The sequence below is a fragment of the Equus asinus genome, chromosome X, assembly GCF_041296235.1.
Source record: "Equus asinus isolate D_3611 breed Donkey chromosome X, EquAss-T2T_v2, whole genome shotgun sequence".
Classification (NCBI taxonomy): domain Eukaryota; kingdom Metazoa; phylum Chordata; class Mammalia; order Perissodactyla; family Equidae; genus Equus; species Equus asinus.
The window spans coordinates 137901825-137962772 of record NC_091820.1 but is presented as its reverse complement, the minus strand read 5'-3'; the positions used below and the strand labels follow the sequence as shown (position 1 = coordinate 137962772).

Here is a 60948-nt window from a genome sequence, read left to right as displayed (position 1 = left end):
ACTATCCATCCTTCGAGGTCCAACTCAGTGCTATCACCTGCTCCAGGGAGGCCTTTCTGACAGTCTTGGCTGGAAGCCATGTCTCCTTCCTCTGAACTTATACCACCTTGTCTCAAGTGGTGTATCATTTCCTGCCTGGTATTATAGGGGCTTTTGAACTATCTTAACTGCCCTATTCTAAGTGCCTCGGGGGCAAAGACCGTGTTTTATTTGTTTGTGCCCTCTGCCCCATCAGCTTAGCGCTGTCTCCTCTGGTGGGGGTGATGCTGCACGCACAATATCTTCACTTTATTCCAGTCTCCCCAGCAGCCTCCCCACCCTTGGACAAAGGCAGAGGAGAAAACAGAAGTCTTTACAATTACATTTCAATTCGTGTGAGAAGAAATCAGGTTCTGTAGGCAGAACATCACCAGAAGAGACAGATCGCTGAATCATTATATGCGCTATGCCTTTCAGAAATTGGCCTGAAGGGTCTATGAGCAGGAGCTACAGGGAGGTAGCCCATCTCGGGGAGTTTCTGCCCGAACTCCAAGCAGATAGAGGCTCTCTTCTCCCTGACCTTTTCAATGGCTTACTGTGAACCAGCGCGACATCCCGTGTTAGGAGGAACTAAAGAGCTGAAATAGCATGCCACTGGGGCAGACCACCACCTCACCACAAAAAAGGACAACGGGACTCCGTTGATAAAGAGAAATGTGTCCATGAAACAATGTTTTATGAACAAACAATGCAGGGAAGTACGCAGCTGTACCTGACAGAGAACTTGCAAGCATGTAAGGAGGTGCAGTCCTTCCCCCCTGGGGACTCCGCAGGGAGGGCTACAGCTATTTAAGCTTTTTGAGTTTTTGCTCTAAACTCTATTTGAAATGTACATTTGAAGTCTCACCATGTGTTTATAACTTCTGCTTTTCTTCAAGGCTAGTTGTGATGGTTCCCATGGAAATAAATCTAGTTCCCCATCCTCAATTAGCAAATGGGTTGTGTCTTCCCTATAGCTTCCTTGATTATGTACAAGGACACGGGAATGATAAGGAACCGAGGAGAGAGGGGAGTGCCTTGGGGGGGGGGATGGAGAGGGAGAGAGAATGCAAAACAGTAGCCTGTGAAACTTCGTGCTTTAAGAAATCCAAATCCAGTCCTCTGAAGGAAGAAATGTCTACTGCTTTTGCCACACTTGCGGTCACGGAAGGGCTGGGTGTGTTCTCATCTAACTGGCAGAAGACCTAAGCTCAAAAAAACTCATTTGAAGGTTAGTTTATTGGCCCACAGGGGAGAGAGTTAGCAGCGGGGGAATGCATTGAGAGGGCCCAGTCTCCAGGTGCCTCACTCGACCTTCCGCAGGTGGTGAAAACTCTGCACAGTCCTTTCCACAGCCTCATCCATGGTGACCAGGGGCCGGTAGCCCATGAGCTTTTTGGCTCTCTCGCAGCTGTAGTAGTGGAATGTGCCGGCCAGTGCGACCCGCATCGGTGTGAAAGTGGGCTGGAGCTGGATGAGAGGACTGATTACTGTCACCAAGAGGGACAGCAGGACGGCCAGGTAGTAGGCCATCCAGTAGGGGATGTGGTACTTGGGGGCCTCGTAATTGAGGCCTGTCAGGATGCGGGACAGGAACGTCCAGAAAGGGATGGGTTCATCATTGGTGATGTGAAATGCCTGGAGAGAGAACAAGAAGTTAGAAACTGCTCCCCAGCTGGAGGGGTAAGCAGGCTGTGCTTGGAATACAGAGCTCAGCCGCAAGCTGCTGGCTCAGCCCAGGACCAGTATTTTGGGACACCAGTGGCCACTCCATGCCTGCCCACCCCAGTTGCTGTGCAGGGCTGCTCGAAAGTGAGGTGGACAGTAAGTCTAGGTAGATTGCAGCATTTCACATGGTCCTCAAATCCATCAATGTCAACTGGCGGCAGAGCCACCTTTTTTTTTTTTGTGAGGAAGATGGTTGCTAAGCTAACATCTGTGCCCATCTTTCTCTATTTTGAATGTGGGACTCTGCCTCAGCATGGCTTGATGAGCAGTGTATAGGTCTGCACCTGGGATCCGAAACTGCAAACCCGGGGCCACTGAAGCAGAGCATGTGGACTTAACCACTACATCACCGGGCCGGCCCCTAGAGCCACTTTTTCAATGTGCAGTTATGGGCAGCTTTAAGGTCTAGAGAGGGAAGGTGAGGACAGTTTCATCTATGGGCCAGGATTCTAAGTGAAGGTTAGACTGCACTTGGGAAGGCATGTTTGTTAATTTAACTTAATAATTGTGTTAATCATGGTAAAACTTATCTTCTTATCCTCAGATGCAAAAAATAGGTCATATTACGTTTCTCAAATGTGCTGTGACATACCCACCCTCCCCCCACCACCCTAAGAGTTACAGGAGTGGGAAAATGGCAGAGGTCCAAGAGAAAAAAATGAGGCCCAAATTGGGGGATTCCAAAGGTAGGAGTGAGAAGCAGGGAAAACGGGGGCCCTAGGAGCAGAAGGAAAGGGCAAGGGAGCCCGAGGGTGCTCTCTTTTCTCTGCATCAAAGCTGACCACCTCCCACATGCCCACTTGGCCCACCAGGTGCCAAACACAAGGAGATTCAGATACATCCATCCCTCCGGGGGGTGAGAGGTGTGAGCATGGGTAGGTGATGAGGGAGAAAATGGAGACTTCTGGAATGACTGGGAGAACAGGTGAGTAGCAGGCACCCCGGCCAACATACATGGGACCCTGCCAGGAGTAGCCACGTCCACAGTGGGCAGCCAGGTCACATGACATGGAGAACCGGGTCCTGAATCTCTATTCAACCCCAGCTCATTGGCTCCGGAGTCAGGATGCCCCAAGCGATGTGGTGCTGTGATGACACCACACTCCCTACCAGAGAGGCTCAACATTGGCCCACTGGGACGCTAAAGCAGGTCTGCCAGGATGCAGGACCATGGAGACAATTTGCCAGTGAATCCAATCACAGGGAGAAGAAATCCAGACGGGCAAAAGTGCAGGGGTAGGATGTGGCAAGCCAGCCACTGGTGAGCTGGGGGAGGCAGGCACCTTACCTTCCCACCCAAGGTCGTGTCTTGGGAGAGGTGCTCTGCAGCCAGGATGTGTCCATGGACCACGTTCTCCACGAAGGTGAAGTCCACCAAATTCTTGCCGTTTCTGCGGGCGTACAGGGAATGGTTCCACCATGCTGGGAGCACTCAGCTGCATGCCCAGTGGGACCCCAATACATGGAACCAGGGCTGCTCTCTAGTCTCAGCATTCAATAGACTGCTACCTGGAGAATGGCTGCTATCTGCCTTGGCAACGCCAGTCCCTGGCACACCTGGACATCTGTGACAGTTAAAGATGTGCAGGGGGCCAGGGATCCTGGGGCCCTCAGGGGCAGTGGGATAGGTAAGAGCCAACCAATGAATCTGAAAGCCTGGTGCCCTGCCTGCCCTACCCCAGCATGGCCAACACTGGTGCTGTCTGCTCTGGGCTCTAATCTGGGTAGCAGCTCTTCAGCTCCTTCCAGGATACCCTTGAGTTCATGCGTTGCTCTGGCCTCACACTTTCCTATCATCTCTTTCTAATCCCTCAGAGCAATAAGGCAGAGCAGCAAGGAGGCCAAGCAAGAGGCAAGGAGGCCAGGCGGCAAGGTACAAAGATAAGCGGGGGAAAGACAGGGAGAAAAGGAAGGAAGGAAGAGAAGGCGTACTGGGGAGATGGCTACACTCTGTCACCACCTGCAGAGGTACCTCCACCTGCACTTTCCTCGAGGATTGTTATTAGTACCTCCACCTGCCTTCCTAGATGCAAGGAAAGTCGAGGGCCTGGCCCTTGCCCTGGGCCAGTCTTTCGCCTCTGAGCCTGTTTCCTCAATTTCCAAGCAGGGACACAAATATTTTCCCAGCCTACCTAAGAGGGTGTACTGGGTTGATTAAGGTCCTCCCAAAATTCATGGCCCCTGGAACCTGTGAATATGACCTTATTTGGAAATAGGGTCTTTACGGATGTAATCAAGTTAAGATGAGGTTGTACTGGAGTAGGGTTAGTCCTAAATCCAATGGGTGGTGTCCTTATAAGAAGAGGGAAATTTGGACACAGACAAATAGGGAGAAGGCCATGTGAAGACGGAGACAGAGATGGAGCGATGCGTCTACAAGCCAAGGAACGCCAAGGACTGCAGCCATCACCTGAGCCAGGAGAAAGGCCTGGGACAGCTTCTCCCTCAGAGTCTCCAGAAGGAGCCAACCCTGGCCTGGGACAGCTGTTCCCTCAGAGTCTCCAGAAGGAACCAACCCTGCCCATACCTTGATCTTGGACTTCTGGCCTCCAGCACTAGAAGAGAATCCATTTCCGTTGTTTTCAGCCCCCCAGTTTGTGGACTATAGAGGGCAGTGGAGAAGCCCACATAAGAAAAGCGCGGACAAAGTGCTCTCTGAACGTGACTGATGCCTGCTGCAGCGGGTTCAGGGAGGCACAGAGAAGAGCAACCGACCTACCCAATCACAAACTTCATCTTGCCCTTCTGGGCTGCTTCGATGAGGATGGGGACCAGCTGGGGGTCCCTTGGGCCGAAAATGCCATGAGGGCGGATGGCTGTGGTTAAGAAATTCCTTTCTGGATCATTGGCGCCCAGGACGGCCTGTAGGAGAGAAGGAGTGTGTCCACTGCAGATGGCGCGGCACCCGGGGAGCAGCACCTCTCACAGGGGACATGGACGTCGCCTGCTGCCCTGGGCTGAAGACCATCGGTGACCAGTATGATTCTGGGCTACTTCTCTATGCCATTCCCCACCACTAACCTCAACATGTGCAAACGCAGGAGAGACAGCTGGGTCAAACCAGCACAATCAAACAGAAAAGCCTGGGTCTGGGTTCAAAGACTAAAATGCACAAGAGCAGCCAGGGGAACGCGAGCCTTGGCAGCAGTCTGTGGAAAAGATCTGCGGGTTCCGGCTAATGAGTTAGCTGTGAGCTTCCAGTGAGGCTGCCGCCAGCAAAGGGGCTCCTCATTAAAGCTCCATGTGTTGAGTGTGCTTTTCCACCAGTCCTGGGGTGTTCAGGTCAGTTCTGAGTACCACCTCCTACGAAGGGATTCTGATGGATCCAAGTGGGCTAGGAAGAAGGGACTGAGAAGGTGAAGGGTCTGGGAGAAGCAGGGCAGAGACTGGGGAGCTAAAGAGATGAGCCAATACAGGGGAAGTCCTCAGAGCAGCGCCTAGTAGCTAGTAAGTGTCAAGAAGGGGCAGCCACTATTCCCGTTATCCACTGTCAGGAAGAGAGGAAAGATGGGTTCTGTGTGGCTTAATGGACGAACCAGAACTTATGGGCTTAAAGTACAGAGAAACAGGTTTTGCCTCAAAAGCAACAAAACTTTCTGAAGAATTTGTTATGTCATTGGCAAAAATAGGGAACATGATAGTACCTCCCCTGATGGGGCTGTGTGCCCATTAAACGAGATGGCCCATGTCAACTGTTTCAGTAAGTGTACGCTTGATAAGCATAGTTATTCTGTCACCTCACCTAGGATTTCTACTCTATGGTGGCACAATTCTTTAAATGTTTTGGTCCCACTGAATTTAAGCTACTTGTTGATTGAGTTTATAATGATGGGAGCAACCCAACAATGGAGAAGCAGTCTCGCAAGAGATTCCCAGAGCTGCCCCTCCTCTTCCTGCCAGGTCTCTGGTCCCCATGGCAATGGAGGAAATGACTAGATAAGCCTTCAAATGCCCTCTGACAAGGCTCATCTCTGTTACTAAAGAGAAGAGAGTTGAAAGAGTCCTAGATCAACACCACATTCCATTCATTATCAGTCAGGAGGTCTGAAAGGCAACAGTGAGCTAATGTGCACCAACCGCGGCTGACAGGAGGTCCCAGGAGGGTCACGGCTGGAGGCGTTCACAGGCTTTGCTTACTTCCAGTTGAGCACTCAAAAGTCAATGCAGGCAAGACACCGACGGCCTGAGCCAAGGCTGCCACTTGGAGCTCCTGAGCCCAGAGGGTGTGAGTCCCAGGAGCCTTGGATGAGAGTGCACAGGGCCCAGCGGAAGCTTCAGTGCTCCCTGGGTCAAGTCTAAGATGGTGGCAGCTCTGTGAGGCTCTCTGCACTCCAAGGAGCAGAATGGCAGAGAGAGGATTGGCGCTTGCAAAGGCCAGGCCTCCACCCCCTGGACTGGGAGGCCCTCATGTCTCCCTGCAGACGAGCTCTTCTGGGACCTTCTGAGCTGGAGTAATAGCAAACACCTGGGAGGTAGCTGGCTCTCAGGCAGTGCAGGGGATTCAGGTCAATTTGGTGCTAAGCTCTGGTTTAATGTATGCTGGCTGCAAAAGGAAACCTCAGTGGGTGTGACATGCTGCAAACACCTACAGCAGGAAACTCACAGCTACCCAGCTAAAGCAAGCTGGCTGTGGCGGATGAGCATCCATGGCCTCCAGGTGAGGATGTCCCCTGGATAATATTCTCTCTGTATGGTAGACCTGGAGCTAGCTGCTGGCAGGAGCCCTGCAGTCTGAAGGCTTGGTGCCCGTTAACCCAGACTGCTGCTAAAACCAGGTGCTCCCTGGCAAAGCCAGTTTGCCAAGTGGAAAAGTACTCTTCCTTAAAACAAAGCAATATCCTTCTATTGTTTAATTTAAAAAAAAGGGAGGGGGACAAGAGTGCCACTAGGAAGGAGTTTTCAAATGAAAACACACTCGTGTGTTAAGCCCAAGTTCTGCCTGCATGCTTTGGACCATCATAAATTGCCTGGATTTCTGATTTCTATAGCACCTGAGTAAGCTTGTATGGTGCAGAGGTTGAGCGCAGGCCCTGGAGCTAAACTGCCCGGGTTTAGCCACCTACTAGCTGCACAACCTCAGGAAGGTACATTAAGCTATTTTGTTATTATTTTTAAAATTGAATTTCATCCACAAATTTTACTTCCCAAGTTAGCTACCTAGGCCTCAGAATACTAACTTCATATGTTCTTAAGACTCTAAACCCTTCAGATGTTCACAGAACTCGCTTGTCACTCACTCCACCAATTATCAGGTACGCACTCTCTCCTGTAAGATCTTCGTCTCCGTGTAGTAGTCAATGGGGTTCACGGCATAAGGGAGGTCTTCGGTTCCATTCTTGATGTCGACGCCCTCAAAGATGACACTGGCACTGCTGGTTAAAATGAGTTTCTGGCAGAGGAGAAAGGAAGATTAAAAAAAAAAAACGAGTCAGCAATCATCACTATTTAAACACTCTGATGGTCACCTAAGAAAGAAAATCAAATAGCACCTGTTCATGACCCTCATATGCAAGGCATCACACAAGTTATTTATTGCAATGCCTTCACTTTTCAGGCCTTTCTAGAATAATCGAAAGACCACCATGTTTTGCAGCTACATGGATTTGAGACACACTATGGTATTGCATTCGAAAACAGTGGATTTCACATTTTTTTTCTCTTCCACACAGCTGAGGGATAGGACAGACTTCCATCCTCCATGATTACCTCACTATGGGAGTGACTCTCCATGTGGGAAGGAGAGCCCACAAACTTCGAGCGAGGGAGTCTGTCTGAAAAAGACCCCTGGTGATTCTGATACAAACCCTGGCATGTCAGCACATGTATGCATGCACACACCCACTGGAGAAATGCTACTTGAAAGGAAGATGCTCCCCAGCTTGCAGCCCTCTGGTTAAGGGCAGCTCATCCAACACTGAACATCAGTAGCTCCAATCATATCTTTATGATTAGACCGGAAGTCCAATCATAAACTTTCACGCAACATTGTACTGGAAGTCCTAGCCACGGTGGTAGGATAAGACAAACAACAAGGCATAATGATTTGGAAAGAAGAAACCAAACTACCACCATTCATAGATGTTGGAAACGTCTACATAGAAAACACCATGAACATACAGAAAATATTAGAGTTTAGCAAAGTTGCGAAGTACAGAATCAATATACAAAAATTAATAATTAACATACAAAAATTAACTGTTCATCTGCATTAGCTATTGAAAATGTAATAGGAAAGATAGTATTTCAATAACCAAAAATGAGGTATATAGGAAAAAATTTAACAAAAGATGTGTAAAACCTTTATGAGATAAAGTATAAAACTCTATTGAAAAGCATTAAAGAGAGATAGAAATATTACATATTTATGGGTGGGAAGACTCAATATCAGAAAGATGTCAATTTTCTCCCAAATTACCTTTAAGTTTGATGCAATTACAATAACAATGCCAATAGGCTTTATCAAGGAACTTGATAGCTGATTCTAAAATGTTGATGGATGAGCAAAGGGCTAAGATTAGCCAGGCATTCGAATTCTGAAGAACATGGCTGGGGAGTGACTTGTCCTACCACATACTGAGAGTCATCCTGAGGCTTACTTAGTGGCACAGCACAGTGGCACGGGCATAGACAGAGACCAGCAGAGAGGGAAAGAGAGCCAGGAATAGACGCACGCAAGGCACCAGCACCTGAGACCTGCTGGCTGGGGTGCTGAACAGTGGGGAAAGAACGAATCACACAGTAAATGGTGCTGAACAACAAAAGATTCAATCTCTACCCCAGACTATATGCAAACATAAATTCCTGGTGGATTAAAGATTTAAATGTGGGAAGTAACATTTTAAACCTTTGAGGAAAAAAAAAACCCACATTAAACAATCTTGATCTCAGTGTTGGGAAATGTTCCCTAAATACAACACACAAAATGATTTCCAGCACTGTCACCCACTAAGCTATCCTGCCACTTCCATGAATGTAGTGGAGCTACATATATCAAGATGGATAAATCTCAAAAACATAATGCTGGGGACAAAAGCAAGTTGCAGGAAGATACATTCAATATGATATCATTTTTATACAATTTTATAATATGCATCCCAAGACCTTATACTGGCTGCACATGGGGCAAATAGAAATAAACCCACATTCAGAAGAGTGGTCCTTGTGGGTGGGGACGGACAGCAACGGCAGCAAGGATGGGTGCACATGGGGCTTCAACTCTACCAGTGATACTGTTCTGTAAATGCTGTGATGAGAGTACTGAGACTAGATTATTCTTGAATCTTTTCTGGATGCTTGAGATATTCCATTTAAAAAACAGCAGCAGTGTAATTCACCAGCTCCATTTATACAAGCACAGTAGAGAGTAGGGAGTCTGGCATTTGGCACCAGAGGGTCTGATTCCAATCCCACCTCTTTCACTTACTAGCAAAGAGACATCACTTAGCCTTCAAAACCTGGTTTCTCACCTGTTAAATGATATTAGTAGCTCCTGGTTACCTAACGAGAGGCAAATCAGGTGACAAATGCAGGGCAAAGTGTCTTGTCATTTGCAAAGTATAAGGGGTCCTTACCAGGATAACTGATCCTTTCCAGGGCACGGAGCCCAGAAAAGCTCTTTCCTGGCCTGTTCTTGCTGGGCTGGCTGATGATGCTGGGGTGGGCTGACGGCACCAGGGACTGCTGGGACCTAAAGCCCCTGGCTCACTTTGCATGCATCACTGTGAGGGCGGGGTGCCTGGCTGACAGGGAGCTGTTTTGTCCAGTGGCTGGTGCCCCATAAAGGTGATCCTGAGAACCAGGATTTATAACAACACAGCAATTTACGACATTGTGGAAATTCGGATCCCCTCGGGTCTGAGTTATAACAGGTTTCTATTGGCTAAAAGTAAATACAGTTTATTTTTCTTTGAAAATATAAGCAAGGTCAGGAAAATAGCATGGCGGTTCCTTAAAAGGCTAAACAGAATTACCATGTGATCCAGGAATTCCACTTCTGGGTATTTACCCAAAAGAATTAAAAGCAGAGACTGGAACAGATATTTGCACCCTCATGTTCACAGGGGCATGATTCACAGTCGCCAAAAGGCGGAAGCAACCCAAGTGCCCATCGACAGGTGAACGGATGAACAAAACGTGGTCCATCCACACAATGGAATGTTGTTCCGCCTTAAAAGGAAGGACATTCTGACCTGTGCTACAACCTGGATGGACCTTGGGGACATCATGCTATGTGAAATAAGCCAGACACAAAAGGACAGCTGCTGTATGATTCCATCTGTATGAGGTCCCTAGAGAAGTCAGATTCATAGAGACAGAAAGGAGGACGCGGGTGACAGGAGGTAGTGGTTCATGGGGACAGAGTTTCAGCTTGGGAAGATGGAAGGTTCTGGGGATGGATGGTGGGGATGGCTGCGCAGCAATGTGAATGCACTTGATGCCCCTGAACTGTAATCTTAAAAATGGTTAAAAAGGTAAATTTGATGTTGTCTATATATTTTACCACAATTAAAAATTTAAGCAATATTTTACATTTTGTAGCTCTTTGAGTAAAGATTAATACTAAGCCTTAGGGTCCTCAGATGGTCTATTCAGATGCAGTTGGAATATTACATCTCAAACTGGCCCAGCAGCTCCTAGGGCTTAATTTATAGGATTGTTGTAATACTTTAGGAAGCAAGCCTGGCTAGGCCCAGGAAGAGAGCAAGAACCCTGGCCCCCATACACTTAGAAAGGGCCATCACATGTTCCTGATAGCACTCACTCCAGCTTTCCCCTTACCTGAACCCCAGCCTCTTTACAAGTTTCAATGACATTCTTGGTGCCAATGTGATTCACTCTATAAAAGAGCTCCTTGTTGTTACTGGATGGTGAGGGTGACGCACAGTGGAAAACTGTGCTTACTCCTTTCAGAGCTGGGTACAGATCCTGGAAACGCAAACGAAGACAAAAAGATCATTCCTGCTCTAGGCAAGGAAACAGCCTCCTCCCATTCCTCCTCTCCAATCCATAGGTGGAGCTGTCTTGCCCTTTTATAAGTCTACAATTAACACGGAAATACATTCTCATTGTAAAAGATTCAAACAATACAGAAGTACATGGGATAGAAACCATGTTGTCCCTTTAATCGCCTCCTTCCCGTTAACTGGTCCCTAATAAAAAAACTGGTTTGGGACATGAGAAGCCTGTGGGATCCAGAAAGAGGCAACACCTGTGCCTCTGTGCCCCACTTGGGGGGGCAGTGGTGGGGGAACAATTCAAGGCACCTGGGGATAAAACTCCTGGGGAAGAGGAGCTCACAGGTACAAATTATGAATCATATGAACAAGTCCCACACCATGAAAGACAGTGTAAATGGTCAATATACAGGAGTACTTCTGTCTGTGAAATGAGACGGAAAACAGCAACCTGAAAGGGACTGAAAATAGGGACGTTTAATTTACTGCTAAAGGAGCCAGGGCTCCTGAGAGCAATGACTTATTGCTGATCCGGGGTAGGAAAACGACAAGATGAGCCAGAATACCCCATCGGAGCAGAAAGGAAGCAAGCTAGTCAAGACTCCTGGGGTCCTGTTAAAAGGACTCAAGAGCCAACTTGAAGAGACTCTCACTGGCCAGAGAAGTTGGAAAATTTGATAACCAGTAAGAATAAGAATTCCTTCTGCAAACTGGTAAATAAACAGTAAGAGTCAAGCATTGAACCTGCATAAGGTACAAACATTTGAGCTAAGAAACAAAGAATGATAGCATGTCCTATTTTGCAAAACCTTAATTAAGCAATAAGATCTAGGAATGGTCATCAATAGATGCTAATATTACCAAAAGAAAGAAAACCATGAATTATGCGCCTAGATTCACTTATTATTAGTATTTTGCCACAATTTTCTCCATGTAGATACACACAGACATACTATTTCTTTTTCTGAAACCATTCGAGAGGAATTGGCAGACATCGTGCCGTTTGGCCTCTAAACTCTTCACCAGGCATCTCCTAAGAACAAAGACACCCTCCTAAGTGACCACAAAATAATCAAATGCAAGAAACGTAACAGATGGGGACACTCTTATCCAATAATTAGTCTATATCCAAATTTCCCCAGTAATGTCCCCTATAGCTGTTTTTACATTTGGATCCAGGATCTAATCATGGATCACACACTACGTATTTAGTCCTCACATCTCTTCTGTCCCTTTGAATCTGGAACAGTCTCCCTATCTTTCCTTTTTTTTGTCTTTCCAGGTCAGTTATTTTAGTGTGTCCTCAGTTTGGATTAGTCTGTTTCCTCATTAGATTCAGGCTTCATACTCTGGCAAGAACATGCCTTCTTGGGCATCACCTCAGGAGGCACAAGATGGCACTTTGTCCCATTGGTGGTGAGGTTGACATTGATCACTTGATTAAGGTGATGCCTGTCAGACTCTGGCCATCAAGAAGGTGTCTTTCCCCCCGTAATTAAAAAATAATCCGTGGGGTGATCATTTGAGACCGTGTAAAAATCTTACTCCCCAGCAACCTTCCACCGATTGATTCCAGCATTCAGCGACGATCCTTGCCTGGAACCTTTATTAATGTACTGGGTGCAAAATGGTGAAATTCTAATTCTAGTGTTCTTTTTACTTTTATTAGTTGGCATTCCTTTGTAATGTAGAATTTCCCCTTCATCCACCCTAATTTTTCTTTTTAGAATTTCTATAGATGCATAGATTCTTTTTTTATTCAATGCATTCTAATCTACTACTATTATCTTTTTCAAGGCTCAAAATGCTCAAAATGTCTCAAATTTGGCCAGCGGAGGCTCCTCAAGTTGGTTCCTGTGTCCTTTTGACATGTTCTCATTAGTTTTGGGGCACTTTGTTAATTTTGTCCTAAGAAAATGTCCCAGGCTCACCTTGTACTACCCCCGCCCCAGAGTCCTGAATAGGCTATCTTCCCAAGGATCCCTGGTTCCTTTTATGGGCAATTGGGTACAGAAATCAAAATCTGATCAATAAGTGTACTTATTGCTATTGGGGTATCAATCCATGATGCCCCAGAGGGAAAAACTGAACTAGAGTCAGATCCAGCCTTTAATCCTCCAGAAATATAATACGAGGCACAGATGTGACTTTACATTTTGTAGTAGCCACATTAAAAAGGTAAAAAGAAACAGGTGAAGATAATTCTAATGTATTTTAATATAATATACCCAAATGTTATCATTTCAACATGTAATCAATATAAAAATTATTAATAAGTTATGTACATTCCCCATTTCTGTACTAAGTCTGCCTTATGGACAGCTCAGTCCCCTGATCTACCAGTCTGCAGGAAATACTGGAGGACAGAGGGGCATGTCAAACAACACCGTGGGGATCCAATCTGCAAAATGCAAACCATGGGAAATGGTACAGGACAATAAACATGATTTCTAATAAGCATCAGTAGTCAACAAATAAACTAAAGTTTAAAAATGTGAAGGGGAACTTATAAATTAAAAGAGACAAACATTTTAATCAACTGCAATGTTTTGACCTTTTTGGTTCCTTATTTGGAAAGACAACTATACAAAAACATTTATGAGACATTCAGGGATATCTGAACACCGGCTGGAAATTAAGGAATTGTCAATATGTTTTATGTGTGGTCATGGAATTGCATTTTTTTTTTTGTGAGGAAGACTGGCCCTGAGCTAACATCTATTGCCAATCTTCCTCTTTTTGCTTGAGGAAGATTGTCACTGAGCTAACATCTGTGCCAATCTTCCTCTACTTTGTATTTGGGACACTGCCACAGCATAGCTTGATGAGCAGTGTGTAGGTCTGCACCCGGGATCCGAACCCATGAACCCCAGGCCGCCAATGCAGAGCATGCAAACTTAACTGCTGTGCCACTGGGCTGGCCCCTGGAACTGCATTTTTTAAAAGGATCTTCATCTTTTAGAGACAAATACTGAAATATTTACAGAAAAAGATGATATGATATCTAGAATTGGCTTCAAAATAGTCTGAGGGTGGGTGGGGATATAGATGAAACAAAACTGGCTGTGAGTGGATACAGAACAGAGGAAATCTATAAAATATTACAAAGACAGAAAGAGAAAGAGCACATGAAAGAGAGACCAAAAGACATGTAGAATATAATGAAAGACTCTACCATATGTCCAGTAAGGCTTCCAGAAAAACAGAAAAGAGAGAATGGGGTAGAGTCAATATTTGAAGAATTCTCCAGAAATGAGGAAGGACGTGAGTCCTCAGATTTCAAATGCTCATTAAATACTGAGTAGGATTTAAAAAAACCCCTTAAACTCAGACGTACAACATATTCTCTACAGACCATAAAAAATAAAAAAGAAAATCCTGGGGCCGGCCTGGGGGCACAGTGGTTAAGTTCGCACGTTCCACTTTGGTGACCCAGGATTCGCTGGTTTGGATCCCAGGCGTCTAGCTACCCAACACTTGCCACACCATGCTGTGGAAGGCATCCCACATATAAAGTACAGGAAGATGGGCACGGATGTTAGCTCAGGGCCAGTCTTCCTCAGCAAAAAGAGGAGGATTGGTGGCAGATGTTAGCTCAGGGCTAATCTTCCTCAAAAAAAAAAAAAAGAAAGAAAGAAAAAAGAAAATCCTAAAGCCACAAGAAGAAAACCAGATGACCTACAAAGGAACGATGACCAGACTGAGTGTTGGGGGAATAACTGTGAACCTGAAACTCCACCCTCGGCCAAACTAGCATTTATGAGTGAGGGTGAAATAAAGACATTTTCAGGCAGACAAGGACTCAGAAAGTTTCTTGCCCCTAGATATTCACTGGGGGGAATGCTAAAGGAAATGCTTCAGCAAGAAGAGAAAGGAACCTGGAAGAAAGAAATGGGATACAAGAAGTACTGATGAGTGAAGAATTCAGGCATACGAGGCACAAAATGTAAGGACTGACATTAAAACACATTTCTAAAGTCCATGCCTGGCTTGTCCTTCACCCTCTTCATATCTTCCCTAGCTTCGACTTCACGATCCATCAGCAGAATCTTTGCCTTGCCCCTCTCTCCCTTTATCCAATTGGCCTGGCAAACTCTGGCCCTGGTTAAGCGCCACTCTCCCCTTCTCCCTGCTGGTGCCTGAGCAGCTGAGTGTTGCTGGAGAACAACACATCACGCTAGTGGGTCTCCCTTTAAATTTGTGTTCAAGAAAATCTGCAAATAAAATACTAGCAACAATAGCATGGGAGTTGGGGTGCAGTTTTGAGGGTAGTTGAAATTTGCAAAGAACTCTCATCGCCTTTGAGGGGGCACTGCAGTGATCAAGAGAGAAAATGTCCTTGCCTTCATGGAGCTTACATTCTCCAGGGGCAGCGGGGGTACAGACAAACAAGTAAACACACAGGACATCAGCTAGAGCCAAGTCTTACACAGAAACCGAAAGTAGACTAAAGGAGGTCCACAGGGCCTTGCTACTTAGCATGGTGGTCAGAGATTTACAGAATTTAGCGAGCAAGTTCTGTAGCTCACACAGAGGATTCCTGCCAGAAAGAGCAGTGAGTGCAAAGGTCTTGAGGCAGAAACTTGGTTGGTGAGTTTGAGGAGCAGTAAGGAGGCCTGCGCGCCTGGAGCAGAGCAATGACGGGGAGTGTGGGACAGGCTGAGGCCAGAGAGGTAGTGCGGGCAGACCATGCAGTGCCTCGTGGGTGACTGTATGGCCTTACGTTTCTCCTAAACAGGACTAGACACCATTGGCTTCTGAACAGAGGAGCACTGTGATCTGATTTACGTGTTACAGGGTGATTGCTTTGACCAGGGTGGTAACAATGGAAGGGGTAAGAAGTTGCTGGTTTGGGGATCTATTCTGAGAGTGAAGTCAACAAGTTTGCTGATGGATGGGATGGAGGGTACGAGAGAGGAAAGAATCAAGGTTGAATCTAAGGCCAAAGCAATCAGAAAGATGGGGTGGGCCATTTATGGAGATGGAGAAGACTTTAGTAGGAGTAGGTTTGCTGTCAGAGGCTAGGGGGCAGGGAACCAGGAGCTGAATTTTGGATGTGGCAAGTTTGAAATGTCTATTAGGTATCCAAATAGAGACGTCCAGCAGGCAGCTGGATAGATACAGGGCCAGGAGAGCTACGGGCTGGAGATTGCAAGCTGGGAGCTTGTCAGCTCCTAAATTGTATTTAATCTGTGAGCCGGGGTAGATTCACCATGACAAGGAGTGTGCTTGGAGAAGAAAAGAGATCCAAGAAGAAGCCCTGGATCCTGCCAAGTTTAGAAATTATAGAGATTAGGAGACTGAGAAGGGGCAATCGGTGAGGCAGGAGAAATGAAGCCAGTGGGGTGTCCTAGATGGCAAGTGAAGAAACTGTAAGACGCTGCTGAAGGTCCAGTCAGATGAGAACTGAGGCTTGGCCACTGGATCTGGTCCCCTTTGTCCCTGGTGGCTGTGACAGGAGCTGTTTGGTGAAGACCTAGCTGGAGTGTTTCTATGAGACAATGGAAGGAAGCAACCCGAGGTGGTGAGCACAAATGGCTCTTTGATCTCTGCTATAAGGGGGAGAGAGAAGTGGGGCAGCAGCTGGAGTGGGATCTCGCATCAGGGCATTTTGGCTTCTTGAGATGGGTGATACTGCAACACATCTGTGTGTCGATGGCTGTGATCTGGTAGAGAAGGATAAACCACTGATGTGGAAGAGAAGGGGTCAGAGTCCCTACTGGAAGTGTTGAACAGGGAAGAAGGGAGGGGCTCTAGCTAGTGCCTGGAGCATTTGCAGGGATAAGGCATCGGCAGGGCGTGGACCCAGATAGGTCTGTGGATACAGGGCTGGGAGGCACCACGGGGCCGCTCGAAGGCCATGCCACGAAGAAAGAGGCAACGAGTGCATATTTTCTCTTCCAGCCCTGTTCAGCTGCCCAGGGAGGAGGTAGAATTGGATCTAACCAGGGCTGAGGTTATACCCAGGAAGTACAACACGATGGGGAGGTTTACGTGTCTACTTGGCTGGGTTCCAATTCTGTTATTCCAGCAGATGCCACTCTAGGGGTTGCTCTGAAGATATTTTGCAGCTGTGGTTAACATTTACAATCACTTGACTTTAAATAAAGGAGATTATCCTGGATAATTTGGGTGGCTACATCCAATCAGTTGGAAGACCTTAAGAGCGAAAACTGAGGTTTCTGTAAGAAGAAATTCTGCCTCAGGACTGCAGCATCAGCTCCTGCCTGAGTTTCCAGCCCGTCCTGTAAATTTCAGACTCGCCAGCCCCATAATCACGTGAGCCAAGTCCTTGAATTAAATCTCATTCTCTCTCTTTCTCTCCCTCTTCCTCTCCCTGTACACACACACACACCCTACACACCCCTACTGGTTGTTCTTCTGGAGAATCCTGACTGATACATACAACGAGAAGAAAGGGCCAAGAGGGCTGAGGGTTATGCAGGAGAACAAGCAGGCCATGGAGTCAACGCAGTGAGGACACGCCTGAGGTGAGGGTAGTGGGGAACGGCTGGCTATGTGGGTGTGGAGATCTTAGAGGGCATGAACTGGAAAGATAGGAAGTGATGCTCAGAGCAGAGAGCTTGCACATGAGAACATGGAGAGGACACATTTGCAGGTAATGACAAGGTCCAGGTCTAGGGAATGACAATAGAAGTGGAGGCCAAGATGGGTGGGTGAGAGGAAGCCATGGTGAGGGTATCAGTAGGGTCATCTGTGTGAATACTGAACTCACCAACAATTATGACCAGGCTGACCTTAGGCAGGAGCTAAAATCACTAAGAAATGAGATGAAGTCACCTGGGAAAGGGAGTGGGTGGCTGTGGATGACTGCCACAAGGAAGGGTACTGAGGTACGTACAGTCTGCTGGTATCGTCTTCAAAGTTGTGGGGAGCTTAGGGCAGAGGGAAGTGGCAAAGATGAACAAGGAAGACTTCCACCACATCTCCAGGCCCAGAGGTGTGGAGAGAAAACAGCCTGGATTTTGAGAGGGCTGCAAGGGAAGCCATATCTTTAAAATTCAAATAAAAAAATCTACGGCAAGTAACACCAAAGCCAAGAATAAGAGCCCAGGGAGAGGCTGAGGGAAGCCACCTGCAACACGTACAACACGCAAGGGATTGGCATATCAAATAGAAAGGAGTTACAGATCTGTAAGGAGAGGGTGGCCCAGAGACAAATGGGCAAAGGTCACCGACAGGCATTTCACAGAGGAGGATCGACAAGGGCACATGACTCTAAGCCTCGCCCAGGTACCATTTCATACCCTTCAGAATGGCAACACCAAAAAGTCTGACTACACCAAGTGTTAGCAAAGACGTGGAGCAATGGGGATCCTGTCCTGCTGCCAGAGTGAATGGAAAATTGACATAGCAGCTTTGTCAAGCAATTTGGCAACATCTAATAAAATGCAAAATATTAAGACCCTTATGACATGAGTAAAGCTTGAAAACATTATGTTAAGTGAAAGAAACCAGTCACAAAAGGACAACTATTGTATGATTCCACGTACAGAAAATGTCCAGGAGAGGCACATCCACAGAGAGAGGAGGTGAGTGGTTGCCAAGGGCTGGGAGGGTAGGAGAAGAAAGGCAGAGCAACTGCTAATGGGCCTGGGGTTTCCTTTTGGGTGATGAAAATGTTCTGGAATTAGATAGTAGTGACAGTGTACAACTTTTTGACTGTACTAACAACTGCTGAATTGTGCACTTTAAAAAACGTGAAACCTATGGAATGTGAATTATATCTCAATTACAAAAAGTGAAACCCAGCAATTGCACTTTTGGATACAGACTCTGGAGCAGCAGTCGGCACGCTACAGCTGGTGGACAACTTTGTTTGTAAATAAAGTTGTATTGGTACAGCCATGCCCATTCGTTTACCTACTGACCATGGCTGCTTTCACACTAGCACAGCAGAGTAGAGTAGCAGTGACGGAGATGACAGTTATTTATTCTGAGGAGTAAGAATGTGGGTGTATGTTAAGTTCTTTCCTATAACTTCAAAAGTTTTCAAAGTAAAAAAAAAAAATTTTGAAACAACAATTTGGCTGGCCTCTGGGCAGGGGAAGGCTGGTGGTTTCCCTTCAGGGGCCTGTGGGAAATTGGCAAGGCTGGGTGGTCTTTACCTGTTGGCTGCAGAGGTCGCCCAGAAAGAACTGCACCCGGGGATTGTCGAACCCTTGCCGCATATCGAATACATTGACAGCGTAGCCTCTTGCAAGCAACTGCTCCACCATGTGCTGTCCTAGGAACCCAGAACCCCCGATCACGGTACATTTCTTGGCCTGTGGAAAGAGAGGGATGGCAGGGTGACGAGGGTGGTGAGAAGTGGAAGCTATAAAAAGCCTGGACTCACACGTCATGAGCCACAGTAATGGCAGGTCCATCTCTGTCTATTTGAAACTCTTCTTGAGCCAACTTGGAAGCTTTACCTAATTCTGGTGTCCTATTGCCTCCTCTCCTGGGATCCGTAGGAAGGGAAGAGAGATAGCAAATGATACTGAGATAGACTTTGGCTGGACCGAATGACCCAATGCATGCTGTGTGTTTAGTGAAAGGAAAAGGAGACATCTCTAAAAGAAATTAAACTGCCTACAATCAAAACTGGACCATCTAAAAACAAACAAAAGACCCAAAAGTGATACCTTCTTGCTCCCAAACCAAAACAAAACACGCCACTCACTCAACTGACAGTGTGCACTTAAAACATCAGAAAGAAGCAAGCAGTCTCCACACTCACAGGAGAAAGTCAGTGCCTTTTCCTCCCCGACCACTACAGGCCTGGACTGTGTGGCTTTGGGCTTGTCACCTTAGTATATTCACCTAAGACCATGTTGCCATCTGATGGGGTCTCCTGGTGAGGTTGCAGTGAGGACCGGTGAGCTGTTATACAGCTGACCCAGGGCTTTGCTTTCTCTACTTCGAGCTCTGAGCAAGTTGACAAATCAGGGGAGTGCTGTGGTATTTCCATTCCAGCCTCTGTAACATGTATACTTTCTTGGCTAAATTCCAACTCTGGTCACTGGGGCTAATGGAAGGACAGAGCACCACACGCAGGCACTTAAATAGTCGGACTCCAGGGAGTCAATGCAAGCTTGTGGCTGCTGCATGCTGAATAAGCTGGCTTCAAGTGGCCCTAAAAGAGGACCTGTGATATCCTTCCTCCCTGAGGTCTTTCTAAAACCACACGTGGGCTTCCTTAAGATGACAAACCCCCATTTTTCCTAAGCTCATGAATAATAAACCAAAGTTGGGGAGCAGAAACTAAAGATGTTAAAGAAATTCTGTTCCTGATTAAAAACCCAACCAACTGGGGCTGGCCCCGTGGCCGAGTGGTTAAGTTCGCGCGCTCCGCTGCAGGCGGCCCAGTGTTTCGTCAGTTCGAATCCTGGGCGCGGACATGGCACTGCTCATCAAACCACGCTGAGGCAGTGTCCCACATGCCACAACTAGAAGGACTCACAACTAAGAATATGCAACTATGTACCTGGGGGCTTTGGGGAGAAAAAGGAAAAAAATAAAATCTTTAAAAAACAAAAACAAAAAACCCAACCAACCAATCCCCTACTTATTCCTTAAATACCTCTACAATTAAGATACACAGGAGACCCAAGGGGTGCCAGGGCCCCTTCTACAGATCTGCCCTTCCCAACCTGGTGTCCCACCTGGAAAGGCATTTTTACTGGAGTCTGGGACTGCAGCTGTAGCATCATTTGTTCAGGCATGTGTAAGCTACTGAACTAACTGGCTTCACTATTCTACCCCCTCAAATGATCTTCTCAATCCCTTCTCGTCCACGCTTTGTTTTGCTTGTTCCCACATACACATCATCAGACCAAGCTAAATCATTCACACCTTGACTGAAACTCCTAAGATTTCCCCAGGACCCAGACAACTTAAAATGCCCAAATCCCATTTGATCCCCTTCTCAGCAATCCCCCCTCCTGCCCTTGTTCCAAGTCAGTGGTCCAGGCATATGTGTTGTGTTTGTTTTTTTTTTTTTTGGTGAGGAAGATTGGAGCTAACATCTGTGCCAATCCTCCTCTATTTCGTATGTGGGACACCGCCACAGCATGGCTTGATGAGCGGTATGTAGGTCCACGCTTGGGATCTGAACCCATGAACCCCAGGCCACCAAAGTGGAGTGCGCAAACTTAACCACTATGCCAATGGGCCAGCCCCGCATGCGGTTTTTGAGAATAACTCCAAGCTTCCCTGCTCTGCAACCTGATTTGTCTTGGCTTACTAAAAGTTTGCCTGAGCCCAGAGAGGGTCGGAATTAGACATGTTTTGATAGCATCCCAAAGGATTTCAGATTCTCTTGTTTATATTATCTGGCACCTCTAGTTACAGCTGTTTCAAAAGGCAGAGTCTAATTTTTAGAAAAATCAAATAACCTTGCTATTATGTCCAGTGCAATTTCATTTCATGATTTTAAATGTGAGCAATCTGTATTCTCTCTGACAGAGTGATGTGGATTATTTTCTTATTTTGAAATGTTGCACCAATATTTCTTGGAATGAGTGGGCCGATGGCTATTCCGCAGAGAGTTTTGTAACGATGAGAATGGAATCATCATTTGCCCCAGAGAAGTTAGATGTGTGATGGGACAATGTCTTGAATCACACCCATAATGCTATGCAGTTAGAGGAGATCATGGGAAATAACCACTTACTTTTCATGGCCATTAAGGATGATGCAGGGGAAGTGGGCACAGTGGACAAGAAGGAACACATGCCGACAAGTAAGAATGAAACTCCAGACTGGGAACAGGGAATGAGATTTAAGGATGGGTTACTGAGGGGAGCTATAAAAGATCAACATCCTGGAGAGAGTTTTAAGAATAGGAAAGAAAGCCATCTAGACAGACTATTTTAATTGTAATATGATCTTGAGATAAGAAATTGGTCTAGGCCACTGAGGTTCTTCCAACCTTTCCCGTTTTCTTCTGTCTTTAGCAGTGGGCTCCTTTTTCAGAGAAGTCTTACACAGAATGTATATATAAGTTAAGATGCAAGCACTCTTTTTATTTTAGTAGTTTAAATTTATAACTTTTACTTCCTATAAAGTCAATCAATGAGAAAGAACCACTATTGATACAACCACTGGAATTTAGCTTTTTTTTGGTTGCTAAGTATCAGTAAAATCCTAATTTATATGAATAAGGAACTACAGATGGCAAGGGGCTCTCCTGGTTTGTCTGAACACTAGAATCTCAGATGAACCCTCACCCGCAGAGGCACAGAGGATGCTTTACTCTCCACCGAAACCACGGTGACCTAGTGGCCCACAGGAACCTCCTGTAGGTTTTGATATAAATACATTTTATCTTGGCATGATTAAATTTCTGGAGAATTAGCATTTACTAAGTGAATCAGGGGGCAGCCTCATGGCCAAGTGGTTAAAGTTCCACATGCTCCACTTTGAGGGCACGGGTTCAGATCCTGGGCGTGGACCTACTCCACTCATGAGCCATGCTGTGGAGCATCCCACATACGAAAAATAGAGGAAGGCTGGCACAGATGTTAGCTCAGGGCTAATCTTCCCCAAGCAAAAAGAAAAAAAAAGGGAGGATTGGCAATGGATGTTAGCTCAGGGAGAATCTTCATTACCAAAAAAAGAAAAAAAAAAAAAAAAAGTGAATCAGAGCCAGCCCTGATGGCCTAGTGGTTAAAATTTGGTGCACTCTGCTTTGGCAGTCCGGTTTCAGTTCCCGGGTGCAGAACCACACCACTTGTCTGTCAGTAGACATGTGGTGGCGGTAGGTCACAGAACTAGAAGGACTTACAGCTATAATATACAACTACATACTGGGGCTTTGGGGAGGGGAAAAAAAGAGGACGATTGGCAACAGACGTTAGCTCAGGGCGAATCTTTCCCAGCAAAAAAAAAAAAAAAGTGAATTGAACCAAACCTTTGCAGATCTATGTGAAGAATCTCCAGGAGACCTGACAATTCCTTAAAGTCCCTTCTGACACTTGCAATGGTAGACCTTAGGAGGCCTTGTTACTGCCCTTGATGCCCCTGGGGAAGGCTTTTGCCATTCTGCCTTCAAGCTTTGTCTAGCCTACTGGAGGCCACGTGAAGGCAAACTGAGGCACTGAGCTGCCAACCAGCAGTTACAGCAGGTGAGTGAGTCAGGCCACCTAGCACATACACCTCAGGGAGTTCCCATGACTGCAGCTGCCTGAATGAGCCCAGGGGGGACCAGCCAAGGCCCAGCCCAAACTGCAGAACTGTGAACAAAGAAATGAGCATTGTTTTAAATCACTACATCCTGACACTGTCTGTTACACAGCAATAAGTAACTGATACCTTAAATAAAGATATATATCTGATATAGAAAAAACAGTATTTGACATTGATTAATAAATGTACCAAATACAATTTTTAACCCACAGCTAAGTATCAATGGCTTACTAGTATGCATGTGCTCGACTTTCCCCTTACCTGGTTTTGGCTGACCTTTTCGGTGTCAGTACTCACTTTTGGAATGTTTTCTGTCAGATGTGTCTGTGTGACCGGGTTGTTCATTGGCTCATCAGCTGCTTGTTCCATTTTAGCTCCAAATATGGTCCCGTTTGCGGTCTACTTTTCTCTTTTTAAAGACAGATTTAGAGACAGATACTTATGTTGTATAAATCAAAATATCTTTTAGCTGTTAGCATTTTGTGTGGATGCCCCCTCCCCACTGAATTTTCACAACCAGCTGAACTCTGTCTGTGGCTTGGACGAAGCACTCAGCTAGCGTTCTTGTGGTGCAGGCTACTCCCTCAGAGAAGGGCATAACCGGGCCCATAGCTCACCATATACTTGCATTAGAGGCGGAATGGAGAGCCAGTTAAATAACCTCATTCATCAGTTACAACAAAAAGAACACCTCTGGCACTGCAGTTTTTCCCACGGCACTCACATGCTTCGATTATTCTGTTTCTCTTGTGTTGATCATTAGACTGTGGCAGCGCAGAGGGAAAAGGCACAGACCTAGGGGGTCCTGAGTTCCAGCCCTAGCCCTATCACAAACTGTGTAAATCTGATCAAGTCTGTCTCTCTGCTGCAGCTCAATTTCCCCATCAGTAAAATGGACTCAGTGCTCATCTTCTTGTGACAGGGCACAGGATGCTGGCGGGGAGGGGGGAGTGTAAGAGGAGACAGAGCTCTCCTCGGTAAAATTAAAGCCACCCTGACCACGGGCGGAAGAATTCTGAATGTCTGGGGTCATCAGAAACCCTCGGGAAGTGGTCAGAGTGTGGTGGGGACTGAGCGGTTCACAACCTGGAGACAGTCACGAAGCACACCAGCTGACAAAGTCCTACGACACCAAACAGAAAAGTAGTTTAAAGAGAAGTTTTAGTGACAGCCCTTAGGATGCAATGCTCTCTTCATTCAGCCATAATACTGAACTGCAAACAAAGAGAAGCCATTCAATTTTGGGTTACGATGTATTTGGTCTTCCACCTGTTTTCTTGGTAGTGCTCAATTTACTTAAGTCAAGGATCCCCTGACATCTGGAGACAGTGAAATCCATGGCAAAGAAAACAGTGTAACTGCTTGCAAAAGCCTAGATTCAGACAACACTCTTCAGTGAGGAGGTGGCAGGCAGGTAGCACTGGGGTTTCAAACACCGAGATAACTCCAATCCAATTCCACACCTTGAGTTACACACACACACACACAGAGTCACGTGTCCTTGTAGGAACCAATTTTGTGGGTAGCTGAAATGGCCTTGAAAAAGACATCCAGAATGTCTGATGGGGTAATTTTGGGGAAGCTTATTTCTGAAATCATAATGGAAGCTATCAGGAAATATATTTCAGAACTTCTTTTCATGGACCTTTTCCGAATGCATATAACGAATAAGTAAAGTTGACTTGTAGTTCTATGCCTATCCCGTCCCTCTCTCTCTATCCCATAATCCTCTCTGTGTTGGCAGCGGCCCTGTCATCTGTTCACCCTAAACAGAGGTGGCTGGTGAGCTCTGACTCATTGGGCTCAGCGTGTACCAGCTCGGGGAGGAGAACTTGGGCACTTGCACCAAGGCTCAGCACACAGTGTGTGATAGGAGTTCCGTCTGCCTTGCTCACCACTGTTTCTTGGCATGAAGTGTGGTGCCTGGCACAAAGTGGGCACCCACATACCCACTGGCCTCCTGAGTATATGCTGCCTGCACATGCCCAGGCAGACTCCCTTCTGCTCTGTGCCACATACACACACACATACACACACACACCTGTCTCCGATGCAGGAGCCTCACTGAGGGCCACACTCATGAATACCCACTGCTGGCTTCTCAATTTCCCCAGATACTCAGGGAATCATGACGAAACGAGAGGGCAGACAGCATTTGGAGTGATGCAACCACAAGCCAAGGACACCTTGACTTCAGACTTCTGGTCTCCAGAACTGTGAGAGGATAAATTTGTGTTGTTTTTAGCCACCGAGTTTGTGGTCATTTGTTACAGCGGCTATATGGGAAATCAACACAAGTATTCTTTGCACTCCTGAAATCCAAATAGTACAGCTGCCACTTCCATAGGCACCCTGTACTAGTAGAAAAGGAAGAAGCCTTAAAGCCTGCTCCAGGCCCCTACCCCCCAGTCTCTAGGGAAGGATCCAGGAGGTGAAAGGGGAAACCCATCCTGCCCCCGTGGATCCATACCATTCAATGCTCAGGCAATCCTCAGCTAAGCAGCCTCTTCTAAGAAGAAAATCAAATCTGCTTTATCTCAAGTTATACACACGTTATACTAAAGTTTGTAAATACTATGATCTAGATAAGAACTTTAGTGATACTTTAGCCATCTCTAGGGAATGAGTCAGATCCCACTGGCACCCCCAACCGAAATCCCCCATGTACTATATGACAGGGGTAAAACGAACATCAAGAAGAGCCCTGACTCAATACACATTTCTCCAAAAAAGATATACTTTACACATGGCCAATGAGCACAGGAAAAGATCACTACCCATTAGGGAAATGCAAATCAAAACCACAATAAGATATCACTTCATACCCATTAGGATGCCTATTATCAAAAAACCCCAGAAAACAGAAAATAACAAGCGTTGACAAGGATGTGGAGCAACTGGAACCCTTGTGTACTGCTGGTGGGAATTTAAAATGGTGCAGCCGCTGTGGGAAACAGAATGGTGGCCTCTCGAAAATTTAAATATAGAATTATCATAGGATCAAACAATTCCCCCAAACAATACCACCAAAAATTCAAAGCAGAGATTTGAACAGATATTTGTACACCCATGTTCACAGCAGCATTATTCACAGTAGCCAAAAAGTGGAAGCAACCCAAGTGTCTATCGACAGATAAATGGATAAAGAAGATGTGGTGTGTATATATATATATATATAATGAAATACTACCTAGCCATAAAAAAGATGAAATCATGCAACTTGTGACAACATAGATGGACCTTGAGGGTATTATGCTAAGTGAAATAAGTCAGATGGAGAAAGCCAATACTGTATGTGCTCACTCATATGTGGAAGATAAACACACACAGAGATATGGAGAACAGATTGCTGGTTACCAGAGGGGGAGGGGGTCGGGGAAGGATGAAAGGGGTAAAGGGGCACATATGTACAGAGACAAACGGAAACTGGACTTTTGGTGGTGAACACAATGCAGTCTATAGAGAAGCTGAAATATAATGATGTACACCTGAAATTTACATAATGTTATAAACCAATGTGACCCCAATAAAACAATAAAAAGTAAACAAAATAAGTAAATGTAGTATCTAGATACAATGGAATACTATTCAGCCTCAAAAAAGAGGGGAATTCTGCAATATACTACAACATGGGTGAACCCTGAGGACATTATGCTAAGTGGAAGAAGCCAGTCATGCAAAGACAAATATTGCACGATTCCACTTTATATGAAGTATTGAAAATAGTCAAATTCATAGAATCAAAGAGTGGAATGGTGGTGGCCAGGGGCTTGGGGAGGGGGAAGTGGGGAGTTGCTAATCAAGGGGCACACAGTTTCAGTTAAGCAAGATAAGCTCTAGAGATCTGCTGTACAACGCTGCTCCCAGAGTCAACAATAACCTATTCTACACTTCAACATTTGTTACGAGAGTAGATCTCATTATAACTGTTCTCACCACGATAAACTAAAACAAAATAAAAATTAAAACAGGAGAAATTCTGACGCATGCTACAAGCATGAACCTTGAGGACATTATGCTAAATGAAATAAGAACCTTGGGGACATTATGCTAAGTGGAAGAAGCCAGCCACAAAAGGACAGATACCGTATGATTCCACCCATATGAGGTCGCGAGAGCAGTCAACTTCAACTTCACAGAGACAGAAAGGAGGATGGTGGCTGTGGGGGGGGGGGGGCAGGGTTTCATGGGGACAGAGTTTCAGCTCAGGAAGATGAACAAGTTCTGGATGGTGGGGATGGCTGTGCAGCAAGGTGAATGCACTTGATGTCCCTGAACTGTATACCTAAAAATGGTTCAGATGGTCAATTTTCAGTTCTGTTTATTTTTCCACACATACACACGTAGCTCTGAATGGGAAAATAAGACCCCAAAGAGCAATGTTCTAGGGGCTGGGATCATTAAGGTTCACACATCAGAAGCCTCAAGTCTTTTTCCTTTAAAATGGTAGGTCTTTGAATCCACGTGAAATCAGTATGTATGCCCTCTATACACATTGGGACAAAGTCTTAGGCTAAAAACAACCTAGGAAAAGAGACCTACCTTCTACTGGTGAAATCCAAGTGCCTCGTTCAACTTCTGAGCAAGGGGAGGAGGGCTGCTGATAGGATTTGATGAAGAGAGAAGTGAGTGAGCCCAATCTCCTCCTTCCTGCTGGGGAAAGTTCCCAACCACTGAGTCCTGGAGACAAAAGGGACAGATAGTCTGTCCATTTCAAACCAGATGGAGAGAGACGAGTGTCGCGTTCTTCGAAAACGTGGGAGAGCAGCCTCTTTGTAAAGGGGAAATGCAGAGCAATTCAGAGGAGTGTGTTGGGGTAGTCGGGGCCCTGCCTGCTGCCTTCCACGGAGTCAGTGCGGGAAGCTAAAATGTGGCTACTGCAAGCTCATCACTTTAGTCTGTGGACAGATACCACCTGTCTGTACAAGAAAAACTTAAAGATGACTCAAGGCAAAATGCACTTCCCCAAGGACTCAATCAGCTCAACCTTGTCCTTTCACAGACCTGCGGGGCCTCTCTGCTTGTCTGTTTACTTTTAGGACGCAGAAAGGCCTTGGCTTTGAATTTGTGGTGGCCACTGAGAAACCCATCAGCATCCTGCAAGCTGTAGCTAATGCTGTTCCCTCTGCCTGGAATATCTTCCCCTCCTCTCCATGGTGAGCTCCTCTTCATCCTTCAAGGCCTAGCTCAACTGTCATCTCTGTGAGACCTCCTCCCCCTGCCCCAGGCAAGGTTAGCTGCCTCCTTAGCACTCATTTATGCTCCCATTCTGACATTCAGCATGCTGGTTTATACTTTTTCTTCCATGTCTGTCTTGGCCCAGTAGGCTGTGAACCACTGGAGGGCCAGCAAAGAGCCTGGAATGGAGTACAGGTTCAACTGTGCTACTGCGGCTGGCCTAAGAGACCTCATCTGTGGGGTGGCAATCCTTCCTCCTGACCTCAGAGCTGCTGTGGAGCTCAGGCAAGCCCCATGGGTAAAAGGGGAGCTGCAACTTATACAAGAGCACCTGGGGGTCAGCTCACTCATTCCTGCATTCCCTCATTCACAAGTCACCGAATGTTGGCCACTGCCAAGCAGAACCTGCATAAGACACAGCGCTGACCTTCAGGGAGCCCACCATCTGGTGTGGGAGACAGACTTAGCAGTGAACTGCAGAAGTGCCTTTAAGCTCTGATGAGGTTAAATGCAGAGCAGGTTGCCTGGCCCGAGCAGGCGATCCCTAAGCCAAGTTCTCAAGACCACAGAGGAGTGAGTCAAACACAGGGGGTGGGTGTCGGTGTCCTGAAAGACATCCCATGGCCAGGGGTGGGAAGGACGTGGTGATGGCACAGAGCCAGCATGTTCTGGCAACTGTGACAAGTTGCGTCACAGCGAGTGTGAAGCAAGGTTGGGAGCAAAGTTGAGAACACGCAGGGGCTGTGTGTCAGGCTAAGGAGTTACCCTAATTGGAGATGAGGGAGGCCCTGGAAGTTGTAAACAGAGGTGAGTGTTAAGATAAGAAAGATCGCTCTGGCTGCAGTGTGGAAAAGGAATTTTAGGCAAGTCTAAGGCTCGAGGCACACCACGAAACGGGAATGACAAGAGCAAATCAGAACAAAGAACTAATATTGCCTGAAAACCTGCTAAATGTCAGGCGCTTTTACATATGAGTATATTATACCATTAAGATCCAAAAGTGTCCAGTTAGGCAGACAGTACGAGTCTCATTCAACAGATGAGAAACTGAGGCTCAGGGAGGTCAAGTGACACTGTGGGGCCCAAAGTCACACGGCTGGTACATGGACAGGGCAGAACTTGTGGCTGTTCCTTCTATTCTGGCAGGCTGCCACCCTGCAGACTGACTGGGAAGTAGGGTGTGAAGGGACATGAAGTTAGAGGGACTAGCAGGGCAAAATTGGGCAGGAGACTCAAATGCCAGGCTGAGTGTAGACTTTATTCTGTAGTCATGGGAAGCCTCTGAAGGTTTCAGAGCATGCGGGTGACCTAAGCATAGCTGTTCACTGGGAAGACTCCCCTGGCAGAGCAGGGTGGACTAGATAGGTGCGAAGCAGGAAATGGGGGGCCTACTCACCAGTTGCCCAGCCGAGATTTACTGAGCACCCGCTGTGTGCCCCACCCTGCTCCAGAGACTGGAGCACCAGCAGTGAGCAAAACAGAGCTGCCTGCCCTTATGGATCTCACCTTCCAGTAGATGGGCAATAAAGAACAAAATAAAGAAGTGGAATATGCAGAAGGTTAGAAAGTGATACTTACTATGGGAAAAAAGTAGAGCAAGGTGCAGGGTTTGGGGGTGCCGGGGACTGCAGTGCTAAACAGGGTGCTTAGGGTGGCTCACTGCCAAGACGGTACCGGAGCGAAGACCTGGAGGAGGGAAAGAAGTGGACCCGCAGGCAGAAGGAACAGTTGGAGCAGAAGTTCTAAGGCAGGAGACTGTGCATTTGAGGCCCAGCAAGGAAGCTAGTGTCCTGGGGCGGCCAGCGCAGGCCAGAGGAGGGGCCGGGCAGTCAGGCTAGGCCTTGAGGTGAGAACTCTGGCTTGTACTAGTTGAGAGGCTGCTGCTGAAGGCCTGAATTAGAAGAGGAGCAGCAGAGGTGAAAAAGAGAAAAGAAATGGCATTTGAGGGGGAGAACAGATAAAACTTGGAGGCTGGTTAATGGGGAGGGGACAGGAAAAGAAAGAGTCAAATATGACGAAAAGGTTTTGGACCTGGTTCATGCTCAAAGAGGAAGAGTGCAAAGGGCAGAAGGTCGGTGAACACTTTCCTTTAACGAATGCTAATAAACCTCAGGCCTTTCTTGGCCTGAGAAACTTAAGCTCTGTCCCCTGCCTCCCTAAATGCTGCCCCAGTGCCCAGAGGAGAACCAGGTAAGGGCTAAGGGCCACGGAGCACTCTTACACTGGGCTCGCTGAGGAGGGCGGCTCCACTGCTGCAGCTTCGTTTCAGCCATACCCCTGCACACGCCCCCTTCTAATTCTCCAAGCACGCCTCACACTTCCAAAACCCCTCTGTGACTTTGCTCATGAAGGTGTCTCGACCTGGAACGCTCCTCCCTACCCGCCTTGAGTGTTTGGGTGTGAAAAAGAGTATATCTTGATGACTTCTTCCCCTCGTGCTCGCTCATATCTCCTTCACTCCTTTCAAAGTCCGTTCCCAGGCCCCCAGCTCACCTTCCTGGGCTGCTTTTAGCCAGGTGAGAACTAAAGTGACCCTCTCTTGGAACCTGGTCTGCAGGAGGGGGTTGCTCTCGAAGGGAAACCCTCAAAGAAAGATCCTCAGCTGGATTCAGCTTCTAAGTCCCAGCCGTCCAAACCTCTGCGACAATGCTCGGCATGTCCCTTCCCTTCTCTGGGTCTCAGGTGCTCCGTCAGTACAGTCTCCGCTACACCACGCAAGGTCACGGTCTTCTCTGGCCCCTCTGATCCTAATTCAGTCTTAGGCCAGACCAGAGAGCACCCGACCCGGATGGTCCCACCCAACCCCTGGCCCTCCCGCCTGTCGCCGACTCAAGGCGGGCTCCAAGGGCAATGTCGCGACCCTTACCCGTCCGTAGACACGCTCCTGGCCGGCCTCCGCGCGCCCGAAGACCGCACCCACGGAGCTCCAGCCGCCAGCGGCCGACCTTTTCCTCCCTGCCCGCGTGAGCCGAGGATCAGCCGAGCCTCCTCCACCGAGGGGATTGGCTAGGCTTGCCGCTGGCTCAGCCAATCGGCGCTCACGGCGTGATACTGCCCAATGAGGCCAGGTCTCGGCCGCGAGCGCACCGCCCCATGACCTGGGCCTGGCCTTTGTTGGGTTAGCCCCACCCACTCCAGCCCTGCACCAATGGGGAGCGGGGCCGCGCGCGCGGGTCAGTGGGAACGGCGCGGAGTCGGTGTGTACGTCGGTTGCCGTAACAACGGGCGGCGGAGTCCGTCAGCGATGGTGAGTGCCAGACGCCCTGTCGCGCCCCGGGCGCCCCGCGAGCAGAGGCTGAGCCCTTTCCGGGCCTCGGTCCGGCCCCGCCGCCTCTCCTGCGCCGTTCTCAGCTTTGGCGCGCCCCTCCTTCCTCCGAGTTCGTTCCCGGAAGGGTAGGGTAGAGACGCCGGGCGCCCTGCTGGGCCTCTGATTCGCTGCTGCCTCGCCTTCACCCACACCTGGCCTCCACCCGCCCCTTGGGCTTCCTTGGCCTTCCCCGGCCCCCTCGGTGACCGTCTTTGGGCAAAGAAGACTCGGATTCCCCGCAGGTCCCAACCCTTCTCAGACCCTGGCCTCCTGGCCGCCTCGCTCTACCAAAGTTTCCGCACAGACCTGGGGGGAGGTTTATTATGTTTGATTGTTAACGTGCATTTTAGAATGTAAATATAGGGACATTCAGGGGACGCTTTGAGCTTCTTGGAGAAGGGACAAATGGGCCGAGTGGATTGAGTTTTATTATTCGACATTGACAGACTGTACATCTTAACCTAGTAATAGTTGGCGAAATCTAGAAGTAATCAGAAAGTCGGTGTACTTAGAGGGAAGTGGAGTACCACGAGTGGTTGTTGTAAGGACATTTCTAGAATTAGGATTCCCAAATTCAGGCAGGGCTGATTATCTGTACAGTTATCCACAGTCAACTCCTTGGCTAGCTCTCTTTGGGGATGATTTTCAACAAGAGATGTCCAAAAGAACAATTCTTAGAGACCATAGTAAAGAAGAGAGAGTGATAGAGGTGCATGGAAAGATTCATTGTTCTTTCCAGGAAACCCTATTGTCTTTCCTGTTAAGCAAAGCTTTGGAATTGGTTGGTGTAGACAATTTTTAAAATAGATATGGTTGTCTGTAACTTTTATGTAAAGCATGAACTGTATTGCATAATATTGTGCTTATGTGTTTGTAAAACGTCTAAAGGCCTCTAACTTTAAGAAGGCGAACATGGCATCAACTTCCCAGCGAAAAAGGATGAGTCCTAAGCCGGAGCTTACTGAAGAGCAGCAACAGGAAATCCGGGAAGCTTTTGATCTCTTCGACGCTGATGGAACTGGGACTATAGACGTTAAGGAACTTAAGGTAAGCACCATGCATTCCTGCTCCGCTGCCTTGCCTTTCCTCTGCCTCTTTCTCTTCTTTCTCTGTCACTGCTCTACCCCTTTTGCCCTCTTCTCCCCGTGAAAAATAACAAGAGAGGATGCACTGTGCTCTGTTTTCCCGTTTTTACTTACCTCGTGTTATTAAAGAAAGTTGAACGTAAATATCGATTTACTAAATGTTATAGTGTTTTCTAATCATTTTAACATGACTGTGTCTGATCCTGGCTTAATGCTCTCAACGCTGTCATTTTTGCTCCTGGTAGGTTTAGAGGTACATATTAAGATGATCCTCTTTTCCTTGTAGGTGGCAATGAGGGCACTAGGCTTTGAACCAAAGAAAGAAGAGATCAAGAAAATGATCAGCGAAATTGATAAGGAAGGGACAGGAAAAATGAACTTTAGTGACTTTTTGACAGTCATGACTCAGAAAATGGTAAGTTAGCTAAGATAATCAGCATATTTTCCACCCTCATGGTGGATACATTTGAATCATGTAAATGTCTTCATTGAGGAAAATTTAATACAAACTGGAGAGTTCAACAGATAAAGGATAGTATCTATGACTGAGATCAGGATGCTTAGATTCTCCTTAGCTTTCTTTGCCACAAAGTCACAAGAAGAGTCATTTTACCCTCTGTAAAGTAGTAACGGTACTACTGCTGTCACTTTTTGCTATTATCTTTCTCTAGCTGATTTGTCAGTGTGATAACCACAATCAGTAAAGCATGTGAACACCAACAATATATTACAGTGTCTTGCATTTTGACAAGACGAACTCCTTATACCTTAAAGTTTGAAATTCTTTTCTCTTCCATTCCTTCTGGGCAGCCCTAGCCTGAGGGCCAGTTAACTTCAGCAGCTACGCTTTCACTCTTCGCTGCACTGGGGATTCGGCCTTTCAGCCTTTCCGAGGCTGAATTCACCCATTCTCTAGTCTCTCAGGTGTCGCCCTTTGAAAGGGTCTGAAGGGTCAAGAGAGACTATAAGATGTCACCCCAGCAGTCCGCCTCACTCCCCTGAGTATGTTCCTGTTGGGCCACTGCTCTTTCCTTGGTCTCTTGGCTCCTCTTCCGTGTGGCTCATGCACGCTCTACTGCTCTGTGGAAAAGTAACTCCCTCAGTGTCTCAGGCGTGTTTCCTGGGGCACAGGTCAGTTCCTAGCCTAATAATTCTGTTGCTTTGAAATCATCTAATTATACCTATATTTTTCTTTGTGAAGTAATTTAAGAGCTCAGGAAGCTCAACGTTCTGTGACCACGTAGTAAAGCTGTCCCATATTCAAGGTTGGTTCCCAAATTGCCCCTCTGAGGGCTTCTCTCTATCTTTACCCACCTTTCAGGAATATTGGGAGTTTGAGCTCTTGGAGATTGTGCTCTGTTCCCCTGTTGGAGCACTTGAGATCACAGTCACTTTCTGTGATCTCGTAACGGTAAAATAGCCCTCTCTTTCCTCCCTGCCCATCCCCCACCAAGCAGATCCTTCTTCTACCAGCTTAAGCAGCATATTTCCCCTAATTTTAATTCCATCCTCTGCCCCTATATTTTAAAAACAAAGCCAATTTCTCTTTGGTTTGTACAGAAAGAATGTTTTAAGTCCAATCCTTTATATTTCCTTTTTAGCCTCTGTGTTTATAACAATTTCATTAGTTTGTCCTCTTTTTCTATGCTGGATGATGTTTGATCTCCTGTGACCTCATGAAGGCCATCACCAGGACCATGTGGTGCTGTAGGGGCAGGGCAGAGGAATAGCAGTGTTTCCCTACTCATGTGTTTTATGTTCTACTTGTTCAGTCGGAGAAAGATACCAAAGAAGAAATCCTGAAAGCTTTCAAGCTCTTTGATGATGATGAAACTGGGACGATATCGTTCAAAAATCTCAAACGCGTGGCCAAGGAGTTGGGTGAGAACCTCACTGATGAGGAGCTGCAGGTTTGTAATGCGCCAGACTGGAACTCAGAATTCCTGCTTGGAGTCCTGTTTTACTTTTCGGAGTTACATTTTCTCTGATGTGAGCACAGCTTTGAAGGAAAACTAGTGTTCTCTTGTTCCTCTGCTGACCACTTAATTTCTCTTTTGTTAGTGTGACAAACCTATGGATCCTGCCCCCAGAAAGATACACATGTATACAATTTTACTGTTTTAGGTTTTAGGGATCCCCTGGTCAAGATGATCTTCAAGATTCCTTCTAGGTGATATGTGTGACGATATATGACTTGCTTTTCAGATAACTTTTCAGGAAGCAAGCTATTATAAAAAGTGCATTTGCATTGGGTGGGCTCAAACTGTCTATTGATGTAGCATTATAAAAGCCTGTTGCTTCGTCACATTTTAGTTTCATTTATGAATTAATCTAACCAGAATCCTTACTGTCACGCAGGAAATGATTGATGAAGCTGATCGAGATGGAGATGGAGAAGTCAATGAGCAAGAGTTCCTGCGCATCATGAAAAAGACCAGCCTTTATTAAGATCAGTCTCTTCTTTTCTCCTGCAAGCAGACGTATCTAGATTTAGTGCCTGCTATTGTGTGAAACCTGGTCTTTGAGAACACAAACTCTTTTTCCCCCACGCTGACCTCCCTGTATAACTTTAGTTAATAACCTTGAATCTTAGACTCTTAAAAGTGTTCTTTGACATTAAAGTTCTTTGTAAGGTGACCTGCTGCTTACTTTAATTCCCCAAAGCAGAGCAAGAGCACGTTAGAGTGGAGAGAAGCTTTTACCAACCTGCCATTCTGCCTTGTATCGCTTCACTCTTGTCATGCGTTCCCACATTTATACCACCACAGAATGACTTCTTAGACAAGCAAATGTTGTACCCGGTGTTATCACAAGCAAGGGGCATCTCTTCAATGGTTCTGGTTTTAATTGTCACCTGAGCACAGCTTTCTCTTTTATAAAACCCAGTGAGCTCTCTCACTTGCATTTGGATGTCTGTGATATTTTTTTGTCTTAAAGCCTTTCTTATTTTGAGCTTTTGTTCTCTAAGGATGAGTTCTTTAGCCTTCACTGTGAGTTCATCTTCTAAACCATTCTGTGGAAGGCAGCCTGGTAGATCCCAGACTCCTTACCAGCCTGTGGACAGAAAACAAAATAATCCTTTGCTACTGGCATGAATTATTACTTGCCCTGGGAACCCATTGATGTGTAAAACTAGTAGACTTTCTATTTTGCCAAAGCCTAAGTGATGCTCTAAAATAGTTTTGGCAAAGTATAAGGCCGAAAAAGAGTCTTATTGGTAATTTGTGCTTGGACAAATCAGGGAAAGCCAGGTTATTAGGACAGTAAGTTGAATTCAGCCAACCTCTGGTCAGTTTATTTGGTGGATGGTGTCTCAGAATCTCAGTGTCAGGTTGGGTTGAGTGACCTTGTCCAGCCCGCTCCTGGCCCTACACGGGATGACCTATAAGAGAAGCCCTGGCAGATAGCATTAAAGTCTCTGCCCCAGCCTGAGGGTGGGGAGCAAGAAGGGGCGAGGGGGAATGGAAACGCACTACAACAACAAGGGAACGCTCATTCACCCACCCGAGGAGAGGGAGGGAATGGGTTTTGCATGTGGGGGCATCCTAATCCTGGGATAGGGTTGCCTGATTTAGCTAAGAAAAAGAGAACACGTGGGTCAATTTGAGTTTCAGATCAGCAACAAACTTATTTTAGTACAAGTATATCCCATTTGGACTTTTTGTTGTCTATTCATTGTTGGTATGAAATTCAACTTGACCTGGGTGTTTTGTATTTCAACTTGCAACCCTGTGTGACCCTGGGCCTCATCCTGGGGGACTTGGGGCCCCTCAGATGCATCTGCTGCAGGAGGGACTGCTCCTTGAGAAACATGACTGTTGGGGAACCCAGAGTAGCCTCAGACCTGGCTTCTCACATGGGCTCCAGCACTTCCTGGCTGGGTTATTTGGGACAAGCTATTTCTCTGGGTGTCTCGGGTTCCTTGTCTGTGCAATGGGGAGAAGAGTTGTGCTTAACCCGGAATCACTGGTGGGGGGCGGGGGGGGGGGGGTCCAATGAAAACTTACATAAAGGGCCTGGCTTTACGGTGTCCAATAAGGAGGCATTTCAGAAGTGTTTGTTCTCACTCTCAGTCCTTTGGTCTGCTTATCACATAAGCTTTCTTGTTACATATGGGTCCATGAAGCTTTTATGACTACTGTCCCCAAGGTAGAGTTGACAGCACTTCCTGGGAGGATTTGACCTTTGTTGCACTGCTGTTTTCTGATAAAGGGCATATGATCTGATAAAGTACATACAATATTGGAGAGGAGTGAAAAGACTGGGCCCTACTTCTCATTTTACTGTTAACTGTCACCCTCCAAACGTTCTTATCTCCTCCTGCTTAATGTTCTCATAAATGAAATCGTCAGGAATCTCTTGGGGGGAGGGAGAGTGGTAAGTAACGTGTTATCCCTGAGGATAAAAACAAGCATAAGGTACTCACCATCCACACCTGGCAGCCATTCTCAGATAGGTTTGCAGTTGCTCAGTGGAGAGGATGGGGACAGAGACAGAGCACAAACCAGTGGATGTGGTATGGGGGCAGAGAGTTGCAGGGAGGTCAGGAAGATGGGGACTTAGAGGGAACCGGGGCCAGTTCATGTGGAGGCAGACAAGAGAGCTGTAAGGGGGTGGGGGGATGTGGGTGGAAAGGGGGCTGTGGTAAGTTCATGTGGAACTGGACCAGATAGATGGAAAGGTTGAGAGGGATGGGGAAGGAATAGTAGGAGAGGTCATTGCAGGTGCAGATTATGCAGAAAGTTGTAGAGTGAGTGGTGGGTGATGGGGAGGGAGAAGAGCAGAGGTCAGCTCACATGGGACTGGACCAAGAGATGTAGAGGAGATGGCAGCAGGGTCGGGTAGGGACAGAGAAGTAGAGGAGGTTAGTTTCTGTGGGACTGGACCAGGGAGATGTATGGGGAGTGGTTAGGTAAGATCTGGAGTGTGTGGAGGTAGATAGGGAGAGGCAGGGCAGGTCAGCTCACGAGGATGGTCTACAGACCTGGAGGGGTATGAAGGGGGATTGGCAGAGAGAGAGGGGAACAGGGGTCAGCCTTTGTGGGTGGACCAGAGAGATGTAGGGGAAATAGGGTGGAGTGGAGTTGGGGAAGTAGCAGAAGTCAGTTCAATTGGGGATGGACCAGACAGATACTAGGGGGTGAGAGGGGACTGAAAAGTAGAGGGACTGAGGTCAGTGCTTATGGGCAGGAAAGAGTGAGTAGGGAGGGAGGGGAAAGGGAGCAAGGGTTAGTTCATGTGCAGATGGACTAAAGCTGTGGGAGCTTGGGGGTGATGGCGAGGAGGAGGGAGCAGGTATTAGTTCATGTTCAGCCCTGCAGAGAGCTGTAGTGGGATCAGGGGTGATGGGGAGGGAAGGAGTACAAAGGTCAGTTCATGTTGGACTGGACCGGAGAGCTATAGGGGAGTAGGGGCGGGATTTTGACATAGAGAATGCAGATATTGGTTCATGTGAGTATGAACCCGAGAACTCTATGGGAGTTGAGGGGAAGGGAGAGGAGGAGGGAGCAGAGGTTCCTTCATGTGAAGCTTGACCAGAGGTATGCAGGTGGAGTTGAGGGGAATGGGAGCAGAGGTTAGTTCATGTGAGGGTGGAGTAGAGAAGTGCAGGGGTATGGAGGGATGGAGAGAGAGAGAGAGGGCATTCCATGTTGGGCTAGGTATTGGAAAGGAGAGGGAGCTGAAGTTGATGTAAGATGCGCCGGAGAGAGCCATACGGAGATGGCAGGGATGTGGGTGGAGAGGGAGCAGAAGTGCCTTCATATGGGGCTGGAGCAGAGAGCTGTAGGGGGATGGTGGGGTCGGGGAGAAGAGGGAGCTGGGGTCAGTTCCTATGAATATGTGGCAGAGATATCCAGGGGGATGGTGGGAATGGGGGCTTTAGAGGAGGACGGTGGATGGGATGGGGAGGGAGAAGAAATCAGTTCCTGTTGGGCCTTGAGGGCCTTCCTAGTAACTCGGGGACATACTAAGTTTCCTTGAAAGAACTCTCTGGTGGATTAGTCTTTTCTTTGCTCCAAAGTGTTCGAACTGCTATAAACAGCTGGATTCATGGGTAGTCATACTCAAACTTAATATAAGTAGAATCTATCTAAGGAAGTTGTTTAAAGAAAGGAGGTAGCTCAGTTTCTGTCCTTTTAGACGTGGAAGAGCTGCTGGACTCAGAAGGATGACAGGGCATGGAAGGGAGGAAAGGCATACTGGCTGCTCTAGGGGGCCTCTTGACATCCTTTCACCCTCTATCAGATTGGAAACTTTTGTTTTTGTCATACTGTCAAATACTAGGATTTTGGGCAGCAGACTCAAAGGGAGTAATACACTCAAAACAACACTTTACCCATGATTACAACACAATCACACCTCCATAGAAAACAGCCAACAGTCATCCCACTACACACTTAGTTACTCTTCGGTTGGACTAGAACTGCTTGCTCCTTGATGGTGCTCCCTCATGAAGCCAAGTTCCCCTACAGTCCAGGAACTACCCTTTTTTGAGCCCTCCATGGCTGTTGTGATCAGTGTCTTACAGCAAGTGGCTCCCTCCTCTGCTCTATGTCTCATGACCTGCTCAGCTCAACATCTTATATTCTAGGGGCTGGCCCCATGGCTGAGTGGTTAAGTTTGCACACTATGCTTCAGCAGCCTGGGTTTTGCACTTTGGGATCCTGGGCTTGGACCTACACACTACTTATTAAGCCATGCTGTGGCGGCATCCCACATAGAAGAACTAGAATGACCTACAACTAGGATATACAACTATGTACCGGGGCTTTGGGGAGAAAATAAAAAAAGAGGAAGATTGTTAGCTCAGGGCCAATCTTCCTCACCAAAAAAAGAAAAAAACCCCATCCTATATTCTAGAAGTCACTGGAATATCGTGCATCTTCAATTGTAGCAAAAGTAATCAGTCTGCACTGATTGCAGCTGTGAAACAGTGACGCCATCCCAGCATGCCATGCTGTGACATATCAGACACATTTTGTGACCCAAATCTTCGTCAGCAGTGCCCAAAACTCTCACAGGGGCTCTGGGCCCATTTCTAGAACATCACCGTCAGAACTTGATGTGTCTGGAAGCCAAGTCACCTCTTCTCTAGCTTCTCCCCACTGATCCCCCTTAACCGCCACCTTCAGGGAAGGAGCTTAGCCTTCAGACTTAGTCATATCTGGTTTAAATCCCAACTCTTATGCTCATTGGCTGTGGCCTTAGAGTGACATGAATGAACTATCTTGAGCTTCTGTTTCCTCATCTGGAAAATAGGGGTGCTGTGAGGTCAAAGGAAGCTAACAAGTGTCCGGTGTATAGTGTAGCACTGACACCTGGTGAGCATGCAGTGGGTCATGCTCCCACCCACAGCTTCATGTAGAGCCAATCCACTCCTCTTGGCCGCTGACAGTCACTGTGCATTAGCCTGTTTTTATCTTAGCTTGGACTGTTCTGTCCTAAGTGCCTGTGTGTTAACCTTGGCATAAAGTTAAGTTCTATCCACGTACCTAGGCCTCTGCCATTGTCCCTCTTAAAATGTTGCCCCTATCTTTTTCCCAAATCTGTATTCTTTTCTTCATATGAAACTCCCCCTCAGAGCTCCCTCCTTCCAGGAAAACTTTTGTTTGAGAGTAGAGAGGACTTGTGCACTACTTCCCAGCTGGGATTCTGAGACAGCAGCCTTGCAGATGTATCCGTTGCCATTAGGTGGGGTGCCAGGATGGAGAGGCTCCAAGGCACCGAATCACCTGGAATCCGACAGCGGTTCAAGCTTGATCTTCTCAGTACCCCCGGAGGGCTGTGGTCCCAAACAGCCTTGGAGTGTGATGGAGAGGATGCCATAGTGGAGAGAATCCTGGCAGGGCTGTAGACCCCTCAGAAAAGCCACTAGGTACGGACACTGATGGAATGCTAGCTTGTCAGCTTGGGTGCTTGCTTAAGTCTAATTAAAAGAGAAGAACATGACATGTTTGCATTCTGAGTGTGTGCAGAGAAAATTGTTTCCCTGCTACATGGCCTTATTGAGCCACACGGAGCAGTTCTCGGGGAGGAGCACAGCTGTGTCTTTATAGCTGTGCTTCGGGCCTGGGGCAAGGCTCTGCCCACAGTCTGGCTCACTCATTTACTAGCTTTGTTGATCCTCTAGCAAGGACTTATTGACTCATTAAAAAATTCTAGTGTTCCATGGCTCTTTTTTTCCCCTGACCCCTATTCCTTGTTATGATTTGAATTGTGTTCCCTTAACATGTGGGTGTCCTACCCCCAGGACCTCAGAATGTGACCTTATTTGGAGACAGGGTCTTCACAGAGGTGACGAAGTTGAAGTGCGGTCGTTAGGGTGGGCCCTAATCTAATCTGACAGATGTCCTTTAAAAAGGGGACATGTGGACACACAGACACACACAGAGGGGAGACGATGAGAAGACAGGGAGAAGACAGCCGTCTACAAGCCAAGGAGAGAGGCCTGGAACGCATCCTTCCCTCAGCCCTCAAAAGGAGCCAACCCTGCCCACGCCTTGATCTCGGACTTCTGGCCTCCGGACTGGCAGACGGTCCGGTTCTGTTGTTTGAGGTGCCCAGTCTGTGGTGCCTCGTCACAGCAGCCCCAGCAAACTCATACATCTCTCTTACTGAAAAACTTCCTCTGTTCCCCGCAGTGTCCTGATCAGGAGTGCACATGGTGATGTCGAGGAAACGAAACCTGGACTTGGACTCTCTGCTGCAGAGTTCGTCGCTCCATGCGCGCTGGATGTGGCCTCTTCTGAGACGTCCATGATCGCTTGGGGGTGTGCAGTGTTGCCACCTGAAAGCTTTTTTTCTCAATTTGGAGTAAAAGATTGTACGTGGATGTGAAGTCATCTCCTTAGGAGATGTTCGTGAGAAAATATTTGTGCAATCTCTCATACAAATAGGTCCAAAAGGTACACTCATGGTTACAGACTGAGTCAGAAAAGCATGGGAAAGATGAGTAAGTAGAGTGACAGAGCCTCGGATGGCGGTGTTGGCCAGGTTGTTGTTTCTAACCTGCCTTGCACAGTTTCAGAGAAATGCTTTCAGGATCAACCTGACTATCTGAAAGAGCAGACGCCCACGTCATGAGGGGCACCATGGAGCAGCAGCGAAATGTCTCCTGAGCTGGACTAGTGAAGTCCCATTATGTGACCCCTGGCGAGATACCTAAAGCCTTAGTACCTCACTGGTTTCATCTGTCAAAGGGGAGTTATTAATAGAGCCCACCCCAAGGGTAGTTGTGAGGATCAAATGAGCTAATATAGCTAAAGAGCTCAGAACTGAGCCTTACACGCAGCATGCAAGAAACGTTTGTTGAGTGAATAAATCCAGAATTTGGCTGCAGTCTTCAACTATAGGGTTTGGGAGTTACATCATTCATCCCAGTGGTGCGATGTAGGGGTATTAGAACAGGGATTCCTAACGCAGACACTTATACTTCAGGAGCTACACTTGTACTTACCCTGAGGAGCTTCTTAAATCTTCTGAAATGACCTGCACAATTTGTGGGTACAAGCAGGCAGGCAGTTTTCATCAGATTTGTTCAAAGAGTCCATGAGCCAAAAAAGATTCAGACCCACTGTCCTGGAATTGGACATTGCCATTTGGGGCACGGGGAGAATTGTGCTAACCCATAGCATTGTGTTGTAGTGTTGTGTGTGGCACCTGATGTTGATGTCCTCTGTCCACACAGGCATTCCCTGAGATCTGCCTGTTTCCTGGCCCTGCTGGGTATTTTCTGCGGGAAATGGTGCAGTCTAGCACCATTTCCAGGCCATGCCTGAGGGCCTGAGACTGCTGCTTCCTTGCTGCTCCGGGGCCTGGGGATCTACAGCGCTGTCTCTGTCCCTGTCTAGACCTCCTGACGACCATTCGCTTGTTGGGGCCTCCAGGATCCAGCCTCACCTCTTGCCTGGATTTCCTGCCATCTCCCCTCTCTCCCCTCTAGCCTTTTTTAGCTTGAAAATCAATCTTCTTGAAGGAAAATGCCAACAAAACAGGATTTATTTTCTTCCAAGAAGTTACTCTTTCCCCTCCTTACACTGACTAAATGGCCTTTTACTTATCTGTCTTCAGCAGTTTTTGAAAGCTTCAATCCGTTTTAAGCTTTAGCCTCCCTGAAATTATTCTTTGGGATCCACACCTTTGCTTCCTTTTGAACCCATCATTAGATCTGTTCTTGCCTCTATCTTTTGCGTTTATTTGTTCATGCATTCACCAAATACATAATGAGCACCTATTCTGACCCAGCCTCTGAAGTGAATGAAATACAGTCCTCGGCCCCATGGGATTTACATTCTTGTGAAAGAGACAGACAGTAAAAAACCTCAAGAAAATTAAGCAGGTAAGGAGTTAGAAAAGGATGAGGGGGTGCTATTTTAGACAGGAGGGTCAGGGAAGGCCTATCTGTGGAGATAACATTCAAACAAGTATTTGAAGCCATGCAGAGGTCAGGGGAAGAGTACCCAGACAGAGGGAACAGCAAGTGCAAAGGCTCTGAAGCAGCAGCAGGCTGGGCTTGAGTGAGGAACAATGAGGAGACACATGTGGCTGCAGCACAGTGAACAACGTGAAAAATGGCAGGCTGCCAAAGGGGGCAGGGGTCGGGTAAGGTAAGGCCTTGCAAACCCCATAAGTAAGGGTTATGTTCTGTGGGTGACGGATGTCATCACTGACCTCTGTGCAGGAAAGTAATCTGCCTTGCATTGGCGGCTGGGTTGAGAGTTGCCTATGGGAGCAAGGGTGGAAGCATGTATCTTTTCACAATATGAGCTCATTTGGAGGTCTTCCTGCATAGCCACATGGCTGACTTTTTAAAAAAACCCTGTTTGGATTACTTGAGACTGGGAAATTTCTGGAGCAACTTTTGCTCTGGAATTTGAAGTGATACAGGCAGATTTTGCCTTTTTAGAATCCCCATCATTCAGCAGCCACTTTCCCTTCTAGAGTCCCTAACAATAAGACCACAAATTGTGTTGTGTGCTATTTTGCTTTCTGCCCTTTTCCTCCCAGAGTCTGCCTTCTCAGGTCTTCTCCTGTAAGCTCATGGCTGACGTCCACCCAAGCTTGTCTATTATTATTATGAACTTCAAAATATCATTATTATTTTCTCCCAAGTTCTTGGTCATTTCCTCATCCACAGCCAATTCCTCTCTATTGCCAGTCAGGTTTAACAGCTCATTCTAGGCACAGTGGCCTATAACTCCAAGACCCAGGGTTTCCCAAACTCTTGCTGGTTGAGAAAGGACTTGATCCCTGCATTAGCAGTGTTGCGCGGGGATTATTTTTACCCCGTTTTACAAATAAAGCAGCTGAGGCTCGGGGAGGTTGAGCATGGAAGCTGCGACTCAGGCTCAGAGTTTCTGACTTGAAAGTTCTTGCCCTTTCTACTCTATCACTCTGTTCTCCAGGTAAGACGATGTGCTCCTTGCTTCGGTTAGTTTAAATACTTCTTAAGTGAAAACTGAATGGTTTATCTCATTCTCTTTCTCTCCAGTTTGGCTTACATGATTTCCATTTTTAAGTTCTTAAATGCACCACAGTGTCTTGCCCCGGGTCGAGGCCCCCAAAGAGGCTCGCGTGACCAGCATCATGGCTGCTTTTATGTGTCAACTTGACTGGGCCATGAGGCGTCAAACATTATTTTGGGTGTTTCTGTGATGTTGTTTTCAGATGAGATTGACATTTAAATTTATAAACTGAGAAAAGCAGATGGCCCTCCCTAATGTGAGTGGGCCTCATCCGATCAGTGGAAGGCCTGAATAGAACAAAAAGGCTGACCCTTCCCCTGAGTAAGAGAGAAAGAGTTCCTCCTTTGAACTGGAACATCAGCTTTTTCCTGCCTTCTGACTCAAATTGAAACATCGGTTCTTTCTGGATCTTGAGCCTGCCAGCCTTCAGACTGGAACTTCATCATGCACTCTCTGGGGTCTCCAGCTTGCTGACTCACCCTATAGATCTTGGGACTTGTCAGCCTCCATACTCATGTGAGCCAACTCCTTACAATATATCTGTCTCTCTCTCTATGTATATATAAACACACACATACACACACATACATATAATTATATACACATTCTCCTGTTGGTTCTGTTTCACTGGAGAATCCTAACTAATACAGCCAGCAGAGGGCGATCTCCCATCAAACGCTGCCTGTTTCCCATTTGGAAATGTTGGACAGTTGTTTTCTTCAAAAGTGAGAAAATCTTTCTAAGTTCTTTTTTTTTCCAGACGAAAGAAGGTAATTTCAGAGAGAGAAAGTAGCATGAAGAGTTGCTGGTATAAGTGATAGGAGAAGGTCATCCCAGTACAGGCCTGAAGCCTTCTAGGAAATGCATTCTGCATGAGATAGACACCAAAGTTCTGCTGCTGGCGACAAAATTACCCCCATAGCTCACTCTTCCTGGGAGTCAAAGACCACATTATAACCAGTGGCATAAGCTTTAGGGCGAGATTTCAGAAATGGAACTTCTCTAACAGAAAGAACAGTGGAATGAGTGGAAAGTAGGGTGGAAACTGACATTACTGACATAATGTATGCATACCCATTATGTATAATCTTACGTTCTTACCTATGTAAGCTTATAACGGCAGAGAAGAAGGTCTGGATGGATCACACCAAACTGTTAACAGTGGTTTTCTCTGGAGAGAGGAAGGTGCTTGGAGGGGGCTACAGTGAAACAGACTTTCTCCTTTTATTCTGTTCTGGGTTTGAATTTCTTAAAACAAGATTCATGTATGATTTTTATGTTTAAAAATATTATTAAGTAACATTTCACACATGCTAAGATGGCTATAATAAAAAACCCTCAGAAAATAACAAGTGTTGGTGAGAATGTGGAGACATTAGAAGCCTGATAAATTGCTGGTAGGAATGTGAAATGGTGCAGCCACTTTGGAAAACGGTTTGGTGGTTTCTGAGAAGGGTGAACATTGAATTACCATATGACCCAACAATTCTACGCTTGGATGTATTTCCAAAAGAGTTGAAAGTAGGGGCTTGAAAAGATATTTGTACACCCATGTTCCCAGCAACATTATTCGCAGTAGCCAAAAGGTGGAAACTCAAGTGTCCATCGACAGATGAGTGGATAAACAAAACGTGATCTATATACACAATGGAATATTATTCAGCTATAAAAAGGAATTACTTTTTTTTAATTTGTTTTTAAAAATATTTTAGGTCAGGGCTTTCTCTCCTTTTCTTTCTTTCTTTCTTTTTTGTTTTTTAAAGATTGGTCCTGAGCTAACATGTGTTGCCAATCTGTTTTTTTCTTCTTCTTCTCCCAAAGCCCACAAGTACATAATTGTATATCCTCGTTATAGGCTCTTCTAGTTCTGCTATATGGGATACTGCCTCAGCACGGCCTGATGAGTGGTGCCATGGCAGTGCCCAGGATCTGAACCGGCGAAACCCTGAGTCGCTGAGGCAGAGCACATGAACTTAACCACTTGGCTGCGGGGCCAGCCCTAAAAATGAATTAAATTTTGATATATGCTATAACATGGATGGATCCTGAAAATATTATGCTCAGTGAAAAAAGCCAGGCGCAGGAGGACGAATAGTGCATGGTTCCGCTTATATGAGGTACCTACAATAGGAAAATCCATAGAGTCAGAAAGTAAAACAGAGGTTACCAGGGCCTGGGGGAGGAGAGGGGAGCTATTATTTCATGGGGACAGAGCATTTGCTGGGGATGATGAAAAAGTTTTGAGTATATATAGTGGTGATGGTTATACAACATTGTAAGTATATTTAGTGTCACTGAATTGTGCACTTACACAATGGTTAAAATGATAAATATTGTTATGTATATTTTACTACAATAAAAACACCTGAAAATTCTTAAGAGAAAGGGGTGTCGTGCTATTAGATCCAGTTGTACCCTTTCACAAAGGGGAAATAAGTGGCTTCTAAGGACTACAGGGGAGCAGCCTCAGTTAGATGGATGGTCTGTTCGTGTGAAGCAGCAGGTGCTGAAGAAGTTTCTGACAGTTGGAATATAGAGACGTGAGGATCCACTGTCATCCAGTTCACACTAAACTTTGTGAGAGCGAGGACTGGATCTCTCTTTGCTCATAATTGCAGCCTTAGAGCCTAGCATAGTGTCGGGTGCCCAGTAGGCACTCAACAAATATTTGTTGAATCAATAAATGAACTTGTGTGACTTGCTAATAATCTACTTAAAGCAAAACATTCTCCCTCCTACCATTTTGGGCACCATTGCCTATTATTTGTTGCACAATGAGAAGTACAAGCCTGGGATTCATATATTTGGTTGTCATTAGCACAAGATAGAGTATCAGTTGGGATGGGCCAACTGCTGTATCAAACAATTTCTGTATCTTAATGAGCTGACTCAAAAAATTTTATTTTTAACTCATGTTATAGTTCAAAGTCAGTGGGAGCGGATTGGAGTGGGGGTTGGGCTCTGCTCCACGCCGTTGGGGACCCAGCTTCCTCCTGTCCAGTAGCTCCAGAGGCCCCTAGGCATGCCCAGGTCTCCACTGGCTTCTGTGCACCTGGCTGGCAGATGAGTGAAGACAGAGATCTTGGAGGACCACGTGTGAGGTTTGAGTGGCCAGATCTGCAAGTGTCATGCATTCCTTTTCCCCATACCTCATTGGTCAGAACTCAGTCACATGACTACACTGAATCACAAGGGATTCTGGCAAATGTGGTCTAGCTGCAAGTAAAGGAGGAAAAGTGCTAAGAGAAGGCTGCTCAGGACCGAAGTCACAGGAGCTTCAGTGTTTAAGAAACGGGAAGAGAAGGAGAGGCAAAGCAAAGAGACTGAAAATAAAGAAAGTGACTGCTAGAAACCCAAGGGAATGAAATGTCACAGAAGCAAGGGGAGAGTGTGTCAAGAGACAGACCTTAGCAAGAGCAATCTCTGTGGAAATCAGATTGCCATGACTTAGGGGTGAAACGTGGGTGAGGAAGTAGAGGAATATATGTAGGACATTTTTGAGAAATTTGACTGTAAAAGGGGAAGAAGAGAAGGATAGTGGCTCGTGGTCACGAGGAAGTGGCATGGAGTAGAATTTTTTTTAATGGGAGAGACTTGAGAATGTTTGAATGTTTAAAGAGAAGGAACTACAGTAAATAAAAACAGCGTGGTATAGGGCCAGGAACAAATAAACTATTGGAACAGAAGAAATGGTCTTGAAACAGACTTAAGTGTATATAGCAATTTGATTTATGTCAGGGATGGTGGGAAATGATGGACTGGTTTTGATGCATCTATGTATGTGGTCATCTATTTGTACACTTTTTTTCATAAAGGATTTAAAAAGGCTTCTTAAAAAGATACATTCTGGAGACAAAATAAAACAAATGTTTAAGGAGGGAGAAAATGACATGTTGGGACAATGAAGTGAAACGCGTTTTGGTTTTACAACTTTAAACATCTGTTTGATACTGACTGCTTTAAACATCAGTGCTGAGCTGATTTTCGATACCTTGATCAATTTGTGCTGTGATCTATTAGAGAATTCTATTTATGTAACTCGCTCTGCAATGTCACTTTTGGGGCAGAGATTCTCATGTGTATTCTGGAGAATCATGCAGTCTCTGCTCTTTGCACCGTGTATTGTGCAACAGCCTTTGACCACAAATAATGAAACCTGACCTGAACATCAGACTGGCACTGATTGTTCTGGCCTCAGAAACAGCTTCTAAATCAGACAAGAAGTTCAGTTTCATTTCTCTATAATCATATCTTGTTCCTGACCCCAAGTGGCACTCTATGAACCATCCTATGCTGTATTTACTCTGAACTCTTTCTCCTAAGCTATTTGATATCCCTAAGCCTTTGCACATCCTTATGTCTACAATATCCCCTTATTTCTCCTCTCCCTCCAGCAGACTTATTCTTATCCTAAAAGATACAGCCTACCTGTCACATGCTCTAGGGGAATTTTTTGTGACTGGCCTGGGCTAGAGCTATACTTCTCTTTGTGCTCCCCCAGCCCCTGTCCTGTCCACCGTAGCTCTAGTCCTGCTGGGTCAGCAAGGTCATCTATGCCACTGACCTTGCACTTCAACTCTCCATGCTCAGGGCCCAATACCTGGCCTGGCCAGAGTTGGCATATGATGCATGGAAACCTTGCAGCAGAGAGCTGGGGATTTCTATTTGCAACCACAACTAACATTTCGACCAGGATGATGATTACATGGGAAGGTACATTTGTCAAATTTCTTGTCAAGCTTTACACTTATGATCTGTGCAATTTATTGTATGTACTTATACCTTGATAAAGCACTGTTAACCTAAAAAAAATTTTTTAAAAAGAAAAAAGAAGAAAAATCGCCTTAACTACCTGCCGTTGCTTTTGCTCTTCAGGGGAGTGACAGGATTTTCTTGGTAGATAGCTCTTTGCTTAAGGAGATACTTGGCTGCCTCGGGGATGAAAGGAGAGAGTCAAAGAGAGAGCTGAATTACTCCTTAGCATGAAGGCAGCAGAATCTTGGATTTCCCAGTGCAAAATAAAAATTCAAGGCTGCTTATTCAAAAATTGAATTTCAAGATGGTGACAACAGAGCACTATACCAAGCGTGCAGAGCCCTTCTAAGCATGGGGCCCTGTGGGACTGCCTAGGTTGCACACTCACGAGGCTGGCCTTAGTTCTAACTTTGGGCCTTCTCTTGAAACCAAGCAGGTGTGTGCATGTGATAATCTCTGGAAAAGTGCTTTACAAACAGCCAGGTGCTGGATTTGAAGATTGAAGAGCTTCCCAAAGCCCAATGTCTTCCAATTCCTGGCATTTGGACTTTTCTATTAGTTTGCTTACCCCATAGCACTCCCTCCTCACCCCCCTCTCAAGACATCTCACACAGTGTGCAGCCACCTGTCACTTGGCTATAGGCCAGGGTACCCTGAAAGGATCGGAGTTAAAGGGGGACCGTTCATTCCCTGGGGCTCAGACCTAGAGCCATTCTCAGTCTTCTGTCCTCTAGCTAGAGCAGTCTGGTTCATGTGGCAGCCTGGGAAATACCAGTGTTCCTTAGCAACAAGGCCGAACCAGAGCTGTTGCTAGGGAAACCCTGGGATTTCCATAGCTACCGAGAGCACGGTAAGCATCTCTGCTCCCACAGCTGAATGAATATATCTGGTGTCAGCAGAAGAGGAGGAAAGGGAACTGATATTCTGCTGCCAAGGAGGGCAGGGCTGGTTCCTCTGAATCTCATTACCTGCACAAAGAGAGGTGAACAGGTCATCAGGGGCAGGACCATTCCTCAAGGCTGGCGAATGGATGATCTCTCCTCATACATAGACCTCCAAAAAGTGGCTAGTCAACTTGGAGTTGCGTAGTCTGTGGGATTTTCACAGTGCCTGGTGCCCCTGGTACAGAAATAATCTTATTGTATTGAATCTACATATCTGTGTGCCCTCCCACTCCCAGCGGCTGGGATCTTCCTGAGGCTGTGTCATGGGCTGCTGTGTCCCCAGTGCCCAACATAGGGCAGGGCTTCTTAACCTCCTTGCTCATCTGGGGAAGCCTGTGGGGCCCTTCTCAGAATAATGTTTTTAAATGCATGAAACAAAATAGGTAGTATTACAAAGGAAAGAAATTTTATTGAAATACAGTTATTCAAATATTTAAAAAGTCACAATCATGATTATAAAATATATGTGCATCTTTATTGATGCATTAAATAACAAGACAGAGTGGCAGGTCTGACAATTACTGTAATTTGGAAGTCGTAACAAGTGCAAAGGATATTTGGGGAGAGCTGCTGCTGTGATAACATGATACGAAAATATCAGGGATTTCTCTCTGTGACAAAGTCACAGGTACTGCTAATCTGTTTGTGGTCGGTTGCCTGCATTCATTATGCATAAGGCTAAATTTCAGATAGAAGTTAGTGAAATTAATGAATATTCTTCCCCCATCTGATTCCACAGACCCCTAAATTCTATGCAGGTTGTGGGCTCCGAGTTTGGACATCGCACGCTATATGAATGAATGAGTGAATGGCAAATGAATAAATGAACAAACAGTGAAAGAGGAGGAGCTGAGGAACTTGCTTAGGTTCCTTGAGCAAGTGAGCGGCTTGGCAAGAGGAAGGGCCTTGTTCACAGTCACCCGGTCACCTTCAGTCACCCTGTTCCTTGTCACTTTTTCCTTTAAGAGCTGAGGAATTTCAGCAAATGGTCTTGGAACAACTGGGTATCTACATGGAAAAGAATGAAGTTGGACTCTCATCTTACACCATATACAAAAATTAACTCAAAATGGATCAAAGACCTAAATGTAAGTGCTAAAACTATAAAACTCTTAGAAGAAAACATGGGGGAAGAAACTTCATGACATTGGATGTGGGAACAATTTCTTGGATATGACACCAGAAGCACAGGCAACAAAAGGATAAATTGGACCACATCAAAATAAAAAAATTTTGTCTATCAAAGGAAACAACCAACAGAGTGAAAAGGCAACCCATGAAATGGGAGAAATATTTGCAAATTATATATCTGGTAAGGGGTTAATATTCAAAATATATAAAGAACTTTTACAACTGAACAGCAACAAAACAAATAACTCGATCAAAAAAGGCAAAGGTCTTGAATAGACATTTCTCCAAAGAAGATATTTGTTCTGAGGAAAGTAAGGAGCTGCTGGAAGGTTTAAGCAGAGGAGAAATGTGATCTAATTTATTTTTTAGTTGAGATCCTTCTGATGACTGTGTAGATAGCAAAAAGATGCAGGCTGCAGGTGTTGGGCTCTCGCACGGTCCTCCCCACTAGTGGCCTTTCCTCGCACTTGCTGAGGCACAGTGGTCAGAGGCAGGGGCCTGCTGTCCCCTTCCCGTGTTGGCTTGTGCTCCTGGATTTGGAAGTCGGGAGTCTGGGTCCAGGCATCAGTTGCAAACCAGTAAAGTTAGTGAGGGTAAGGGGCCCCCCGTGGGCTGGGGAAGCAGGGGCAGACAGGAAGGCCTGTCGGGAAAGCGGTCAGCAGTCCTTGGGATTCTCTCCTTAGTCAGACCCCTGGAGGGCAGAGGTGCCGGCTGGCAGCGTGCACTCATGGTTCTCTGCAGAGGCAATCAGGCTGCTAAAGTGGGGAGGCGGCAGGGGCAGATACAAATGTTGCCACTTCTCTCCGCTAAGCTGGCCTCACCCTCAGGTAGAGGCTCCCTCTTCCCAGGACCTTTGCCTCACGTGTCTTCCCAGGCTCCACTGCCAAAATGCTGCTTCCTATCTCTAGCACTGCAGCCTCAAGTCAGGATAAATATTTTGCATTTCTAGGGACACAATCTGCCAGGTTTTGTCATTTTGGCCATCACCATTGTCACATTCCTCAGAGTTATCCAGCGAGGAAAGGACTGCAAACTATCCACTGTATTTAGCAACAAAGAGACAGTGGAAACTGAGATTGCATTCATTCACTCAACTAAAATGTATGGAGGATCTGCTATGTGACAGGCACTGTGTTAAGGAAAACAGAAAAGAAAGAACAATAAGAACAGGGAAGGAGCCAGGTTTCAAAGCAGGGAGAAAGTCCAGGGCCAAATCTGTGTCCCTTCTGCCCCCCTCAACTCCTAAAAAAGGCTCTGGAAGCCATAAGCCCCACCAAAGGGGCCCATATGACCCAATCTACCTGCCTTATCACAAGTAGGACTGGCTAGGTGGCAGGACCCTGGGAGACCATGCACCCGAACAGGCTGAACCCAGAGCTGGGGAGTGGGATGTCCTCCTACTCCATCCTGCTGGTGGGAGTAGGGGCAGGATTTCAGGCAGCTTTGGGGGTCAAGTCCCACAGCCCGGCCTTTCCATCACAGGCACCTGCAGAGCATGCAGCAGTGTCCAGGGACCTTGACCTGGGACTTACAGCACTAAAAGATGACAGACCAGGGCTGGGGTGGCATGGGCTTTGCTCAGGGAGAACCCACCATTCTCTGCCTTCCTCTGTGTCCATTTCTTGTAATTATTTGCATTTATTTCTACCATCTTATTTTGTCCTTTCTATTTCTATGCTTCTTTTTTCTCCCTTTTTTTGCTAGCTATCCACTCAAGCTTTTTAAATTTTAACTCCTTCTTTTCCCCTCTACTGGCTTGGAAGTTATACATTCTATTTTTCTTAATGGTTTACCTCTTGAGCATTCAACATGCACAACTGACTAAACAAATCTAAAATTAATCACTATCTTTGCACTCCTTTCAAACTGCACAAGGATCCTAGAACATTTTGATTTTGGCTGCCCTTTCTCATCTCATATGTTAATGCTGTCCAGTTATTTTGCCTTGTTTCTATTCTCCTCAAATTAAGCACTTTCATCATCATCTTTATTGTCATTGTCATCCTTGTTCTTGTTTTATATATCTAAATATAAAAAATTGTATTATAAATGTAATGTATTTATTGAATTTATATATCGTAAGTATAATTTATATAAATTTATAAATATAATTTATAATAGATTATAACTAAAACTTATATAAATGTGACTTGATAAATATACCAACTTGTAAGCACTTTTGGTGCCTCCACCACCACTGCTGTGCAGGGGCTTGCAGGCAATGGCAGTAGTGAGGAGCTGCCCATCCCTGGCTTCCCTGGATACAAATGGGCACAGTGGGGGCAGGAGTGCCAAAGGAAGAGCATGCCTTGTGTTCCAGGTGAAGTGGAGGTGAGGGACTTGCTTGTGAGCTCCTGTGCACCACACTCTGGAGCTTCAGAGACCCATGGGTGAAGCTTTGATATTACTGACAGGTTTGTCTTGCCAGCTGGAGGCCATTTAAGGGGTATGGACTCAATGTAACATGCGTCTATGGTCAGATTCTACACGTCCTGAAATATTTACCAAAATCTGTGTGTCAAAATCAAGAAACCATGTAGCCCAAATCCATCACCTCACAAAAGAAAAATGGCCCAGAAATGGGCAGTGGCCTGATCGGAGTAATGTGGGAAAGACAGGACAATAACCTAGTTTTACTGCCTTCTGCCTCCATGCTCTTTTCACTACAACATGCCATTTTCCTCCAGTCATTTGTGGCCTCCCATCCTGCTCTGCCTCCAGTGTCCTATATCTCTGTCATTGACATCACCAACCACTGAATGGCCGAAACCAGAAATCTGGGAGTCATCGATGACACATCCCTCTCCTTTAGTTCCTGAACCCCATCTATCTCCAGGTCTTAGAAATTCATCAAATCAATTTACTTTTCTCCACCTCAACTACCTTCATCCCAGCCAGTTAGCAAATACTGAAGACCTACTATTCTGAGGCACCGTTCTAGATATTAGAACACAGCAAGTGAACAAGACAAAGTCCCTGCCCTCAAGGATCTTACATTCTGGTGTGTTTGTGTGTGTGTGTGAGAGAGAGAGAGAGAGAGAAAGAGAATTATAGAGGAGTGATGGATAACAAGTAAATAAATACAAGACTAAAAATATTGAATTGTACAGTTTAAATGGATGAGTTATATGCTATGTGAATTATACATCAATAATGCTGTTTAAAAATGCCTGAGGATCATTTGTGCTTCTTTTTCTGTGAAACACCTGTTTATTTTGCCCATTTTTATAGTAGGTTGTCTTTTTATTTTTAGTTTACAGGATTTCCTTATACATTCTGGATACCAATCTTTTGTTAAATATATTTGTTTTAAATATATATTTATATATAATGTGAAATATACATGCAGAAAACTGCATGTACATACAATTTAACAGTGGTTGTGAACCTAATACCCATATAATCATCACACAAGTCTAGATATAGAATATTACTAGCAATGTAGAAGCCCCCCCATGTGAATTATATCATCCACACTAAAGGGGGAGGGTTGTGATAATCATTTTCATTTCTCTTTCAGTTTTACCAACTTCTAATACATTTATTAACAATATTGCTTAGTTTCAATATCGTTTAAATTTTCAACTTTTTATTCAGGTTTAATTTTCAAAAATAGCTTGCATAGATTTTAAGTTCACAGTTATATGAGTTTTGGCAAGTGCATATGCTCGTATGTCCACCACCAAAATCAAGACTTAGAACTTTTCCATGACCTCAGGAAGTTCCTCCATTCCATTTCCCATTCAATCTTTCCTTATCCAAGGAAACCACTATTCTGATTTCTATCACTGTAGACTAGTTTTGCATGTTCTCGGAGTTTAATTGGAATCATATACTGTGCACGCTTTTGTGTCAGAAGTCTTCCCCTCAACATAATGTTTTTGAGAGTTACTCATTGTGTTGCATATATCAGTATTTTATTCATTTTTATTGCTGAATTCAATTTAAGAATATATCAAATTTTGTTTAACCATTTACCTGTTAAAAGACATTTGGGTTGTTTCCATGTTGGGCTGTTATGACCCTGCTATGAACATGAATATTATACAAATATTCTTATACAACTATTTCTTTAGACATACGGCCTCATTTATTTTGGAGAAAATACCCAGAAATAGAATTTCTGGGACATAGGGTTGGTGTGTGTTCAACTCTATTTAAAAATTGCTTGTGTTTGGTCAGATTCCCAAGAGATTTGCATACAAGAAGACTATTGGAAATGTTTTCTGGTACAACACCTCTGAGGGAGTGAAGAAAGCAGGGAGGGAGAAGTAGCGGGGGGAGCTGAACTGTGACTCAGTCACTATAGAGACTTCATCTGATCCCATGGGGAACTCTGGAACTGGTATGGCCCTTCAGAGTTGTCCCTGAATTGAGAGGAAGGAGCCCAGTCTTTATATACCTGCATCGATCAGTCATTGGATGTAGCTTTCTCCTGGGGAGATTACATAACCTTGGATTAGGTTAAATCCTCCAATTAAGAAGCAAAGATCGTCATCTTGGATAAAAAAGCATGATCCAATTACACTTTCTCTATAAAATTCTACTTTATATATGAAAAAGAGATCAATCAAAAATAAAAGAATAATAAATGATCTACCATGGATTGGCTATACTACCATCAGACAAAATAGATATTAGAACAAGGAATATTATTAGAGATGAAAAAATAGTGATAAAGAGGTCAATCTACCAAGAAGACATACTAATTTTAAATGTGCACATACCTAACAACAGAGCTTCAAAATAAATGAAGAAGAAACTTACAGGAGAAACAGACAAATCCACAATTATATCTGGAGATTTCAATACCTCTCTTTCAATAATTGATAGAACTAGTACATAAAAATCAGTAAAGATACAGAAGACTCGAACAGCATTATCAACCAACACGACACAGTTGGCATTTACAGAACACTCCACCCAACATCATCAATATACACATTCTTTAAAGAATACATATTTTTTTAGGTGCACATGGAACATTCATCAAGATAGACCATATCCTGGGCCATAAAACAAATCTGAAAAAATTTAAAGGATCAAAGCATAAAAATATGTTCTTGTACAACAATAGAATTAAATTAGAAATCAGTAAAAGAAATCTGGAAAATCCAAAACTATATGGGAATTTAAAATTACACTTCTAAATAACCCATAGATCAAAAATGAAAGCCCAAGAGAAATTAGGAAATTTTTGCAATTGAATTAAAACAAAAATGTAACACATCAAAAATTTGTGAGATGCAACTACAGCAGTTCTTACAAGGAAATTTAAATGTTTATATTAGAAAACAAGAAAAGTTTTCTTTTTTCCAACTTTATGTAGGTATAGTTGACAACTAAAAAATGTATATATTTATGGTGTACAACTTGAAGTTCTGATATACATATACATTGTGAAATATTCATCACTGTCAAACTAATTAAAAGCTGCGTCTTTAAAGTGATCAATAAACTTCTAACCAAACTGCTCAGAACAAAATGATAGAAGACGCACGTTATCAATATCAGCAATGAGATAGGCAACATAACCACAGACCCTAGAGCCATGAAAGAGGGAATATTGTTGCTGATGGCGCAGTCGAGTCTATTCCGACTCCTAGTGACCCTGTGTACAACAGAGCGGAACCCTCCTGGTCTTTTTGCACCATCCTCTCACCTTCTAGTACTTTATCAGAATAGATGCTCCACTGCTATTCATAGGGTTTTCATAGTTAATTTTTTCAGAAGTGGGTGGCCAGGTCCTTCTTCCTAGTCAGTCCTAGTCTGGAAGCTCCACTGAAATCTGTCCACCACGGGTGATCCTGGTGGTTTTTGAAATACCAGTGGCATAGCTTTCAGCATCACAGCAACATGCAGCCGCCACATTATGACAACCAACAGACAGGTGGTGTGGTTCCCTGACCGGGAAATGAACCCCAGCTGTGGCAGTGAGAGCACTGAAAGCACTGAGTCTTAACCACTAGACCACCAGGGCTGGAAAGAGAATGTTTTGAACAAGATTATGCCAATAAATTCAACAACATATAAGAAATGGGTAATTTCTTATAAGACAAACTATCAAGAAGGTAGTAAATAATATAAATAGCCTTGTATCTATTAAGGAAATTGAATTAGTGGTTAAAATCTCCCCACCAATAAAACTCTAGGCTCAGATGGCTTCACAGGTGAATTCTTCAAATTTTTAAGGAAAGACTAATATAATTCTGTACAAACTTTCCCAGAAAACTGAAGAGAAGTAAATATTTCCCAACTCATTTTATGGGGCTTTTCTTACTCTGACACCAAAGACATACACAGATAATACCAAAAAAAAAAAAAAGAAAAAGAAAAAAAAAGAAAACTATAGACCAATATCGCTCATGTACTTAGATGCAAAAATACCCAACAAAATATTGGTTGACCATATGTATGGTGATGGATAAAAATTAGACTGCTGGGGGTGAGCACGATGAAGTGTATCCAGGAATTGATAAACAATAATGTACACCCCAAATTACACAGTGTTATAAATCATTATAATCCCAATAAAATTACTTGGAAAAAACCCCCAAAATATTAGTTAACCAAATCCAGAAATATATAAAAGGAATTATACGCCATGACCAAGTGGTATTTACTCCAGGTATGCAAGGCTGGCTTAACATTTGAAAATAAATCATTATAACCCACCATTTCGATAGGCTAAAGAAAAATCATATAAACACAGAAATTTGAGGCAGAAAAATCATTTGACAAAACCCAACACTCATTTATGACAAAAACTCTCAGCAAATTAGTAACAGAGGGAAATTACTGTAACTTGATAAAGAACACCTACAAAACCTCTACAGTTAGCATCATACTTAAAGGTTAAAGACTGAATGCTTTTCCCCTAAGATCAGGAACATCTTGATGAAGATACCTGCTCTCGCCACTCTTATTCAACCTAGTACTAGAAGCTCTAGTCACTGCAAAGAGGCAAAGAGAATCCGCAGATGGCAAATAAGCATGTGAAAAGGTGTTCAACATCATTGGCCATTAGGGAAATGCAAATTAAAACCATAACGACATCCTACCATACACTTATCGTAACAGCTAAAATAAATAGTGACAACAGCAAATGCTGGTGAGGGTGTGGAGAAACTGCATCCCTCATACATTGTTGGTGGGAACATAAAATGGTACAATCACTTTGAAAGACAGTTTTGCAATTTCTAACAAAACCAAACGTGCAATTTACTTCCCCAAATTGTGCCATTGGGCATTTATCACAGAGAAATAAAAACTTAAGAAAGAGATTTGTCTTCAGTACTCAGTCTTCATCCAGTCCTTGTACTTAATGTCTGGCTAACTGTGGACCTGATAGTCTGACCCCCGACCCTGCAGGACTCACCTCCCTCCCCCTCACACACCTGCCTCTTCCCTTCCTTCCCTGCTCCCCCCATGAGAGAACTCTCAGAGACACACACATTTTCACAACAGGTCCGTTTTATTTAAATCACCATCAGGGCACCCTGCTGCTGTCAAATGACGTCAACACCGTTGGCCATTTCTCAGGGGCCAGACCTCAGAGACTTCTCAGATGATTCCTCTGTGAGGTCTCTGGCCTCGCTCTGAAGTTGCTGGTGGTGCAGGTAGGCACGTGAAGTGCTGGGCTTCTCCATGCTCTCTCCGTCCTCCTCTGCCTCACCATAATTCAGCTTTTCATTCAGCCCGTGATAGTGACCGAATAGTGTTGTTCCTCTCGCTTTCTTAGATTTAACTGAAGAGGTGGGACGTTTTGGAGAGGCTTTTTCAGTCGATCTCCCTCGAAGGGATCTTTTGGCCCCCGTGGTTTTCTTGGCCGCCTGGAAAGACAACAGGGTGAGCACAGAACGGCACTGGTTTGAGGGAAGAGGGTGGGAGATGGGTGGGAACAGGGACTTCACGAGAAGGGATGTGGACTGAGGAGGAGGTGTGTGCCAGGCAAGGACAGGGGCGGAGTCTTGGTGGGAGGAGTCAAAGGGGAAGAGGAGGAGCTTGGGCGGGGTCATCTCACCTTGACACTACCTCTGGACCTGGGTTGACAGGAGCCCTTCCTCATCTTCCTCTCTTTGGTGTTTGGCGTAGGTTGTTCGGTAACTGTGCTAGAAGCCTGTGGTTTCCTGGTCACTTTCGCCATGTCAGCGCCTCCCAGTGGTCTGTCTACCCCAGGCCTGCTGACCTGCCTATATATACCCCTTTCCAGGACAGTGAGGGGCCACATCCTTCAGCTTTGTTTGGTCAGCAAGGCTTTCCTCCAGCCAATGGTAGCCCTGGAGGAGGCTTAGACAACATAAAGCACCATCCTGACATGCCCATAGAGGGAGAGGAGATGCTGGGGAGGCCAAGATGCAGCTTAGACATCTCACAATGCACCATTCTGATACCTCCATGGTGGTGGTGGTGGGGCGATGCTGGAGAGCCTAAATACTTCTGTTGGAGAAAGTACACCTAAAGAACTCCCCAAACTCACCTTCCACCCCTCATCATCTTTCCATGTTCAGTTCTGGTGGGTTACATGGCAGGCAGAAGGCGTTTCCTCCCAGCCTTTTCTCATGGCCACCCTATTCAGTGGTTCATTCTCTTTTCTCCCACCCTTCATCATTACTTAATGTTTGTATGTCTTACCTAAAATCCCTCCAAGGTAATGTGGATGTATTTAAACCTATGTGGAGTTGTGAATCATCCCACTTCCCACCTACAAATTGCTCTTATGCACCGTGAAGATGGTCCATCCACTTTTTGGCTTCTATGAGGGAACTTTTCCATCCATGTCTTTTTTCCAGAGTCCATGTAGCTCTCTGCAGTTTTCTTTCCAGTCTGAAATCAGCAATTTCAGCTGTCAAAACTTCAGTGAATAAACTTGTGCTGCTGAGTGTGTTAGTCTTGTTTCAAACCTGGGGATCGTGTTCATCTCTGTAGGTGTAGTATCCAGGCTTGAGTTTTAACAGTGTAGAGAGGATGAAGGAGATATTTCCCTATGGAAGTTGTACTGGATGTTTGCATGTAGGAAACTAAAGCCTGAGACTAACAATATTACAGTGCAGCGGTAGGGAGGAGTTCAACATTGTACTTGAAGTTCTGTCCAGTGCATCAAGGGAAAAAAAACACCTCCCAATTGAGAGGGAAGAATAAAACTGTCTTTATTCGAAGACCACAAGACGGTCTATGCAGAAAATTCTCTCAATCAAAAAAAACCTTCTATAACTAATCATTGGGTTTAGTAAAGTTGCAGAATACAAGATCAATATAAAAAATCAATTGTATTTTTTATATTATAGCAATGAATATTTGTAAATTGAAATAAACAACAGGGCAATTTAAAATAGCTTTAGAAAATATGAAATGCTTAGAGATAAATCTAAAAAAAATCTAGAAGTTCTGTACACTGAACACTACAAAACTTTGCAGAGATAAATTAACTAAGACCTAAATATGTGGAGATAGATATCTTGTTCAAGGATTGAAAGACTCAATATTGTTAAGATGTCAATTCTTTCCAAATTTTTGATAGATTTAATGTAATCCCAAGTAAAATCCAGAAAACTGTTTAATAGGAATTGGAAGTTTGCTTCTAACATTCATATGGAAATAGATAGGACCCACATAGCTAAAAGAACTGTAAAAAAGGGAACAAAGATGGAGGGTTTACACTACTTGATTTTAAGGCTTATTATAAAGTGGGAATAATCAGTAGAGTGTGACATTGGCATATCATAGAAATACACCAATGGAACAAAATAGTGCAGAAATAGACATATACACATATACAGACAACCAATTTTTGATAAAGATGCAAAGAAAGATTAGAGAAGAAAGGAGAAATTGTCTTTTCAACAATTGGGTCTGGAACAATTGGATATTCATATGCAAAAAATAAATTTCAATTCATATCTCAAGCTATATAAAAGAGTAACTCAAAATGGATCATAGACCTAAATGTAAAACTAAATCTATAAATCTTCTGGAAAAAAACACAGATGAACATATTTATTGCTCTTGGCTAGTTAACAATTTCTTAAATACAGGAAAAAAGCCCAATCCATTAATAAAAATATTGGTAAATTTGAGCTCATCCAAATTCAGATTTTCTGCTCTTGAAAGACTTTGTTAAGAGAGTGAAAAGACAACCTGCAGACTGGGATAAAATATTCTAAAATCAGACATTTGATAAAATTCTTGTAT

The 60948-nt window shown here is 45.3% G+C and overlaps 3 protein-coding genes across 8 annotated transcripts; 1 reads left to right on the top strand and 2 right to left on the bottom strand.

Annotated features, from left to right (window-relative positions):
* Positions 1-1239: 1239 nt before the first annotated feature.
* Positions 1240-31072, bottom strand: NSDHL (NAD(P) dependent 3-beta-hydroxysteroid dehydrogenase NSDHL). 6 transcript variants are annotated; one of them, XM_044763338.2, is made up of 9 exons: positions 30937-31071; positions 27435-27572; positions 23190-23301; positions 18830-18988; positions 10525-10671; positions 7007-7135; positions 4466-4608; positions 3035-3137; positions 1240-1656 (listed from the first exon to the last, which is right to left on the bottom strand). In XM_044763338.2, the coding sequence occupies exons 3-9, from the start codon at positions 23259-23261 to the stop codon at positions 1324-1326; spliced, it is 1086 nt and encodes a 361-aa protein (XP_044619273.1). In that variant the 5' UTR covers positions 23262-23301; positions 27435-27572; positions 30937-31071; the 3' UTR covers positions 1240-1323. The 6 variants fall into 6 exon arrangements, with proteins under 6 accessions (XP_044619273.1, XP_044619269.1, XP_070357827.1 ...); XM_044763334.2 differs by having other exon boundaries at positions 23154-23301; positions 30937-31062; XM_070501726.1 differs by lacking the exon at positions 27435-27572 and adding an exon at positions 24934-25106 and having other exon boundaries at positions 30937-31058.
* Positions 31073-31185: 113 nt separating this feature from the next.
* On the top strand, positions 31186-35099 carry CETN2 (centrin 2). Its single transcript, XM_014845904.3, has 5 exons — positions 31186-31317; positions 32266-32424; positions 32749-32877; positions 34235-34372; positions 34821-35099. Exons 1-5 carry the CDS (start codon positions 31219-31221, stop codon positions 34908-34910), a joined length of 615 nt encoding a protein of 204 aa, XP_014701390.1. The 5' UTR covers positions 31186-31218; the 3' UTR covers positions 34911-35099.
* A 23196-nt stretch (positions 35100-58295) lies between these two features.
* Positions 58296-58903, bottom strand: LOC106834331 (uncharacterized protein CXorf51A-like). Its single transcript, XM_044763226.1, has 2 exons — positions 58781-58903; positions 58296-58589 (listed from the first exon to the last, which is right to left on the bottom strand). Exons 1-2 carry the CDS (start codon positions 58901-58903, stop codon positions 58296-58298), a joined length of 417 nt encoding a protein of 138 aa, XP_044619161.1.
* Between the last annotated feature and the right edge of the window lie 2045 nt (positions 58904-60948).

Excerpts from the sequence above, each read along its gene's own strand:
- NSDHL (XM_044763337.2), bottom strand. The coding sequence starts at position 23,261 with ATGGAACAAGCAGCTGATGAGCCAATGAACAACCCGGTCACACAGACA. Across the intron at positions 10,672-18,829 it reads GCGACCTCTGCAGCCAACAG|GATCTGTACCCAGCTCTGAA; the intron begins GTAAAGACCACC and ends TTGCGTTTCCAG. Across the intron at positions 3,138-4,465 it reads AAGATGAAGTTTGTGATTGG|AAACGGCAAGAATTTGGTGG; the intron begins GTAGGTCGGTTG and ends GTACGCCCGCAG.
- CETN2 (XM_014845904.3), top strand. The coding sequence starts at position 31,219 with ATGGGGAGCGGGGCCGCGCGCGCGGGTCAGTGGGAACGGCGCGGAGTC. Across the intron at positions 31,318-32,265 it reads GGCGGAGTCCGTCAGCGATG|GCCTCTAACTTTAAGAAGGC; the intron begins GTGAGTGCCAGA and ends AAACGTCTAAAG. Across the intron at positions 32,425-32,748 it reads TAGACGTTAAGGAACTTAAG|GTGGCAATGAGGGCACTAGG; the intron begins GTAAGCACCATG and ends TTTTCCTTGTAG.
- LOC106834331 (XM_044763226.1), bottom strand. The coding sequence starts at position 58,903 with ATGGCGAAAGTGACCAGGAAACCACAGGCTTCTAGCACAGTTACCGAA. Across the intron at positions 58,590-58,780 it reads GGTCCAGAGGTAGTGTCAAG|GCGGCCAAGAAAACCACGGG; the intron begins GTGAGATGACCC and ends TTGTCTTTCCAG.